At 42.0% G+C, this 72,089-nt stretch overlaps 2 protein-coding genes across 2 annotated transcripts; one reads left to right on the top strand and one right to left on the bottom strand.

Moving 5' to 3' along the window:
- Positions 1-37,057: 37,057 nt before the first annotated feature.
- Positions 37,058-54,811, bottom strand: LOC118372097 (A disintegrin and metalloproteinase with thrombospondin motifs 15-like). The gene is given in 9 exon segments (XM_052519383.1): positions 37,058-39,890; positions 39,893-39,977; positions 40,328-40,404; positions 42,925-43,148; positions 45,241-45,418; positions 45,657-45,940; positions 46,402-46,569; positions 51,768-51,900; positions 53,582-54,811. Coding segments are annotated over 9 exon segments (2,805 nt in total). The 5' UTR covers positions 54,533-54,811; the 3' UTR covers positions 37,058-39,185.
- A 1,402-nt stretch (positions 54,812-56,213) lies between these two features.
- LOC118372096 (A disintegrin and metalloproteinase with thrombospondin motifs 8-like) lies at positions 56,214-66,536 on the top strand. The gene is made up of 9 exons (XM_035757864.2): positions 56,214-57,299; positions 57,906-58,145; positions 58,972-59,104; positions 59,464-59,631; positions 62,402-62,694; positions 63,292-63,475; positions 63,640-63,812; positions 63,945-64,120; positions 64,312-66,536. The coding sequence occupies exons 1-9, from the start codon at positions 56,544-56,546 to the stop codon at positions 65,042-65,044; spliced, it is 2,856 nt and encodes a 951-aa protein (XP_035613757.1). The 5' UTR covers positions 56,214-56,543; the 3' UTR covers positions 65,045-66,536.
- The last annotated feature ends 5,553 nt before the right edge of the window (positions 66,537-72,089 follow it).

Genomic DNA, 72,089 nt, shown 5'->3' with positions numbered 1-72,089 from the left:
GGCAAAGATGAATGGGCAAAGTACAGAGAGATCCTTGATGAAAACCTGCTCCAGAGCACTCAGGACCTCAGACTGGGTCGAAGGTTTACCTTCCAACAGGACAAAGACCCCTAAGCACACAGCCAAGACAACACAGACGTGGCTTCGGGACAAGTATCTGAATGTCCTTGAGTGGCCTAGCCAGAGCCCGGACTTGAACCCGATCGAACATATCTTAAGAGACCTGAAAATAGCTGTGCAGCAACGCTCCCCATCCTACCTGACAGATCTTGAGAGGATGTGCAGAGAAGAATGGGAGGAACTCCCCAAATACAGGTGTGCCAAGCTTGTAGCGTCATACCCAACAGGTATGAGGCTGCAATTTCTGCCGAAGGTGCTTCAACAAAGTACTGAGTGAAGGGTCTGAATACTTATGTAAATGTGATATTTCTAACAACCTGGTTTTGCTTTGTCATAATGGGATATTGTGTGTAGATTGATGAGGGGGGGGGGACCATTTAAATACATTTCAGAATAAGGCTGTAACCTAACAAAATGTGGAAAAAGTCAAGGGGTCTGAATACTTTCTGAAGGCACTGTATATGCTTTGGCCCTTGGGTTTCAAGGTTTGGTTGAGTTCAAGTTAGTCTTTAATACTCACATCTCCATCACAACCAAGAATCTATGTTAAATAATAGGACTAAATTAATTGCATTTAGTGCATTTAAAGTTTGCTTAGATTTAGTCCTAGTCTTTAACTTTGACATTTGGTGTAGCTGGAGACACGTATCCAACATATTAATTTGTAGATTAAATGGATATTGAATTGTGTTTGGTCGTCCACGCAGCCAAGTATCAACATTTGAAGGAGATGTATCTTCTGCTTGGATAGTTCCATCTGTGCCAGTGACTTAATCTGCCTTTAATTCCAGTTTGTCTACAGCTTAATAATTTATATGTTGGTTTCTTGACTCCATCTCAACAGAGTAAAAAAATAGGACTAAATCAAATCAAACTTTAAATGCACTTTAAATAAAGTTTGATTTGATTTAATTATATTCTTGGTTGAGATAGAGACGTAAATCCAACATATCAAGCCAAGTCAACAAACAGGTCACTGACCATCTCGAATCCCACCGTATCTTCTCCGCTGTGCAATCTGATTTCCGAGCCGGTCACGGGTGCACCTCAGCCACGCTCAAGGTACTAAACGATATCATAACCGCCATCGATAAAAGACAGTACTGTGCAGCCGTCTTCATCGACCTTGCCAAGGCTTTCGACTCTGTCAATCACCATATTCTTATCGGCAGACTCAGTAGCCTCGGTTTTTCTGATGACTGCCTTGCCTGGTTCACCAACTACTTTGCAGACAGAGTTCAGTGTGTCAAATCGGAGGGCATGCTGTCCGGTCCTCTGGCAGTCTCTATGGGGGTGCCACAGGGTTCAATTCTCTGGCCGACTCTTTTCTCTGTATATATCAATGATGTTGCTCTTGCTGTAGGCGATTCCCTGATCCACTTCTACGCTTTCTATATACTTCCGGCCCGTCCTTGGACACTGTGCTATCTATCCTCCAAATGAGCTTCAATGCCATACAACACTCCTTCCATGGCCTCCAACTGCTCTTAAACACTAGTAAAACCAAATGCATGCTTTTCAACCGCCTGACTAGCATCACCACCCTGGATGGTTCCGACCTTGAATATGTGGACATCTATAAGTACCTAGGTGTCTGGCTAGACTGTAAACTCTCCTTCCAGACTCATATCAAACATCTCCAATCTAAAATCAAATCAAGAGTCGGCTTTCTATTCCGCAACAAAGCCTCCTTCACTCACGCCGCCAAACTTACCCTAGTAAAACTGACTATCCTACCGATCCTCGACTTCGGCAATGTCATCTACAAAATTGCTTCCAACACTCTACTCAGCAAACTGGATGCAGTTTATCACAGTGCCATCCGTTTTGTCACTAAAGCACCTTATACCACCCACCACTGCGACCTGTATGCTCTAGTCGGCTGGCCCTCGCTACATATTCGTCGCCAGACCCACTGGCTCCAGGTCATCTACAAGTCCATGCTAGGTAAAGCTCTGCCTTATCTCAGTTCACTGGTCACGATGGCAACACCCACCCGTAGCACGCGCTCCAGCAGGTGTATCTCACTGATCATCCCTAAAGCCAACACCTCATTTGGCCGCCTTTCGTTCCAGTTCTCTGCTGCCTGTGACTGGAACGAATTGCAAAAATCGCTGAAGTTGGAGACTTTTATCTCCCTCACCAACTACAAACATCTGCTATCTGAGCAGCTAACCGATCGCTGCAGCTGTACATAGTCTATCGGTAAATAGCCCACCCATTTTTACCTACCTCATCCCCAATACTGTTTTTATTTATTTACTTTTCTGCACTTTTGCACACCAATATCTCTACCTGTACATGACCATCTGATAATTTATCACTCCAGTGTTAATCTGCAAAATTGTAATTATTCGCCTACCTCCTCATGCCTTTTGCACACAATGTATATAGACTCCCTTTTTTTTCTTCTACTGTGTTATTGACTTGTTAATTGCTTACTCCATGTAAACTTGTTCTCAACTAGACTACCTGGTTAAATAAAGGTGAAATAAAAAATAACAAAAAAATATATATTTTTAAAACAAGATTTACGCTACTGCTACTCGCTGTTTGTTATCTATGCATAGTAACTTTACCCCTACCTACATGTACATATTACCTCGACTAACCAGTACCCCCCCCACAGTATCCCCTGTATATAGTATAGCCTCATTATTGTTATTTATTTTTAAATTTTTTTTACTTTATTTTATTTAGTAAATATTTTCAACTCTTATGTTTCTTAAAACGGCATTGTTGGTTAAGAGCTTGTAGGTAAGAACTACTACACCTGTTGTATTCGGAGCATGTGACAAATAACATTTGATTTGTATATTACCTCACACCCTTGTGATTTTCACAGCACATGATCTTGAGTGCCCATTGTAATGACAGCTCTTGACTGTTATTATAGATAACTTAAGTGGTGCTTGCAGGCATGTAAAAAGCTTGTTGGACAACACAAGCACACGTCTGTCAAACTCTTGCATAAACAGCACTTTGTTGGGCAAGATTTGTTTGATTGAACATGTTGATTAAAAGACATTGTGATTGTATGGGTATTTGTATGAGGTAGCCTACGATGAGGCACACTGATGGGTTAGTTGCTTAGTAGAAGACAGAATGCTACCATAATAGAATCCCAGAACTGTATTCACTAATGGCATCTCTACATTCCTACTGAAACAGTGTATTCGGGGTGTGTCCAGAGAGTTTTTCACACTTTGAGTGAAACACAACTGCCGGTGAAGAGTCCTGGGTTCAAACACTACTTGCAATAATTGAGCTTGGTGCAATACAACCCCCCAAAAAAAAAAAAAAAAAAAAAAAAAAAGTTTTTAAAAGATGTAAATAGTATTTGAACCCAGGTCTGCCTGTCTCAGTTTGGACCAGATCTGAAGTATGCAGGTAATCCATCAAGATCTATCCAGACATGGCTACATTTCCACGACTAACATGTTGAGCATGTGGATTCTCAGGATGATGAATGAACCCCATTGGAAACAGTGAGACAGTAGGAGACTCTCCTCCTCTCACGCCCTCTCTCCCCATAATCTCTACTTCTCACAGGATTTTAACTCCCTCTCGTGTCTGGTGTTTGTCTTGTATCTGTGCAGGTTACTGTAAAAGCTGTTGAGAAACTCTTGTGCTTCTGCTTTTGACATGTATTGATTTTCTTGTTTTTAGTATTGATTTATATATTTACAAACGTCAAGCAAATAGGCCTACACAGTATATCAGTTTGCTCATACCGATATTTGACTTGACTATACCCTACAGTACTATTAGGAATGTCTCTAAGTGAACAACAAGGTAACTCCTTATGTCCCATGTAAACAGGGCAGAGGTTGGACATGCTTACAGAACCGAGGACTGAAACACTAAGCATTGCCAACTGTAATGAGGATGTTAATGGCACCACTGGGACCCCTTACAGGACGTGAGTCATTTGCCCTGTCACTCCTCAATTAGGCAGCCTGAGAAATGCCTCCCCTGTGGGTCTAATGGAACTATTTACCCATTTCGACCAAATAACCTAATGTAAAGTTGGACAGAGACTGCCTATCAGGGCAGATTGATATATTATTATCTCACTCTAGTGGGTTGGTGGAGGGGGACAAGTTCTTTACCTCAAATTGAATTGCCTGCCTCGACATCACGTATTTGGAAAAGTTGACTTATTGTTAGGCATGTAAAAGTGGAATGGTATGAATTGTGTTTGGTAATGTGTTTTTGTGGTCTTATGGGCTTGCGAGTATCTGGCATAGTCTTTCTGTTATTTTGCTCTTATGTGACAAAAGTATTGACCGTTTTGTATGATAGAGGATTGCTATCTCACTTGAGAAGGCTTCTCTGTGGGTGTAATAGGTTCTCAGAGCCTTTGTTTTTCTCCTGCGGGCCCGCAGAGAGAAGGAAGTTAGGGTCTCACGGTCTAGAGAGAGAGCTTGTCATAACCGTGAAGCAGCTGAGGGAGTAGGGAGTAATCAGAACCCTTTGCACTTCTGCTGTAGTGACCATCACACCCACATCTCAGGAGACACGGCTGGGAACACAACTGTCCACTGACGCTATTAGCTCTATCTGTGCAGTAGCTCTCACACTGTGGAGTAAAGACCCCACTGAGGCAACGAGAAAGAATGCACGCACGCACACATCAAATCAAATGGTATTTGTCACATGCGCCAAATACAACTTAGTTACTAATAAGCCATTAAGAAAATGACTGTAAAAACTGTTAAATCCTCTTGGATTGATGAGGAATTGAAAAATGTTATGGTTGAAAGGGATGGGGCAAAAGGTATGGCAATTAAGTCTGGCAGCCCAACTGATTGGCAAACGTACTGCAAATTAAGAAATCTGTGACTAAACAAAATAAAAATGAAAATAAACTACACTATGAAACAAACAATATAAATAATGATAGTAAAAAGCTTTGGGGTACCTTAAATGAAATATTAGTGAAAAAAGCCAACTCGACTCCTTCATTCATTGAATCAGATGGCTCATTCATCACAAAGCCCACTGATATTGTAAACTACTTCAAATAACTTTTTCATTGGCAAGATAAGCACATTTAGGGATGAATGCTGACACTACACATCCAAGTATATCGGACCAAATTATGAAAGACAATAATTGTACTTTTGAATTCCTAAAGTAAAGATCTTCAGTTTCTTGGCAATTTCTCGCATGGAATAGTCAAATAAAGAACAGAGTAGCAGCAGCAAATGATGAGTGTAAAAGTGTATGTGTGTGTGTGTGTGTGTGTGTGTGTGTGTGTGTGTGTGTGTGTGTGTGTGTGTGTGTGTGTGTGTGTGTGTGTGTAGGTTTTGTGTGAGTGTCAATCAATCAATCAAATGTATTTATTAAGCCCGACTTACATCAGCTGATGTCACAAAGTGCTGTACAGAATCCCAGCCTAAAACCCCAAACAGCAAGCAATGCAGGTGTCGAAGCACAGTGGCTAGGAAAAACTCCCTGGAAAGGCCAGAACCTAGGAAGAAACCTAGAGAGGAACCAGCCTCTTCTGGCTGTGCCGGGTGGAGAGTATAACAGAACATGGTCAAGATGTTCAAATGTTGATAGATGAAGAGCAGGGTCAAATAATAACAATCACAGTGGTTGTTGAGGGTGCAACAGGTCAGCACCTCAGGAGGAAATGTCAGTTGACTTTCATAGCCGATAATTCAGCGTATCCCTACCGCTCCTGCTGTCTCTAGAGAGTTGAAAACAGCAGGTCTGGGACAAGTATCACATCCGGTGAACAGGTTCGATAGCCGCAGGCAGAACAGTTGAAACTGGAGCAGCAGCACGACCAGGTGGACTGGGGACAGCAAGGAGTCATCAGGCCAGGTAGTCCTGAGGCATGGTCCTAGGGCTCAGGTCCTCAGAGAGAGAGAATGAATGCAAGAAAGAAAGAAAGAGAGAAAAGAAAGAGAGAGAAAAAAAAGAGAGAATTAGAGAGAGCATACATTCACACAGGACACCGGATAAGACAGGGGAAATACTCCAGATATAACAGACTGACCCTATCCTCCGACACATACACTTTTTCAGCATAAATACTGGAGGCTGAGACAGGAGGGGTCGGGAGACACTGTAGCCCTGTCTGACATTAACCCCGGACAGGGCCAAACAGGCAGGATATAACCCCACCCACTTTGCCAAAGCACAGCCCCCACACCACTAGAGGGATATCTTCAACCACCAACTTACCATCCTTTGACAAGGCCGAGTATAGCCCACAAAGATCTCCCCCACGGCACAACCCAAGGGGGGGCGTCAGTGACTCAACCCACTCAAGTGACGCACCCCTCCTAGGGATTGCATGAAAGAGTACCAGTAAGACAGTGACTCAGCCCCTGTAATAGGGTTTGAGGCAGAGAATTCCAGTGGAGTGAGGGGAACCGGCCAGGCAGAGACAGCAATGGCGGTTCGTTGCTCCAGTGCCTTTCCGTTCACCTTCACACTCCTGGGCCAGACTACACTCAATCATAGGACCTATTGAAGAGAAGAGTATTTATTGAAGAGATGAGTATAAAGACTCAAAGGTTGAGACCGAGTCTGCGTCTCTCACATGGATAGGCAGACCATTCAATAAAAATGGCTCTACCTCCAGCCTTTGCTTAGAAATTCTAGGGACAGTAAGGAGGCCTGCGTCTTGTAACCGGAGCATACGTGTAGGTATGTACGGCAGGACCAAATCGGAAAGATAGGTAGGAGCAAGCCCATGTAATGCTTTTGTAGGTTAGCAGTAAAATCTTGAAATCAGCCCTTACCTTAACAGGAAGCAAGTGTAGAGAGGCTAGCACTGGAGTAATATGATAACATTTTTGGGTTGCCGTGTTTAGAACTAACTGAAGTTTATTTAGTGCTTTATCCGGGTAGCCGGAAAGTAGAGCATTGCAGTAGTCTAACCTAGAAGTGACGTCAGCATGGATACATTTTTCTGCATAATTTTTGGAAAGAAGGTTTCTGATTTTTGCAGTGTTACGTAGATGGAAAAAAGCTGTCCTTGAAACAGTCTTGATATGCTCGTCAAAAGAGAGATCAAGGTCCAGAGTAACGCCTAGGTCCTTCACAGTTTTTTTTGAAAAGTCTGTACAACCATCAAGATTAATTGTCAGATTCAACAGAAGATCTCTTTGTTTCTTGGGACCTAGAACTAGCATCTCTGTTTTGTCCGAGTTTAAAAGTAGAACATTTGCCGCCATCCACTTCCTTTTTTCTGAAACACAGGCTTCCAGGGAGGGCAATTTTGGGGCTTCACCTGTTTCATCTAAATGTACAGCTGTGTGTCATCCACATAGCATTGAACGTTAACATTATGTTTCCGAATGACATCACCAATAGGTAAAATATATAGTGAAAACAATAGTGGTCATAAAACGGAGCCTTGAGGAACACTGAAATGTACAGTTGATTTGTCAGAGGACAAACCATCCACAGAGACAAACTGATATCTTTCCGACAGATAAGATCTTAAGATCTAAACCAGGCCAAACCTTTAATGCGATGTGAGTGAGTGTGTGTATATGGTGTGCATACATTGGCTTGCGAAAGTATTCCTACAACCTGGAATTAAAATGTATTTTTGGGGGGTTTGTCATTTGATTTACACAACATGCCTACCACTTTGAAGATGGAAAATATTTTTTTTTTGTGAAACAAACAAGAAATAAGACAAAACAAAACGGAAAATTTGACCGTGCATAACTATTCACCCCCCCAAAGTCAATACTTTGTAGAGCCACCTTTTGCAGCAAATCCAGCTGTAAGTATCTTGGGGTATGTCTCTATAAGCTTGGCACATCTAGCCACTGGGATTTTTGCCCATTCTTCAAGACAAAACTGCTCCAACTCCTTCAAGTTGGATGGGTTCTTGTGTACAGCAATCTTTAAGTCATACCACAGATTCTCAATTGGATTGAGGTCTGGGCTTTGACTAGGCCATTCCAAGACATTTAAATGTTTCCCCTTAAACCACTCGAGTGTTGCTTTAGCAGTATGCTTAGGGTCATTGTCCTGCTGGAAAGTGAACCTCCGTCCCTCAAGAATTTCCCTGTATTTAGCACCATCCATAATTCCTTCAATTCTGACCAGTTCCCCAGTCCCTGCCGATGAAAAACATCCCCACAGCATGATGCTGTCGTCACCATGCTTCACTTTTGCGCCAGACATAGCATTTTTCTTGATGGCCAAAAAGCTCAATTTTAGTCTCATCTGACCATACGTTTGGGGAGTCTCCCACATGCCTTTTGGCAAACACCTAACATGTTTGCTAATTTTTGTTTGGTCACTCTTCTGTAAAGCCCAGCTCTGTGGAGTGTATGGCTTAAAGTGGTCCTATGGACAGATGCTCCGAGCTCAAATCAAATCAAATCAAATCAAATTTTATTTGTCACATACACATGGTTAGCAGATGTTAATGCGAGTGTAGCGAAATGCTTGTGCTTCTAGTTCCGACAATGCAGTGATAACCAACAAGTAATCTAACTAACAATTCCAAAACTACTGTCTTATACACAGTGTAAGGGGATAAAGAATATGTACATAAGGATATATGAATGAGTGATGGTACAGAGCAGCATACAGTAGATGGTATCGAGTACAGTATATACATATGAGATGAGTATGTAGACAAAGTAAACAAAGTGGCATAGTTAAAGTGGCTAGTGATACATGTATTACATAAGGATGCAGTCGATGATGTAGAGTACAGTATATACGTATGCATATGAGATGAATAATGTAGGGTAAGTAACATTATATAAGGTAGCATTGTTTAAAGTGGCTAGTGATATATTTACATCATTTCCCATCAATTCCCATTATTAAAGTGGCTGGAGTTGGGTCAGTGTCAATGACAGTGTGTTGGCAGCAGCCACTCAATGTTAGTGGTGGCTGTTTAACAGTCTGATGGCCTTGAGATAGAAGCTGTTTTTCAGTCTCTCGGTCCCAGCTTTCCACAGTCTCCGCTGTGGAACTTTGCAGCTCCTTCAGGATTATCTTTGGTATCTTTGTTGCCTATCTGACTAATGCCATCCTTGCCTGGTCTGTGAGTTTTGGTGGGCGGTCCTCTCTTAGCAGGTTTGTTGTGGTGCCATATTCTTTCCATTTTTTAATTATGGATTTAATGGTGCTCTGTGGGATGTTCAAAGTTTCAGATATTTTTTTATAACCCAACCCTGATTTGTACTTCTCCACAACTTTGTCCCTGACCTGTTTGGAGAGCTCCTTGGTCTTCATGGTACCACTTGCTTGGTTGTGCCCCTTGCTTAGTGGTGTTGCAGACTCTGGGGCCTTTCAGAACAGGTGTATATATACTGAGATCATGTATCAGATCATGTGATAAATAGATTGCACACAGGTGGACTTTATTTAACTAATTATGTGACTTCTGAAGGTAATTGGTTGCACCAGATCTTATTTAGGGGCTTCATAGCAAAGGGGGTGACTAGATATGCATGCACCACTTTTCAGTTTTTTATTTTTTAGAAGTAATTTGGACTATTTTGTGTATGTCTATTACATGAAATCCAAATAAAATCCATTTAAATTACAGGTTGTAATGCAACAAAGTAGGAAAAATGCCAAGGGGGTGAATATTTTTGCAAGGCACTGCATATAGTCTAGTGAGTGTGTATATATTGTGTATATATATAGTCTACAGAGTGTGTCTATGTGGTTTGTATATATTGTCTAGTGAGTGTGTATATGGTGTGTATATATAGTCTACAGAGTGTGTGTATATGGTGTGTGTATATAGTCTACGGAGTGTGTGTATATAGTGTGTGTATATAGTCTACAGAGTGTGTGTATATGGTGTGTGTGTATATAGTCTACGGAGTGTGTGTATATGGTGTGTGTATATAGTCTACGGAGTGTGTGTATATGGTGTGTGTATATAGTCTACGGAGTGTGTGTATATGGTGTGTGTATATAGTCTACGGAGTGTGTGTATATGGTGTGTGTATATATAGTTTAGTGATTGTGTATATGGTGTGTGTATATAGTCTACAGAGTGTGTGTATATGGTGTGTGTATATATAGTTTAGTGAGTGTGTATATGGTGTGTGTATATAGTCTACAGAGTGTGTGTATAGTTTGGGGACCATAAATGTACTATTTAGCAGTCCGGCTATTTAAACTTATGGCTTGGAGGTAGAAGCTGTTGGTCCGAGAGCCGAAGCTCCGGTGCCGTTTGACGATCGGTAACAAAGTGAACAGTCTATGATTTGGGTGGATTAATTCTTTGGCAATTTTTCAGGTCTTCCTCTGACACTGCCTGATATAGAGGTCCTAGATGGCAGGGAGCTCGGCCCCAGTGATGTACTGGGCTGTCCGCACCACCCTCTGTAGCACTTTGCGGTCAAGGTGGTGCATTTGACATACCAAGCGGTGATGCAGCCAGTCAAGATGCTCTCGATGGTGCAGCTGTAGAACTTTTTGAGGATCCGAGGGTCCCATGCCAAATCTTTTCAGCCTCCTGAGGGGGAAGAGGCGTTGTTTTCCTTTCTTCAAGACCGTGCATGGTGATGTGGATTCCAAGGAACTTGAAGCTCTCGACCTGCTCCACAACAGGCCCACCGTTGTGAATGGGGTGTGCTCTCCTATAGTCCACGATAAACTCATTGGTCTTGCTAAACGTTAAGGGAGAGGTTGTTGTCCTGGCACCACTGTGCTAAGTCTCTGCTAAGTCTCTGACCTGCTCCCTGTAGGCTGACTCATCGCCATCGTCGTGTCATCAGCAAACTTGCTGATGGTGTTGGAGACGTGGGTGAACAGGGAGTACAGAAGGGAACTAAGCCCACACCCATGAGGGTGTTGAGGATCAGCGTGGTGGAGGTGTTGCCTATCCCCACCACCTGGGGCCGGCCCGTTAGGGAGTCTAGGATCCAGTTGCAGAGGGAGGGTTTCAGTCAAAGTTTGGTGATGAGCTTGGAGCGGACTATGGTGTTGAATGCTGAGCTGTAGTCTATGAACAGCATTCTCACATTGTTATTTTCCCTCTTGTCCAGGTGGGAGAGGTCCGTGTGAAGTGCAATTAAGATGGTTTCATCTGTAGATCTATTGGGATGGTATGCGAATTGGAGTGGGACTATGATGATGTCTGGGATGATGGTGTTGATGTGTGTCATGACCAGCCTTTCAAAGCACTTCATAAATACAGATGTGAGTGCAACAACTCAACGGTGGACTTATGTTCAACTTATCACTACTGATTATTTGACTTAGCATGACTTCATTCTTATCAGGCAGATTCCAAGTGAGAATGGGTTGACTTTCTACCCTGTTCACTTCATCCTGAACACTCAAAATCTACTGTCATTGGTCCACCCCTCTGTTTGACAAAACCCATTCTACAACCTCTCAGCGACATCTCTCACATTCCATCTCCACAGGGAGAGAGCTGTCATGGAAGTCTGAGCCTCTCCCTGGTCTATCTGCAGCCCCCTGGCTAGCCCTGAGTGCTAGGGGAAAGTCTGAGCCTCTCCCTGGTCTATCTGCAGCCCCTTAGCTGGCCCTGAGTGCTAGGGGAAGGTCTAAGCCTCTCCCTGGTATAACTGCAGCCCCTTAGCTGGCCCTGAGTGCTAGGGGAAGGTCTGAGCCTCTCCCTGGTCTATCTGCAGCCCCTGGCTGGCCCTGAGTGCTAGGGGAAGGTCTGAGCCTCTCCCTGGTCTATCTGCAGCCCCCTGGCTAGCCCTGAGTGCTAGGGGAAAGTCGGAGCCTCTCCCTGGTCTATCTGCAGCCCCTTAGCTGGCCCTGAGTACTAGGGGAAGGTCTAAGCCTCTCCCTGGTATAACTGCAGCCCCTTAGCTGACCCTGAGTGCTAGGGGAAAGTCTGAGCCTCTCCCTGGTCTAACTGCAGTCCCCTGACTGGCCCTGAGTGCTAGGGGAAGGTCTGAGCCTCTCCCTGGTCTAACTGCAGCCCCCTGGCCAGCCCTGAGTGCTAGGGGAAGGTCTGAGCCTCTTCCTGGTCTAACTGTAGTCCCCTGGCTGGCCCTGAGTCGTAGGATAAGGCCTGAGCCTCTCCCTGGTCTAACTGCAGTCCCCTGGCTGGCCCTGAGTGCTAGGGGAAAGTCTGAGCCTCTCCCTGGTCTATCTGCAGCCCCCTGGCTAGCCCTGAGTGCTAGGGGAAAGTCTGAGCCTCTCCCTGGTCTAACTGCAGTCCCCTGACTGGCCCTGAGTGCTAGGGGAAGGTCTGACCTGTATTCACACACAGAGGAACTATGTAGGTTGTGGGGCTCCTCACTGATAAAGATGGCAGTCTGTCTCTCCATCTACTTTAATCTGCCCACATTCCAGGAAGCATCTGGTCTCATTGAAGCAATTCAAGGTGAAGGACTACAGGCAGAGCTCATTGCCAGGTTTAGGACATTTGGATTGTTTTCAGTCTCAAACTCATTAGATAACGCCATGTAGTTTGATATCATAATCACTCCTGATGATTTAAGAACAGACTCTTATATGCATGATGAGGATGAGACTGAAAATGTGTATTATTATTATGTTGGTGTGTTATCCTATAGGCTTTGTTTGTAGTTTTTAACTGACAAATTTTGATGATGAAAAAATGATGATGATGATGATGATGAAGTTGACTGTGTAGAGAAGAATGGATAAGGTGAGCCACACGTATTTTCAGACTAACCCCTGCTGTCATGCTTGGTTTTCAGACATGTTCTGTACGGTGTAGTGTGGAAAATCTGTAGGTCTGCCATAGCATGTTATGTACTACGAATGTGTCTACATTCATGTTGTAATATTCCCAAAATAATATCATATGTCAGAGGTTAACAGTTTGCAGCAGTTCTTGTTTTTTTGTTTTTTAAAGCTGATTGAATAGATGGGCCTCAAGGTCAAGTCTATGAAATCACTGTGGTCAAATTGCAACATATGAGCAAACAGAATCAGTTGAATGTTTTTTTAGATTGTTTATTGATTTAACTTTTCCCAATGTGAAGAACAAAATGTCTTTTTAAACATCTATTTGTTAGTTCTTTTCCAAACCTCTTCATTATTTGTCCTTACTAACTCTACTATATGAGGGTTTTATTTGGAAGGGATTCTCTGGATGACATTTGTCTGTCATCATCGGAATGGAATAATGGCACCAAACAGCTGAAATGTGTTTGGAATGAGGTGTTGCTTTCCTGGAGTCACTTTCCAGCGTCCAAATGAGAGACTGTCAGATTCTTCCAGGCAGTGAAAATAATAGAAAACAGGGATCCATCATGTTTAGCATTTAGAAGTCTAAAAGAGGAATAAAAAAAAAACTGACTTTAGATGGTATTGCTGACAACAAGCTAAGGCAACTGAATCCTAACCAGCACAATGTATGTCCTCCATGTGTACAAGCTCATAGCGGCCGTGAAAAGGAACTGACTGCCAGACCTGAGTTCAAATAGTATTTCAAATCATAGAAATATGTTTGCTGTGCCTGATTGAGCTTGTTTGGCACAATGGAACCAATTGCACTCCAGGCAGGCTCAAGCAAAATACTAATTGTATGTAGTGGTTTGTCTCTGATTTAAATACATTTGATGAAAGGCTGGATTAAATTGACAGTGATATATTACAGAATCCATTTGGAATGATGAGGGAGCTGGCAATCTGAGCCACCGCCATTACACCACATACACATCTAATTCAAACTGTCTGCCTCCATGTTTATATGGTGTGTGAGCCTCTCTGCTGTTTTAATACATCAAGGATTGAATAATCTAGAATTTACCGTCCTCACCGTGCCCACTGTGGCCCAGGCCGCCACATAAACGCTTGTAGTGCACTTTGACAACCATGTCAGTCGCAGCATTATGTTAGCACCAAGCTAAAGAAGCTTGAGCTCATTTACTATTGGCCAACTGATGAGGAGTTCTGTACACCTGAGAGGGGACAGTATATCTTCTGGAGAGGAACTTGACACCGTTTGTGGTATTTTGCATTAAGTACCTGTTGAAAGACAGGGATATACTGTACTGGACACGAGTCACTCCAAAATATCTATCCACAGGCCATAGTTTTAGCTAATCTATCACTTGCTTTCTCTACCTTCTAATAATACTGGTAACATGAAACTTTCATTTCACATTATTTGTCCAAAACACTAAATGTAAAACATGGAATGTTAGTATTTCAAGTCAAAAAGTCAATAAGTCAAATAAAACTGGGAAGGACCTCGGCGTTACTCTGGACCCTGATCTCTCTTTTGAAGAACATTTCAAGACCATTTCAAGGACAGCTTCTTTCCATCTACATAACATTGCAAAAATCAGAAACTTTCTGTCCAAAAATGATGCAGAAAAATTCATCCATGCTTTTGTCACTTCCTTTTTTTTTTAAACTCTGTTTATTAAGTTTTACACACACACACACACACACACACACACACACACACACACACACACACACACACACACACACACACACACACACACACACACACACACACACACACAGACAACACAAAGCAATATAAATAATATACTCAACTAGAAAAAAAATACAAATAAAAATACAAATAAAAAAATAGCTTTAAAGATACCAGACAAGTTAAACATACCAGGCAAGAAGGCTACAGAGGTTAAAGGGCAATCTATAGTACAGGGACAGAGCAAACACCTCACCATTGTTCCTGTAAACAGTCAAGGGATAAGGGTGGAGAAATGCAACCACTCACAGAGTCATGGCCACAGACAGACCATCCACTGGACAGTTTTTTTTTTTACAATGCTTTAAAATAAAAAAATAAAATGATTATTCATGTAGGCGTGAACAAAGTGTAAAAATAACTGGGAAAAACAAGCTCACACTTCAGTCTCTGCCCGAGCAAGATGAACAAGGCATCTGCGGATCACAATCAATAAGCACATGGACCTTAATGCCCCCCCCCAGCAAAAACACAGAGAGAGGCTCCTCCAACCCTTAAGTCACAGACTTATTTTAGTATGAATTGGAATGCCATCAGAGGATGGACTGTTTAAAGTAAGACCGGAATGGAGCCCAAGCCTCATTAAATAGTTTGGGGTTCCCACGTGAATTCAATTGCATTTTTTCTAGTTTCAGAGAGCACAACACATCCCTCACCCAATATTTATAAGATGGGGGAGCTGCCATCTTCCAGTTCTGTAGTATTAGCCGTCTAGCTAAAAGAGTTGTATAAGCAACAGTGTCCGACTGGATTCTTGATAGGGGGGTACCCATGGGCAGTACTCCAAAAAGGCCTGCAAGGGGAGACGGATCTATAACAGTGTCATATATATCAGAGAAACATTTAAATATTAATTCCCAGAAACCTGACAGTTTATGACAGCCCCAAAACATATGCAACAGTGTGGCTGGTTCCATTTTACATCTGACACAGGTAGGATCAAAATCAGAGAATATTCTTCCAAGTTTGGCCCCCGACCAGTGGATACGGTGAACCACCTTGAATTGAATGAGGCTGTGTCTAGTGCTAAAAGAGGACGAGTGCACCCTGTGCAGCACAGATTCCCAGGCGTCTTCCCCAAGTTCCTCCCCCAAATCCTTTTCCCATCAAGTTTTTAAAGGCACCAAAGAAGGGTTCTGTAAGTCGTGAATGATTGCATATACATCTGAAATTGCGCCCCTAGGAAGCTTGTTCAGCTCCAAGATGCTCTCTATAGCTGTATTCGCAGGCCTATTGGGAAATCCAGGTGTGTTAGCCCTGACAAAGTTTCTAGTCTGGAGATAGCGAAAAAAGTGTGATTGGGGGAGATTGAACTTTTCCTGCAGCTGAGAAAAAGAGGCAAATGTATCATCAAAGAATAATTGGGCTAGCGAGGAGAGGCCTAGTGAGTGCCAAATGCCAAAAGCCCCATCATTCAAATATGGAGGAAATAAAATGTTGATTGGGCCTGATAGAGAAAAGCCTCGGAGGTTAAAGGCTAAACGGAACTGATTCCAAATTTTAAGAGACTGCTTTACAATTGGGTTGACACACCTTTTGCCTAGGGACACTGGGAGAGACGAGCACAGCACAGAGGAAAGTGCTGCAGGTTTACACGATTCAGACTCCATCTGGACCCAGAGTGGTCTAGGGCCAGTAGGATCAGTCTGCAGCCAGTACAGAACGGCTCTGAAATTTGCAGCCCAGTAGTATGTCTGAAAATTTGGTAGAGCTAAACCCCCCAAATGACCTAGGCTTCTGTAAAAGTTTTCTACCAATCCGTGGTACCTTGCCATCACAAATAAAATGCATGAATGTTTGATCCAGTGAAATAAAAAAAGATTTTGGAATAAAAATGGGTAAACATTGAAATAAATATAAAAATTTGGGCAACACATTCATTTTAATGACATTAATCCTTCCGATAAGAGAAAGGGGTAGCGAATTCCAAAAAGTAAAAGATTGTTTCAATCTGTCTGCTAGAGCAACAAAGTTTTCCTGAAACAAATTTGATTATTTCCTTGTCACTTTTACTCCCAAGTAAGTGAATTGATCCCGGACTATCCTAAACTGAGAACTTGTAAAAGAGCACTTTAAAGCAGCCTTGTTTACCGGAAAAAGCTCACTCTTGCCTAGATTCAGCTTGTACCCTGAGATTGATCCAAACTTTTTAAGAACAGATAGGGCACGTGGCAATGAGGTATCGGGGTTGGAGATAAACAAAAGGAGGTCGTCAGCATATAGCGAGACTTTCTGCTCCCAGCCCGCCCTGATTATGCCTTGAATGGCATCATTAGAGCGTAGTGCAATGGCGAGAGGCTCGATTGCCAAAGCAAACAACAAGGGGGAGAGTGGGCAACCCTGTCTGGATCCGCGGTGCAAGGGAAAATAGTCAGAGGACAAGTTATTAGTCCTTACCGAAGCCATGGGGTAAAAATAAAGAATCTTTATCCACGCAATGAATTTGGGGCCAAAGCCAAATCTATTAGGTAATCCCACTCAACGCGGTCAAACGCTTTTTCGGCATCAAATGAGACCACCACCTCTGGGTCCTCCGACGCTGGGGAGTACAGTATATTCATAAGGCGCCTAATATTGAAAAATAAATGCCTATTTCTCACAAAGCCAGTCTGGTCAGAGTGTATTACTTGGTGCAGCAAGCCTTCCATACGGATGGCTAAAAGCTTAGCTAGGATTTTGTAATCACAGTTTAAAAGCGAGATTGGGCGATAGGATCCACATTCCAGGGGGTCTTTGTTTTTCTTTAGTAGTAATGAAATTGAAACCTGATAAAGACTAGGCGGTAGCTTTGAAGTATTGAGGCACTCTGCAAGTAGTCGAGACAAGAATGGGCAAAGCAGACCAGAAAACATCCTGTAAAATTCGGTTGGAAAACCGTCCGGACCCGGTGATTTACCACCTTTCATTGTGGACACTGCTGTTGCAATCTCCTCAAGCATAAATTCTTCTTCTAAAATTGTTTAAATTGATCATTCATCTCCTTATGTTTAACTGTGGTGGCACCAGACGGGGTCCTTATTTGTGGGATTAAACGTGAGGCCTCAGATTTACGGATCTGATGCGCAAGGAGTTTACTGGCCTTGTCGCCTTGTTCATAGACTTTGTATCGAGCTCGCAAGAGTAAATATTCAGCTTGCCTGGTAGAAAGCTCATCAAATTCAGATTGGAGTAGTTGACGCTCTTTATGCAGATCAGAGGAAGGATCCGTAGCATACTTCTCATCCAGTGTGGCTATGGACTCGCTCAGGTCCCGAAGTCGCTGGGAGCGAACTCTGTTTTGGTTGGCTGTATAAGAAATAATTTTGCCACGTAGGTATGCTTTGAGAGACTCCCATATGGTAGAGCAGGACATACAGTACCTGGTGTTGAATTCGTTTCTAGGAATAAGGTGATTTCAGAAGAGATGAAATTGACAAACTCCTTATCTGAGAGTAAAATGGGGTTGAGACGCCATTGATAACACATAGGAGGTCGCTGGGGAAACTCTAGTTCAAGCACTAATGGTGAATGGTCAGAGATAACAATACTCTCGTAAGTACACTGCCGAAGGTTAGGCAGAAGTTTTTTGTCCAAAAAGAAGTAATCAATCCGGGAGTATGTTTGATGAACATGAGAATAAAAGGAATATTGTCTATCTGTACGATGTAGGAAACGCCAGGCCTCAAACATAGCATATTTCTGAAGAAAGGATTGAATAAGTAGGGCACATTTAGATGGGCCTGTATTTGTTTGTGAGGACTTGTCAAGAACTGGGGACATTTTACAGTTAAAATCCCCCCCTAAAATCAACAAATGAGAATCTAAATTGGGAATAGTAGACAGAAAGGAAGAAATTAAACTTGTGTCATCCCAATTGGGAGCATAAACACTAGCCGAAACAAGAGGGGTAGAAAACAGTTCACCGGTTACTATGACGTATCGTCCCTTAGGATCAGCAATAACCTCAGAAGCTACAAGGGGAGTAGCTTTATCAACCAGAATAGTAGCACCTCTTGATTTACTATGAAAGTTCGAGTGGAACACTTGACCAACCCAGTCCTTACGCATCCTAAAATGCTCACCAGTCCTCAAGTGAGTCTCTTGTAGAAATACAATATTTGCATTCAAACCCTTTAAGTGTGTCAACACCCTCTTACACTTCACCGGGTTGTTAACCCCTTTGGTATTCCAAGAAATGTACTTGATCGTATTATTTTGGCCCCTCTGGGCATTCCCGTTATTCAACCCTGTCATTAGAGCATAGAATGGAAAAGCAATGAGCGCCCAAAACAACTTGTCTCAGAGTAATAATGTACGGTGGTAAATGTTTGGAAAAAGTACAGAAAAAAACAGATAAAAAAACTAAAAAGACAGAATGACAACATTAGAACTGAACAATTCAACCTGCCCCCCCACCCCAGACAATACCTCCCCAAACGAGGTACAAGCCTAAATAGAACATGTTCTCTTCGCACAGTATGTCTGTGAGAGTGCGGTCTTACACCTAAACCCACAGTCCTGCTCTTTAAAGTCGCGTTTTGTTAGTGGATCAAGCAGCAAAAAGAAAGATTTGTATGTATTTTTTCAAATAAAAAAAGGCGAATCCCTTGTGCAAACGGAATGACAAAAGCACCACTTGTAGATGTATATAATTGTATTCCCAGTCTTATAACAGGCACTGAGAGGGAAAATAAATAAAATGTATAAAGGCTCTCAGCCAAAAATCTAATTTGAAGTAAGGAAATCGTAGTATGACAATCAAAAATAATAGTAATTATAATAGTAGTCTAGTTGAAGCTGAGACAGCTTACAACCAATACCAAAAAACTAAGTGTGCGCAACGTTGTACGTTTGCTGGGCATAAATGACGTTCAAAACTTTTCAAATTAAAGTGAGGCCCCAAAAACCGTGTAGCCTCGGGAGACATTTACTGTTAACTGGGTCAATGCAAACGGATGCAGTAAACAAATAACCAAAAATATTTTGAGTCACCGAGACAATGTGTAAACAAACTAAATAGGTGATCGAGATAAGGCACGCACACTAGACGATCAAAACATTAGATCACCTCAAATAAGCCTGAATAGTTTCACCAACTATACAAGACTAGCCTGTTATGTCTAAGCATAATTGTACCACAAGTGGGTTACTTACTATCCACAGTAAGCAAGCAACAGTTGCTGAACTGTGAGCATATTCAAGACTTCTTGATGTGACGTTGAATATTCAAATGTGTAGTCTTTACCCTCGGTGAGATATCCATAAACGGGCCGGGAATCACAGTCCATACTTCACACTTGGATGGTCCCGAAGTACTCGTTTGGCCCGTCCGAAAGCTGCGCGCTGCCTGGAAACAGTGGGGGAGTAGTCCTGGTAGATGGAAAAGCTCTGTCCTTGAAAGCTCAGAGTGGTATTGCGGGCTCGTCGGAGGATCTCCATCTTCTCATGAAAAAAGTGCACTCGAAGAATTATGTCACGGGGCCTCTCCCCATCCAGGGGCTTTGGGCGCAGCGACCGGTGGGCTCGATCAATCAGGGGCTTTTCATCTAAGGCAAGAACATCCTTCAGCAGCCCCGAAACGAAATCTGTGGCGTGATGCATTTCGGCGGACTCTGGGACCGATACAAATCTCAGATTATTGCTGCGAGAGAATCCCTCTAAACTCACAGCTCTCCTTCACCTTTTTCAAATCCGCAGCTCAGCGTTTAACTTCAGCCTCCAGGGATGTAGTTAAACCGGAGACATTAGTAGCGGAGGCCTCCAGTGCGCAATCATTGTAGTGTGTGACGCAGTTGTTGTTTTGAGTATTGTGATTGCTGGCACAGTCTCGTTCCGCAGGATGGTTAAATCTGCTTTTAAAGTATCAGAAACCTCCTGTATTTTGGCCTCAATCGTAGCAACCACCTGTGTTTTCATTTCAACTATCTCAGAGCGTAGTAGTTTGATGGCCTCGAGAATGTTCATTTCAGCGCCGCCAAGGCCAAGCCGCTCCCCTGGTTAAAGTGTGCGTCCCCGGGCCCTCAGACTCAGGAGAGGGCGGTGATGAGAGCGGGTCTTTGTAGGCCGGGTTTTCTCAAAGTCATGCTTTTGGCCTTATGCTTGGTCGACATGCTGACCCACGGAAGCAAAGTAGTCTTGTTTTTTACGGAAAGGGATCACCAAATTAATATTTGAAAATAAATATGGTTCTGCTGCAGAATTCACATAAACTTTAAGAATACCACGGGAGCAAACGGAAAACACGCCAGTCGCACATGGCGTCCCCTACCACCCCCCCCCCCGCTTTTGTCACTTCTAGGTTACACTACTGCAATGCTCTACTTTCCGGCTACCCGGATAAAGCACTAAATAAACTTCAGTTAGTGCTAAATACGGCTGCTAGAATCTTGACTAGAACCAAAAAATGTGATCATATTACCCCAGCACTAGCCTCCCTACACTGTCTTCCTGTCAAGGCAAGGGCTGATTTCAAGGTTTTACTGCTAACCTACAAAGCATTACATGGGCTTGCTCCAACCTATCTCTCTGATTTGGTCCTGCCGTACATACCTACATGTATGCTACGGTCACAAGACGCAGGCCTCCTAATTGTCCCTAGAATTTCTAAGCAAACAGCTGGAGGCAGGGCTTTCTCCTATAGAGCTCCATTTTTATGGAATGGTCTGCCTACCCATGTAAGAGACACAAACTCGGTCTCAACCTTTAAGTCTTTACTGAAGACTCATCTCTTCAGTGGGTCATATGTGTAGGCTGGCCCAGGAGTAGGAAGGTGAACGGAAAGACTGGAGCAACGAACCGCCCTTGCTGTCTCTGCTGGCCGGCTCCCCTCTTTCCACTGGGATTCTCTGCCTCTAACCCTATTACAGGGGCTGAGTCACTGGCTTACCGGGGCTCTTTCATACCGTCCCTAGGAGGGGTGCGTCACTTGAGTGGGTTGAGTCACTGATGTGATCTTCCTGTCTGGGTTGGCGCCCCCCCTTGGGTTGTGCCGTGGCAGAGATCTTTGTGGGCTATACTCGGCCTTGTCTCAGGATGGTAAGTTGGTGGTTGAAGATATCCCTCTAGTGGTGTGGGGGCTGTGCTTTGGCAAAGTGGGTGGGGTTATATCCTTCCTGTTTGGCCCTGTCCGGGGGTGTCCTCGGATGGGGCCACAGTGTCTCCTGACCCCTCCTGTCTCAGCCTCCAGTATTTATGCTGCAGTAGTTTATGTGTTGGGGGGCTGGGGTCAGTTTGTTATATCTGGAGTACTTCTCCTGTCCTATTCGGTGTCCTGTGTGAATTTAAGTGTGCTCTCTCTAATTCTCTCTTTCTCTCTTTCTTTCTCTCTCTTGGAGGACCTGAGCCCTCGGACCATGCCTCAGGACTACCTGACATGATGACTCCTTGCTGTCCCCAGTCCACCTGGCCGTGCTGCTGCTCCAGTTTCAACTGTTCTGCCTTATTATTATTGGACCATGCTGGTCATTTATGAACATTTGAACATCTTGGCCATGTTCTGTTATAATCTCCACCCGGCACAGCCAGAAGAGGACTGGCCACCCCACATAGCCTGGTTCCTCTCTAGGTTTCTTCCTAGGTTTTGGCCTTTCTAGGGAGTTTTTCCTAGCCACCGTGCTTCTACACCTGCATTGCTTGCTGTTTGGGGTTTTAGGCTGGGTTTCTGTACAGCACTTTGAGATATCAGCTGATGTACGAAGGGCTATATAAATAAATTTGATTTGATTTGAATATGTGCCAGTGAACAGTATGCAACGTCAGCAATATTGTGATTTGAAAGCTACAACCAATTCGTGACAAATTGAGATCAAAAGGACGAGGTGTGTCATTGAACAGCATACACATAATTGACCCCTATCCATCCTCAAAACCTATATATGACATGGAAAATAATAGATAGCTAATTAATGCATGAATTGAAATCTATCCGAATAGTCATAATTTTGTTATGATCTTTCTTTGGAGCAGTTCTTTACGAACCCTCAGGGCATAAAAAAATGGTACAGTGTGTGGCATGTGGATACTTTAAAGACTGACAATGATGGATGGGGTGTGTTGGCTGTATTCGAGGTCCACTGTTATATAACATCATCGTTCTCTCATCATGTGAAATCCAATACCTTGTCAAACCTAAGATCAGGTCACCGGTATGGCTGTATAGTGTTTTATATATTTTGAACTCAGTCTTTTATCCAATGTCGTCACTTTGAAAACAAACAGATGAATAGCATGAGAACACCCGTTATATAAAACCGTTTTACTGCCCCTTGGGAATATGATTGACCACATATTTTCTCCAATGAAAACCATTTTTAAATATTTAAGAATACGTTCAATGTGCGGCGCAGTACTATTATGTACATGGTGCATTACCATAACCTTGTACCGTAAAAAAGTATAAAATGTAGTAAAAATCCATGTAATTCCTTAATTAGAAGTTTATATTTTGTTTTTGCATACAGTGATCAAATGCACCACCCACCCTTCACCATTACATCACAGAACTCAGTTTTAAAAGGTATATTCATTCAGACACTTAGTATGTTTTACTGAGCCTACCTGGAGCACCGGGTGGGTGGCGTTTGCACTTTTGGGACCATCGCACCAGACAAGCTGAATCAAGCACAACTAAAGCATATGAAATATTTCAAACACTATTTGGACCCAGGTCTGCAGAACACCATATGTGTCCAGTGTGATTCAGTGGACAGAGAGAACGGGGTGAACCAGTGGGCAGAGACAGTTCACTGCACATCCCTCAGCCTACTTCATTAAGCCCCCACAGGCAGATAGATACATTGTTAAAATCACTCCGAGGGTGAAAACAGCATTGAAGATGTCATTACTTTCATCCTAGCACAACAGAGTAGATGTCCTTCCAAATTGCTTCCATTCTGCCTGGCTGACTGTCGGTAAAACTATCCTCCCCCGAACAGAGCTTCCCTCTGAGTGGCTCAGTGAATGCGGAGGAGGGGAGAGAAATCACTCTACTGTAAACTCGTTAAGCAAACACAGCAAATGAAGATTAAACCCATGCTGTCTCCCTCTGCTGTGATTCACCGATAATAACTGAGCAGATCAACAGGCCTTTATAGGGCTGAAACATCTCTGTCTCTCTCTTGTGTGTACTCATTATTGAAAATTGGATGTGTGTGTCTGTGAGTGGAGCGTATTTTGTTTTTAAACGAGGACATGTGACAGCCAAGCATCACAGAGGGCATTTGAAATTATCAAAGTCCTTTGGCACGGCTGGTGGATTCCTGCCATCCCATTGATTCTATCCCCTTAAGATAACAAAGGCAGGCTTTGTTATGTGAGGGCAAGCAAGCGTTGAAATTGGGCAAAGTCTCGCAGGCAAGTGAGACTCTCATTGTTCACGTCTTCAGCATGGCCACATCAAATGGCAGTACTCAGGTGACTGTGGACACCCGGAACCTTTGAAGCCAACTCCTATAACTGCCAGTTCATTTTATCAGAATACACTAATCTATATCAAGACTATATCAAGACCATCCTCAACATAACTCCAAAATGGCACCCTATTCCCTATCTAGTGCACTACTTTCCCCCCTTCTTTTTTTTTTACCATAGGGCCCTGGTCAAAAGTAGGGCACTTTACTGTATAGGGAACATGGTGCTATTTGGGATGTAACCAATGTCTTTCCACGGTCCATGTATAAATCATGTTTATTTCAGAGCTAAACGAAAGGCATAGGAAGCCTCGGAGATGTGAGACGACACTTATAAGTCACCTTATAATACGTTAATGGTGTGTGTCTTCGTACATGATATTTTCTCTGAACTAAGGAGTGGAAAGGTCCATAGCAGTGGTGACCGGTTCAAACTTGCATAAGAATACGGTAAAGTCTGTTAAAGGAAAATTGGAATTAGCTTTTTTTTTTTTTTCTGTTTGTATAGGCCTATGTGTGCTCAGTGATGTAGTTGTGTACATTGCTGTCTGATCCCTCTTTTATAAAATCGTAATGTTCCGTCTGCTTTAAATCATATCCGTTTCAACAATTTTGTCTTATCAATGTTTTTCTTCTGTTTTGTTGTTTCCTTGATGTGGTAGAATTGAAGGGATAGACACATGTCATGGGAATCATCAGCAAGTACCCCTTCTACTGACAGATTGGCTGGAACAATTAAGGGGAAATATAGCACAACATAACCACAGACACTCACTGGAAACCCAGGTGAAAATATAGACGTCTTGTTTCTTCTTCTCATTCTAGTTGGTTTGGAGGCGGACAGTGGAAACCGGGGAAATAAGTCACTTTCACACACAATGGCTCTGTTACAATTCGTCTTGACTTTATTGTTACCCATTTGGAAAGAATGCCAACCGAAAATCTATTCGTCATGTCACTTGTAGGGTCGTGTGAGTGTAGTATGTGAAAATCCTTGCCCTAAGCACTACCATCAACATATGTTCCTCGGTAGGTATTCAGCCTTCATGCAATCGCAAACATTTATTTTCTAAAAATAGTATGTATATAGGCAAGTTATCGTTACTCATTGTGTATTTATTCCACCTGTTATAATTGTTTTCTCTGCATTGTTTGGAAGGGCCTGTAAGTAAGCATTTCACTGTTAGCCTACAACTGTTGTTTACGAAGCACGTGACAAATAACATTTGATTTGATTTGATTTACTACTCAATGACTATTGTTTTAGACCTCTAAGGTATTATACACATGCTGGTGGACTTTCTGAAAGTAGCTGTCACCTTTCAACCAATCAGAGTAGGAGCATAAGAGACCCTTCAGATAGATAGTCACCGGGCAAAAACATGTTGAACTAACATTTCAACTCCATTAAATATCAACCAAAAATTGACATTGGTTTTACGTTACATAATCTTTTTTTATGTTACCTCAGGGAACAGTCGGATTATTTCAGATGACAAGGTCACCATGGAGATGTGAGAGAGCCAGTGACCTCACCACTTGTAGCCCACTGCCTTTCATTACACCCTGGTGCTGCTTTGCCTTCTAGGGTTCCCAACGCTGCAGTTTAGCCCTTATTTTGATGGGCACCATACATTTTCACCATAGCAACCTAAATCTACTTTAACCTTGGAAAGTCCCTAATGATGTCCTCATTAACAGTTTTTTTTCTCCAGAGGAATAAGAAGGCAATGTGAGACTGTTCCTTCTCCCTAATGCTGAGCTGTAGGTCTCCTCTGTGGTATTGAAACTACTCAAGGGAAACTCACGGTAGTAGAAGAGTATTGTACTTGCGAATGTGCATATCTAAATAGTGGAGTTGAACAGTTGCTTTTTAGAGCGGGGGTGTAAGTGTGTGTGTGGAGGGGGTGAGTGTGTGTGTGGAGGGGGTGAGTGTGAAAGAGCTAGACTGGTTCCTCATTCCTGCGATTGGAAAAACAACAAACCAGCTGCCCCACCACTTGTTTTGGTAAACAGCTGATGATTGGCTATACTGCATATCATTCATTTAATAGTCCAAAAATGGATGTACCAAGCGAACAATGCCGTTTTAAGCAGAAAAGTTGTGGAATTTATTTTAGACAATACATTTTCAGAATAACAGCTAATCTCTAAACTTCAAAGGTCCGGCAGCTTTTCTTTTGGATACATATCCTCCGATGCTGGCTCAACATACAATGCAGAAATGTTCAGCTCGGTTCAACTCAGGACAGGCTTTTCGGTGACGTGGCGTGTATTTAGCCAGAGACAATGGTAAAGGAGGGCTGTCATTTTGACTGTAGTGCCACAATTACTAGAGCAAAGCTGCTTTAGCTGTGCTGCACGATTTTCCTATTTTTTGGGAGAGTCTCGAGATTTCTGAGGACCTAATTTAGCCCAGCTGGGTGTTGCTTACAGACCCTGTCAGGACATTTGATGAACACAGCAATATGCCTGCCAGTTGTGTTTCCTGCTTCTGTCATTGAGCTTTTCAAATCCAATGTCAGGCTTTGGTTTGCATGGGTAGCGTACATTATTAATTGGCATTATGTGCAATTACATTAAAGGAGAAGTTCACTTTATTTGAACCCAATGTCAATTTTTTTTATGTAAGTGGCATAGTATAGAAGTGTTCAGACACTTTTTTTAAAGATCTCACTTGTTTTTGAGAAACTTAGCCAATGATATACTTCCCCGTGCTCTTTTAGCAGTTATAGGGGCAGAGATGAAACATGAACATAAGCTCCAAAAACACAATATGTCCTTTTGGAAACAGCAACCCTCTCAGTATAGTGATGCAGGTCTTTAGATGTTGTACACATGAAATTGTGTCATTCCAAACTTTATTCGCAACACTATATTCCATTTTGTGGGACTCAAGTGATACGTCTCTGTGTAAGCCCAGGATACTTTTCTGTGTGCGTATGAGTGGGCTACACCGAGAAAAAACGTACAAAATGGAATAAGATGTTGCAGGTAATGTTCAGAATGGCAGAATGCAGTTGTTTCTAGTGGTACACCATCTGTTAGTTAATGAACTTCAAAGCAAGATCACTGCCGGGTGAGGCAACACACAGTACTACGCACTCAAGTGTGTCATCCAATTAGTTATTGAATCGCTGAATGTTTTAACCACAAAGTCTTTGATTCAACCAAAGTGGTCCTCCATTTTGGCACAACGTTGACCCAAGTCAAGATGTGGAGCTGATGACACAGGCGCCAGTGAGATGAACTGCAGTTGTTAATGACCTCTTTGAACATGGCACATTCTGTATCTGGCCCAGGGGCTTATGATATTAAAGTAAACAAATAAATAGGTCTCTCTCTCTCTCTCTCTCTCTCTCTCTCTCTCTCTCTCTCTCTCTCTCTCTCTCTCTCTCTCTCTCTCTCTCTCTCTCTCTCTCTCTCTCTCTCTCTCTCTCTCTCTCTCTCTCTCTCTCTCTCTCTCTCTCTCTCTCTCTCTAATTCAATTCAAAGGGCTTTATTGGCATGGGAAACATAATGTTTTCATTGCCAAAGCAAGTGAAATAGTGTAACGCTCGCCCTCTTCTTCTGACGAGGAGTAAGAGAGATCAGACCAATTTGCAGCGTGGTAAGTGTCCATAACGTTACTTTATTTGCAAGAACACTAAACTACAAAATAACAACGTGAAAGAACGAAACAAACAAAACAGTCCCGTGTGGCACAAACACTAACGCGGAAAACACAATCACCAACAACTCAAAAGTGAAACCAGGCTACCTAAGTATGGTTCTCAATCAGGGACAATGATTGACAGCTGCCTCTGATTGAGAACCATACCAGGCCAAACACAGAAATCCCAAATCATAGAAAAAGGAACATAGACAACCCACCCAACTCACGCCCTGACCATACTGAAACAAAGACATAACAAAAGAACTAAGGTCAGAACGTGACAAATAGATAATAAACAAAAGTGAAATAAACAGGAAAAAAAAATAACAGTAAACATTACACTCACAAAAGTAATTTCAAATATCATATTATGTCTATATACAGTGTTGCAACGATGTGCAAATAGTTAAAGTACAAAATGGAAAATAAATAAACATAAATATGGGTTTTATTTAGAATGGTATTTGTTCTTCACTGGTTGCCCTTTTCTTGTGGCAGCAGGTCACAAATCTTGCTGATGTGATGGCACACTGGTATTTCACCAAATAGATATGGGATTTGTTTTCGAATTCTTTGTGGGTCTGTGTAACCTGAGGGAAATATGTGTCTAATATGGTCATACATTTGGCAGGAGGTTAGGAAGTGCAGCTCAGTTTCCACCTCTCTCTCTCTATCTCTCTAATGTTTCTCTCCAATTGAGTCCATGTAGTATTTTATCACGATTGTGGCAAATGGTCCATTCCAACATCCATTTGTCAAGAGTAACAACTTTTCTGGTGCCCCTGACCTTTTCAAAGCTAAAGCCTCCAATAACGGGGGCCGGCAGTATGGGAAACATATCACACTGTTAAGAGGTCATTCTTCAGACCAGAGTTTTTAGTGTTTATTTTAGCCTGGGATTTCAACCGCTGTATTTGTAGCTTATTGCCCTCGCTAGTCTCCTCACCCAAACAGAATGACCAGTTTGAGTCCCACATGTCCGTGATCGAGGCACTACAGACACTTCCAAACAAAGTAGCGCCAACAGAAGATACATGTGTACACAGAATGCACACAGCCGTTTTTCAGACAGACACCCTTTCTATGGGGCTGTTTTTCATGCTCTGCTTTTGAACAGCACAGTGGTCCCTCCCTACAAAACACTTCTGGGTAACAATGAGTCAATTGGTTCCTGGTGGATTGGTGGGCTGGCCTGAAGGCTTAGGTCGTGGCTATAGTATGACTTGATTCAGCCTGCAGAACAGGTTTTCAGTAGTGAGGCCTAATGCAAGGACAAGTTCACCCAATTACTATGCAACTACACATTAATAACTGTAGTAGTGACATAGTAGTTGCATAGGTAACAAGGTTGTAGAGCTATCAGTTAATATGAACCTTTGTCAAATCCATTAAAGGGAAGTCATACTGAGAAATATTATCCTGTCTCCTTATTTCTCCTGGTCAGCCTGATGTCTGCAACGGTTATTACATTGTAACAACATAGTAATTATAAAGGTTATACCCTACTGGGTTTCACTTCACATTAAGTTGCTTTCTCCTGGGTAGGTACATGATAAATACAAGTATATCCTATGCAACTACATTAATATAAATAATAATAATATATGCCTATGCAACAGTCATGTGTGCATTGTCCTTACCCTGGCGTTATGCTCTGCACTTGTCCTTATTGCACTTGATTCGTATAGCATTTGAGCCAGGTCAGAACATAGAAATAAACAAATTGAAAATGACCGGTAGTTAATGACAGAGTGTGCCTTGTTGCAATTGTTCTTATTCTCGCCTACTTATCAAGCCTGGTATTACACCTGGATTCGATGGGAGTGGCACCTTGTGTAACAAGGTCAGATATTGGTTAGCGTTATTAACATGGTAATTCACAGGTGACCTTCAAACATTTAATTACAAAATATTAGTTACATAGTGGAACAAGAACATGTGTAATAACATCAGTAATTACACATGTGGAATAACCGTCAGCAAGTGGATGCGTAATTACACATGTGGAATAACCGTCAGCAAGTGGATGCGTAATTACACATGTGGAATAACCTTCAGCAAGTGGATGCGTAATTACACATGTGGAATAACCTTCAGCATTGGATGTGTAATTACACATGTGGAATAACCTTCAGCATTGGATGTGTAATTACACATGTGGAATAACCTTCAGCATTGGATGTGTAATTACACATGTGGAATAACCTTCAGCATTGGATGTGTAATTACACATTCCTTGTTCCAATTGTGCAACAACTGCAACCTTATTACCATGTAGTTACACAGTAACACCTGTGTAGTTACATAGCAATAGGAGCAACAATGTAAAGTGTTACCTAAAATATATCAAAACCGGTTTTCCTACATCTATGAGCTGAAATGACCTCACTTGAAACTTGATACATTCTTAGATTTGCTAATCTGTCTGTTGTACATGGCCTTCTAAATGCATTTAATTCTGCAACGCTGGTCATATTGAATTTCAAGGTTCCCTAAGTGGCCCAGGCGTTGTAAAGGCCAACTTAGTAAGGGCTCAATGGTTCCAAAGGACCGTAAAATATTAACCCTTTGAGGTTGTTTGCCCCATGAGAAGAGAGTGAAGGAGCACACAGCCATCCACTTAGAGAAAAGGGGGAAATGAGTAGGGGAAGTCTTTTCTGCAACTTGTTGTGTCCATGTGTCATCCATTGCACCGCTATGTCAAGCGCATAACGGGATTTCCGGACAGGAATTATCCTCACACGTTGTGCGGTAGTACTGGGGGTAATACTCTTTCAGCTGAACTCAAAGCCAGAAAATAAATAATAAATCAAAAACTAAACTGGGGGCATGTCTAGATGTCTTTCCTTTGTGCAACAAGCACCAAAAACGCATCCCAATACATCAAACTTACTTCAACAGGTTTCCGTGGATGGATTCTGAGGATGGAAAATGTCATTACTTTGAGATCCACTTGCTTTGTTTTGATTTAAAAGCAAAGAGACAGTTTTAACATAGTTCGGTGACTGTGGGTTGCTACTCACCATGTAATTCTGGGTAGGGGATTTTTTAAAAGTTAACCTTTATTGAAATGGAAACAATTAGCCGACCACCGTGGCTCTACCTTGATATTTAAATACACATGAAGTAGCAAAATGGACAAGAGCCAGGAGACCAGTTTATTTAGTATATGCCGTTATATAGAGTATGTGTATATATATTCTTCTTACAGGCTCAGTTTTAGTATTCCACAAAGTCAAGCATCACAGATCTGGCCAGTTTGGGTGATGGAAACGAGAGGGAAATGCTTAATAGGAATGGAAATACATGCAAACTATACCATATATTTGTGTATTTTTTACATGTACGGAAGAGAAGACCTTTTGCAATTCTACAACCGGCCTTTTTATCAATTTTTCAGAAACAAACTGTGATGTGGTAGTAATAATTAAAGGGATAGTACAGCGATTTTACATATTCCAATATGGATTGCAGTCACTCCTTGTCCATAGACTGCATTCAATGTAAAGAAACAAATGTCTAAATATGTCAAATCGCTTAACTATGACTTTAGAAGTAAGGTAGAGTAAGTATGACATTAAATTTTAACATTTGAATGTCGGAGAAGGAGGTGTGGTGCACTGAAGACGCGCTCCAGGCCTGTTTGTCAGACTCTTTGTTTCTCCCTGGCTGTACCATCACTACCCCCTTCACTCAAGGTACTGTATACTGCCTTTCTAGCCCACTGCCTCAACTCCCTTTCCATCGAACGGAACCAACTACCATCTCCATCAAATACTTTTCTATTGCCATTGTCACACCCTGATCTGTTTCACCTGTCTTTGTGCTTGTCTCCACCCCCTTCCAGGTGTCGCCTGTTGCCAGTTTGTTTTGTTCGTCAAGCCTACCAGCGTTTTCCCCTTGCTCCTGTCTGTTTCTAGTTTCTAGTTTTCCCGGTTTTGACCATTCTGCTTGCCCTGACCCTGAGCCTGCCTGCCGTTCTGTACTTTGTCACACAACACAGGATTATTGACCTCTGCCTGCCCTGACCCTGAGACTGCCTGCCATTCTATACCTTTTGGACTCTGATATGGATTAATGACCTCTGCCTGCCCTTCACCTGTTGTTTTGCCTGCCCCCTGTTCTAGTAATAAACTTTCGTTACTTCGACACTGTCTGCATTTGGGTCTTCCCTCAAACGTGATAGACATTTTTTTTTAAACAATAAATACATCTCTGACTTTCTTGTGACATCTCTGTCACATTTTTAAAATGTATGTACTGTGTGTCGTGTTTAGGGTTTCTGCATTGCCAAGACTCGAGGGAGTTGTAAGGGTTGATATGTTAGCCGGGACCAGAACTATACGTTGTATAATTAAGCAATAAGGCCCGAGGCGGTGTGATATATGGCCTACAGTATATACCATGGCTAAGGGTTGTTCTTACGCATGACACATCACGGAGTGCCTGGATACAGCCCTTGGTATATAGGCCATAAACAACTAACCCCCGAGGTGCCTTATTGCTTTTATAAACCGGTTGCCAACACAGTAAGGCAACGAGCTTCACATCTAAATAGAAAATGTTGCTTTAATAAATAAATTCAGAATAATTACATTCTGACAGAAAAAGTAGTCCGGACAAAAGTCTCATTGCTTGAATGGTTGCTATGCAACAACCACAGGCTATCTAGCAAGCTTACATTTAATGTATGCAAAAACAATACATTAGAGACACTTCTAGTGTGACTAACACATTCAAATGATTTATTCATGTTGATCTGAATGTTGCCATTTATTGTGCACAAATGATTTTTTCTCTCTCCATGTTATCATTTGATGTTGGCTTGCCCAGGCCATGTTGTCTTTTGTTGTCGGCTTGCCCAGGCCATGTTGTCATTTGTTGTTGGCTTGCCCAGGCCATTTTGTCATTTGTTGTTGGCTTGCCCAGGCCATGTTGTCGTTTATTGTTGGCTTGCCCAGGCCATGTTGTCGTTTGTTGTTGGCTTGCCCAGGCCATGTTGTCGTTTGTTGTTGGCTTGCCCAGGCCATTTTGTCATTTGTTGTTGGCTTGCCCAGGCCATGTTGTCGTTTATTGTTGGCTTGCCCAGGCCATGTTGTCGTTTATTGTTGGCTTGCCCAGGCCATGTTGTCGTTTGTTGTTGGCTTGCCCAGGCCATGTTGTCATTTGTTGTTGGCTTGCCCAGGCCATGTTGTCGTTTGTTGTTGGCTTGCCCAGGCCATGTTGTCATTTATTGTTGGCTTGCCCAGGCCATGTTGTCGTTTATTGTTGGCTTGCCCAGGCCATGTTGTCGTTTATTGTTGGCTTGCCCAGGCCATGTTGTCGTTTATTGTTGGCTTGCCCAGGCCATGTTGTCGTTTATTGTTGGCTTGCCCAGGCCATGTTGTCGTTTGTTGTTGGCTTGCCCAGGCCATGTTGTTGTTTGTTGTTGGCTTGCCCATGCCATGTTGTCGTTTGTTGTCGGCTTGCCCAGGCCATGTTGTCGTTTGTTGTTGGCTTGCCCAGGCCATGTTGTTGTTTGTTGTTGGCTTGCCCATGCCATGTTGTCGTTTGTTGTCGGCTTGCCCATGCCATGTTGTTGTTTGTTGTTGGCTTGCCCATGCCATGTTGTCGTTTGTTGTTGGCTTGCCCATGCCATGTTGTTGTTTGTTGTTGGCTTGCCCAGGCCATGTTGTCGTTTGTTGTTGGCTTGCCCAGGCCATGTTGTCGTTTGTTGTTGGCTTGCCCAGGCCATGTTGTTGTTTGTTGTTGGCTTGCCCAGGCCATGTTGTCGTTTGTTGTCGGCTTGCCCAGGCCATGTTGTTGTTTGTTGTTGGCTTGCCCAGGCCATGTTGTTGTTTGTTGTTGGCTTGCCCATGCCATGTTGTCGTTTTGTTGGCTTGCCCATTGTTGGCTTGCCCAGGCCATGTTGTTGTTTGTTGTTGGCTTGCCCATGCCATGTTGTTGTTTGTTGTTGGCTTGCCCATGCCATGTTGTTGTTTGTTGTTGGCTTGCCCAGGCCATGTTGTCGTTTGTTGTTGGCTTGCCCATGCCATGTTGTTGTTTGTTGTTGGCTTGCCCATGCCATGTTGTTGTTTGTTGTTGGCTTGCCCAGGCCATGTTGTCGTTTGTTGTTGGCTTGCCCATGCTTGCCCAGGCCATGTTGTCGTTTGTTGTTGGCTTGCCCATGCCATGTTGTTGTTTGTTGTTGGCTTGCCCATGCCATGTTGTCGTTTGTTGTTGGCTTGCCCAGGCCATGTTGTTGTTTGTTGTTGGCTTGCCCATGCCATGTTGTTGTTTGTTGTTGGCTTGCCCATGCCATGTTGTCGTTTATTGTTGGCTTGCCCATGCCATGTTGTTGTTTATTGTTGGCTTGCCCAGGCCATGTTGTTGTTTGTTGTTGGCTTGCCCATGCCATGTTGTTGTTTATTGTTGGCTTGCCCATGCCATGTTGTTGTTTGTTGCCCAGGCCATGTTGCTTTATTGTTGGCTTGCCCAGGCCATGTTGTTGTTTGTTGTTGGCTTGCCCATGCCATGTTGTCGTTTATTGTTGGCTTGCCCATGCCATGTTGTTGTTTATTGTTGGCTTGCCCATGCCATGTTGTCGTTTGTTGTTGGCCCCAGGCCATGTTGTCGTTTGTTGTTGGCTTGCCCATGCCATGTTGTTGTTTGTTGTTGGGCCATTGCCCCCAGGCCATGTTGTCGGTTGTTGCCCATGGTTGTCGTTTGTTGTTGGCTTGCCCAGGCCATGTTGTCGTTTGTTGTTGGCTTGCCCATGCCATGTTGTCGTTTGTTGGTTCCATGCTGCTGGAAATGCATGCCATTCTTTTAGCTTGGGGAGCTGCTGTGTTGTCAGAGAACAGTGCTCCACCGCTTCCAGATTTGGCCTCCAATAACTTTGAAGAGAGGTTTTGAATCTGTGTCTTGTGACAGACAGCATTTCTCGCCTCTAGTCAAGCATTCAACAGGTTCTGGATCATGGTGGTCCGGAGGCAGTGGATTGTATACATCTGGGACAGGCCAGCTATTTTGCAGGACTTAACCTTGGGCAATATTGTTGCGAGTGTGGTCACTCCCATTGGCTCTTCCGAAACATATAGGAAAAAATAAAGTTAACTAATAGTTTGGCCTACAACACTACTGGTTATGTTGTCAGGGTACATTAGAAAGATTTAACTAGCTAGCTAACAGTTAACGTAAATTCACCCCATTCCGTACAAATGTGCGTAACCGCGACATTCAAAAGAGGCTATAAAGAAAATTAATGGGACTGTAGCGACTGAGTTGACTTCAAAATCGGGGGTGTGAACTAGGTTTCTATTCAAGCCTTGATCGACATGGTAATGGCTCTATAGTATTGGAGAAAAGTTGAAAAAACGGACCCTCCTTTACATCTTGATGTGTCATGTCGTAACGTACAGCATGCATAAAGCAGCTGTTTCCGTCTTACAATCTCTCTCCACCAGGTGTAGCACTTCTATCATCGTTTCAAAATGAGAAATGGATAGTGCCGGGGGTAAGGGGGGATAACTAGTCATTTTTTCGTCATCAATGAATGCGATCATCATTCTCAAAGCCGCTGTTTACTTCTATAATCACTTTAGCACCGCCCTAAAAACTTGATTCAAATTCGACACAAACCTTCAAATAGGTATGTAATGACACATTATATAAACTCTTTATAGCGTTTTATTTACATTTTAGAGGCAACAAGGTGATAAGTTGGACAGATCAAGTGAAAAAAGCCATTTTCCCACACGACATCTGTCTTTCTCACCATCACGCATTAGTTTTGCTTCCCCACCCTCCATTTTTAAAAAGACCCCACGGGGCTCATTGCCTGCTTGAATTATGCAGAAACGGGCAGTGTTTAGGTAATGTAATTGATTTTTGTTGGAAAGGGGAGAAATTGTGCTATACAATGGTGTCAACATTACATTTGATCTGGAAGTATTACGTTTTTGGGGCGCTAAAATAAGGGCAATTGTACGGACCAAGGCGATGTATGAGTTTACGTGAGTTTACGTGACATGCCATATGTAACCTCATCCATTCACTGGTGGGCAGCTTTGTCATGCCCCTCTTTCCTCAACTTTTTAATTAGGCCAACAGACACTTTGTTGCCTGTTGCGAATTCAGTGTCCTTCTGTATACTCCATGTCAGACTGAGAGGGGGGTCGTTGATATGTCTGTTCAAACCGTAGCTGCTAATCCCATATTCTTCGCCATTCATGTTTCTCACTGAACAATAAAAGTCCCGTAGAATGGTGTTCAGCTCCGTTTATGTTGTATTCCCAAACTCACAATGTGTCCCTTTTTCTGCACACCAGTCCGTGAAGCAGGTACGTGCCCACCTTGTTTGTTTCACAATGTTCTTTTCTTTTCGATTTCTCTCAAGTTCATCTAAACGCTTTTTTTCCTACATCGACATGTCAAACTATTGTTGATGTAGCCATTTTATTGAGGTGAAAAGGCGCAGTGATATCAAGGTGAAAAGCCTGAACGCCATAGTCATGGTATACATTCTCACATACACACTGCTAAATTATGTTTTAGCCAATCAGCATCCAGTACCCAAACTACCCGGTTGATAATGACAACCAAATACATATGATAACATTTGTGAAAGTTACTCGGTCAGTGGTTTTGGGTAACGAAGTGTTCTCAAAATACCCAGCTGCCCCGATGCTCAGTGAGACAAAATTAATGTGGGAGACTGCCTAGCTCTCTCCAACAATAGGCGTGGATTACGCGGCATGATGTAGTGGGTCTGTGACTGTTATTTCAGGGAAGCCAGAACACTTGAATCAGCAAATTCCACAGTGACTGAATGAGGTGGATGTGTTGGAGATAGGCTGTGGTCGTGAGCCTCTTTGACTGCATCATCAGTTGGGGATCTAGACTGAAAAGCACAGCAGTTTGCGCCTCATCATGTTTATCTTTGGCATTCTAAACAGTTAAGTTAAAGTGATAGCTCAGGGATTTTACATATTTAGATATGACTGCTTTCAAGGTAGGGAAACAAATATCTAAATGTGTAAAATTACTGACCTATCCCTTTAAGATTACTGAACTATCCCTTTAAGATTAATGAACTATCCCTTTAGGATTACTGAACTATCCCTTTAAGATTACTGAACTATCCCTTTAAGATAGTGGTCACAGTGTTATTACAGTTAAAGAGCCAACAACTTCCACGCATCTGTCAACTTTTTGGCAAATCTAAGAAAGGTTGCAGGCCTACATACAGTAGCTAGCCAGTAAACACATCACTACCACACAACATTGTTCAATGTTGACTCAAAGTTGTGGGCCTCAACATGCCATTGCTACTTTTTAATAACCCTTGGACAACTTTTGTGTTGCGCTGCATGAAAACTGGTCATTGGTTGCTACTGCTCCCTACTGTATGTAATTCCCGGAGAGGGAGAGTGTGAATCATCTGACTACTTGTCTCCACATCCCTGACATTAAACACACGTGATGAGAACACAAAGAACACAATATTCACGTGTTATTTATTTGTGCACAGATGAATGTATACATAGTATACAAATGCAGCGGATGAAAGAGCAAGTCTTTTGCTGTACATAATGCAAAAGAAAATGAAACAATTCCAATTCCAAAGAATACCGGAACCATCTTTTAGATGGGAGATGTGGTTCCTCCGAACCAAGACAAAATAAACAACAGAATGGTATCATGGGAGTGGATTCTGTGCTAGGAAAGTACCTTTTCAATGACAGTGGGTCTAAATGAAATGTAGAGCAAAACAAAAAGCCTTTCTTATGCATTGTAATAAAACAATTATTACATAACAATGTAACACAGGCTTTATTAGAAAAGTCAGTAGAGAGGACAAAGTTTCAGAAATTGCATTGCTGATGATGTGACATGGTCTTGTAAAGTTCCTATGATAATTTACCAGCATTGCATTGAAATAGCTGAACTGAACACACTGTAACTAATAGTATTTACTTGAAACTCAAATTCTCAAATGACCATCATGCAAAAGGGGACCAGGAAGAATATCAGCATCCACTCTACTGCAAGAGGTAAGAAAGCTATGCTATGTCAAGTTCACGTAGTGAATCTGAGATGTGTCTCTTGCAGTACAAAGGCTTTCCTCATATTCAGTATCCTATTTTTCTTTGGCGAAACATGACTAAGCAATTTGAGCGTTGTGAAATTTGCACTGTTCAAGACACAACGTTAAGAGGAAAATGATGCATTGCACAATACAAGTACATTATTACTTGAAACGAATCATTAGTTATATAGTACATACAGTGCGTTTGATTATCTATGTCTATATATACACATATTGTTTCTTTCTCTTAAAATGTTGAATTGTTTGTCCAAATTTGCACTGCTTTATTGCATCACTGGATTGATTCAAATCCGATTCATAATTGCTTTTATAATTGCCATTTGCTGATCATCTTTTCAAGTGTATAGGATATTTCATTAACAATGTTTAATTATCATATGAGAAATATTACTATCAACTGTTTAATCATATATTGTAGGGTTTTAACAAGAGTTTAGCAAATCGTTCAGATTACAATTGTATTTTTTTAATTTTTTTAAAATTATATTTAATTTATGTCAATGTACCTAAATAGATGAACAATTAACAATGTTAATAAAATTCCATTGTAAATACAAAAATATCATTTGAAACTAGTGCATGGACCAAACAGGTCTTATATTTTGCAGATACAGTACTGCATTTCACATTTCAATAAGATTATTACAGGAAAAGATGGGGATGGTGAATCACAGATGAAAGATGTTCTCTGTTTCAGGTGTTTCAGATGTCAATAAATCAAAGATAGCTAACATACTGCTCCATAATCCAGTTGCTGATTTGAAGGTGATTGAGTGTCTGGTGTCAAATACAGCAAGTCTATAGACCTCCTGTATATAGACCGTACCTAGACCAGTGCTGTGTGTGCATTTGTGTTTTACTCTTTGTCTCACTAGAGGTAGAATGGCTGTGGCTATGTCCAACATCGTTCTTGCCTACTAAAATAACTAAAAGAATAAACAATGTATTAACCTTACCACATATGGTTTAGAACACACTGTTTGTTAAAAATATTTGCAGTAACCAACAGATATCAACATACTAGGCTCATCCATACTGAGAGGGTATCATCTAATGAGTAGGCAGGGTTGTTCCCTGCCTTTAGTTCATTTTGGTACAGCCCCTCCCCTTTTCTGTTTATCAGCTGTTGTCAAACTCACGTGGATCTAATAAACACGATCATCTTCCTCAATAGTGTACAGCGAATTCATATTAGATTAAAAGCCAAAAGAAGTCCTGGCATTAAAAACACTCAATATTAGAAATTTCCCATACAATAAAACATTATATTTTTCGCATACTCAAAAACCCTACTACTTAGGACACAAGTACGAGTATTCAGGCACTGCCAGTAACTCCAACTCAACTGAAATGGTCCCACATTTTGTATCTCTACCACTTTCTTTCCCTTCGCTGTTTCAAATACCAACAATGCCATGCACTACGGGGGTTTGTCAGAGCCCAATAGGACAGCGAATGGGTTTTCTTTTCAAGAGCATCACTGGAACAACACAAAGAATCAGCAGACATAGAACTTCTCTAACACAGCTGCGCTGTGCAGAAATCTAGTTCCTGTGGCTTCTTCATGCCAGAGCAGTGCTCTCTGGGTAGGTGCATGCCAGTCTGAGTGGTGCAACGCAGCGGCCGCCGCTTGAAGCCCCTCCCGCATGTCTTGGAACACGACGACCATTGGCCTATGTCCCACATGGGACAGGGGTCCCCACATACCCTGGTGGCAGCCGGCCTCTGTAAGCTGTCACAGTCCGTGGCTGTTTTGCCCTCTGGGTCCGTACACTGAACCAGTCTACTCTGGAGCCCGTTCCCACAGGTCACAGTGCACTCTTCCCATGCCCCCGTCGACCACATGTTCGGGGGCATGGACTTGTGCGACGACTCCTTTAGCTTCACCTTGTTGCGGTCCATCAGGACGCTGTTCTGCGAATGGCTCCTCTCCATTTTCTTCAGGATGTTCTCCTCCTTATGGTGCTCCCGGGCCAGGAAGAATGAATAGCGGACCCGGGGAGGAGTCATCTTCCCCACCGAGAGGACCTCTACGGTCAGTGCTTCCTGGAGAGGCCTGGTGGCCTGGAGGATCTCCACAGCACTAGTGGTGCCGCTGTAGCGCAGCAGGCTGCCCTTCACAATGATGTCCCGCTCCACCGCTGACACCACGTAGTTCCCATTCAGAAGGTATTTGCCGTGTCGGTTCTTCACCGCTAGGTAGTTGTGACATAAAGTATGGTGACGTTAACCAAGCCTCTGTAGCCACGCTGCCGGATGTCAATGTTGGACGCTCCCACAGGCAACATCACCACAAAGTTGTAGCCATGTCTGAAAAAAGTATGGTGACATAAAGTATGGTGACATAAGGTATGATGACATAAAGTATGATGACATAAAGTATGGTACAAAAAAGTAGCAGATTCTTGCATGCACTGGGAACAGCATACTGTGTGACCGTATGATGACACTAAAGTACATAAAGTATGGTTTGGTGAACAATCCGGACACTTTCATAAAGTGCATCTTTGGTGACATAAAGTCCATAAAGTATGGTGACATAAAGTATGGTGACATCCACACACATAAAGTATGGTGACACACTTGTCATACCTCTTATTGGAGCTGAGCTTGCCGTCACACATGCCCGCACTTTCTTGATCTTTGGTTGTCCCCTCCACATTTCCCTCTTATTGGAGCTGAGTTTGCACAGCCCGCCTGCAGAGGTGTCAGGAGAACAGGGTGTTCCATCAACAACCTGTTGGTTTGAATAGGGGAATATATTAGTGAGAGAGATAAAGGAAGCGAGAGAAAGAGTGCTTGTGTGTGTGTGTGTGTGTGTGTGTGTGTGTGTGTGTGTGTGTGTGTGTGTGTGTGTGTGTGTGTGTGTGTGTGTGTGTGTGTGTGTGTGTGTGTGTGTGTGTGTGTGTGTGTGTGTGTGTGTGTGTGTGTGTGTGTGTGAGCTTGACACTAAGGTAGAACAGATTTTTTACTTCCGAAAGCTCAAGTCACTTGGTCTGTAACACAATGCGCCAAAAAGGTAACTGGAAATATGTATGATGCAAGGAACTCCTTTACAAAATTAAATGTATTATTATCATTACTATGACTATTAGCATAAAATGTAGGCTACCCTCTGCCTATTGGTATCTTTGCAGATTCAAGACTGTCTCAAAATACAACATTGCCCCTTTAAAGGCCCAATGCAGCCATTTTATATCAATATCAAATAATTTCTGCGTAACAATTAAGGACCTTACTGTAATAGATTTCCATTAAAATTGGCAAAAGCTGCTTTTTAGCAATAAACAATATTTCAAGCAAGAATTCTGCTAGGACTATTTGGGAGTGCTCTAAATGGGGATGGGAAAACTGAAAACTAGCTGTTATTGGCAGAGAGGTTTGGAACTCTTTTTGTTATTGTTCTATTAACCAATGAATCGCATGGTGATGTCACCATGGAAAGCCAGTACTCCCACCAAAGCAAACCTGCTGATTAGAATGTCCTGTGTTGAGTGTATTTTCAACCAGCAACTATCAGGAAATAATACTGATCAATTTTTTCACACTTTTACAGTGTTAGTTTCATCAGCAGTTGTACAATATGATATAAAGCACAGAAAAAACGGAATTTGGACTGCACTCGGCCTTTACGTCTCTCCTTGAGGATGATTGCAACACTAGGCCTACATTTACAACCAAATACTTTTTATGTCTTTATAAAATAATTTCCTCATTCAATGAATCAGGTGGAAAATGGCTAAATTAGGCTACTTCAAAGCAAGGTAACTAACTGAGACATGTTTATCTATAACCTAAGGAAAAATATTCAGGTTTCAGGGGGCTATCCATTGACTGCATTGGAGATATTTGTTAATTCTAAGAATATATTTTAAAATTGTCAGAATGACATGGCCAGTGTTGAATAGAGGGGAATCCCAGCTTTCCAATGGTGTCAGGTTTTGGGAGAACAGCAATACTTTGCATCCAGAGGACAATTATCCAATTCTGATCCAATTCTGATTGGAGTAATTGCTAGATATTGTTATTGATAGAGAGAGATTCCATTCTAAAAGACCCCAAATGGATCCACACTTTTCTATCCAGCAACTATCTGGATCATCTAAAGACAGAACAGCAAACAAGAAAGTCTAAATATCAGAGTGCTCAAAGGGAAAGAGAGGTCTGGTATGTATTGATATAAAAGCTTGTTTCAGTGCTTGGTTGGTTGGTTGGTTGTCTAAATACTTGCCGAGATACAACAGCTGTAAACAACACAGTCCATGCCTGCTGTCTCTCTCTCTCTCTCAATTCAATTCAGTTAAATTCAAAGGGCTTTATTGGCATGGGAAACATGTTTACATTGTCAAAGCAAGTGAAATAGATAATAAACAAAAGTGAAATAATCTATCAAAAATTAACAGTAAACATTAAGTCACAAGTTTCAAAGGAATAGACACATTTCAAATGTCATATTATGGCCATGTACAGTGTTACAATTATGTGCAAATAGTTCAAGTACAAAAGGGAAAATAAACAAAGATAAATATGGGTTGTATTTACAATGGTGTTTGTCCTTCACTGGTTCACCTTTTCTTGTGGCAGCAGATCACAAATTTTGCTGCTTGATTGCACACTGTGATAAATCTTGATGGCACACCGTGGTATTTCACCCAATTTATATGAGATTTTATCCCAATTTGTTTTGGAATTCTTTGTGGGTCTGTGTAAACTGAGGGAAATATGTGTTTCTAATATGGTCATACTGTATATTTGGCAGGAGGTTAGGGTTGCCTAGTGGTTAGAGCGTTGGACAAGTAACCGGAAGGTTGCAAGTTCAAACCCCTGAGCGGACAAGGTACAAATCTGTCGTTCTGCCCCTGAACAGGCAGTTAACCCACTGTTCCTAGGCTGTCATTGAAAATAAGGATTTCTTAACTGACTTGCCTGGTTAAATAAAGGTAAAATATATACATTTTTTAAATTAGGAAGTGTAACTCAGGTTCCACCTCATTTTGTGGGCAGTGTGCACATAGCCTGTTTTCTTTTGAGAGCCAGGTCTGCCTACGGCGGCCTTTCTCAATAGCAAGGTTATTGTCACGAATATCACCGAAGGTGGCTCCCCTTCCGTCGTCGTCGCCGGTCTACTAGCTACCACCGATCCCTTTTTCCCTTTTTGTTTGGTTTTGTCTAATAGTTTTCACCTGTTCCTTGTTGGGGTTTTTGGGTTGGGGTTATTTAAGTTCGATTAGCCAGCTTGTGTTTGTGCGGTACTCACCTTTGGAGCAAGGACATAGAAGTAGCCTGTTCCATTGGCTCTGCAGATGAGCTTGCACTTGTCCTTGGGTGACACTCCAGAATATTTCGGGACCCACACCACAGACGCTGAGAGCCTGTTGGTGTTGAGGCTGAATCCGTTGAACGCCTCACACTGCTCCTCACGGAAGCTTTTGCCTATGGATTGTATGCTTATTAGTAACGTGGATCCATACGAGTACACATCTGTAAAAAAAACATGTGGGTCATCCTTTAATGAAGCAACTTATAAAGGCTTTAGGACATTCAAAAAGTCTTCATGAGCACTACATTCATGCTTGACAAAAAAAAAATAATAATAATAAATAAAATATGGTTGGATAGGTGCAGTGAAACGTGTTGATTACATCTGGTGCATTGCCAAATGTGACATTACCTTTTACCACTGTTCATATAACATGACGTTTGCTTATGAATGATTTCTGAAGCTTCTGTATAAGCTTTACCATGGACTAATGGCTTTCTTTAACATTTCAAACTGTAATTTTAAAGTGGGACTGTTGTTTCACACGTATTTTTACATACAGTGCCTTGCGAAAGTATTCGGCCCCCTTAAACTTTGCGAACTTTTGCCACATTTCAGGCTTCAAACATAAAGATATAAAACTGTATTTTTTTGTGAATGTGAAGACTCAACAACAAGTGGGACACAATCATGAAGTGGAACGACATTTATTGGATATTTCAAACTTTTTTAACAAATCAAAAACTGAAAAATTGGGCGTGCAAAATTATTCAGCCCCCTTAAGTTAATACTTTGTAGCGCCACCTTTTGCTGCGATTACAGCTGTAAGTCGCTTGGGGTATGTCTCTATCAGTTTTGCACATCGAGAGACTGACATTTTTTCCCATTTCTCCTTGCAAAACAGCGCGAACTCAGTGAGGTTGGATGGAGAGCATTTGTGAACAGCAGTTTTCAGTTCTTTCCACAGATTCTCGATTGGATTCAGGTATGGACTTTGACTTGGCCATTCTAACACCTGGATATGTTTATTTTTGAACCATTCCATTGTAGATTTTGCTTTATGTTTTGGATCATTGTCTTGTTGGAAGACAAATATCCGTCCCAGTCTCAGGTCTTTTGCAGACTCCATCAGGTTTTCTACCAGAATGGTCCTGTATTTGGCTCCATCCATCTTCCCATCAATTTTAACCATCTTCCCTGTCCCTGCTGAAGAAAAGCAGGCCCAAACCATGATGCTGCCACCACCATGTTTGACAGTGGGGATGGTGTGTTCAGGGTGATGAGCTGTGTTGCTTTTACGCCAAACATAACGTTTTGCATTGTTGCCAAAAAGTTCCATTTTGGTTTCATCTGACCAGAGCACCTTCTTCCACATGTTTGGTGTGTCTCCCAGGTGGCTTGTGGCAAACTTTAAATGACACTTTTTATGGATATCTTTAAGAAATGGCTTTCTTCTTGCCACTCTTCCATAAAGGCCAGATTTGTGCAATATACGACTGATTGTTGTCCTATGGACAGAGTGTCCCACCTCAGCTGTAGATCTCTGCAGTTCATCCAGAGTGATCATGGGCCTCTTGGCTGCATCTCTGATCAGTCTTCTCCTTGTATGAGCTGAAAGTTTAGAGGGACGGCCAGGTCTTGGTAGATTTGCAGTGGTCTGATACTCCTTCCATTTCAATATTATCGCTTGCACAGTGCTCCTTGGGATGTTTAAAGCTTGGGAAATCTTTTTGTATCCAAATCCGGCTTTAAACTTCTTCACAACAGTATCTCGGACCTGCCTGGTGTGTTCCTTGTTCTTCATGATGCTCTCTGCGCTTTTAACGGACCTCTGAGACTATCACAGTGCAGGTGCATTTATACGGAGACTTGATTACACACAGGTGGATTGTATTTATCATCATTAGTCATTTAGGTCAACATTGGATCATTCAGAGATCCTCACTGAACTTCTGGAGAGAGTTTGCTGCACTGAAAGCAAAGGGGCTGAATAATTTTGCACGCCCAATTTTTCAGTTTTTGATTTGTTAAAAAAGTTTGAAATATCCAATAAATGTCGTTCCACTTCATGATTGTGTCCCACTTGTTGTTGATTCTTCACAAAAAAATACATTTTTATATATACAGTTTTATATCTTTATGTTTGAAGCCTGAAATGTGGCAAAAGGTCGCAAAGTTCAAGGGGGCCGAATACTTTCGCAAGGCACTGTATTAGCATGTCAGCAAATCTTATTTCTTGTGGTAAGGAAGCAAAATGCATTTTTCGAAAAGAATGTAATTAAGGATTACTTAAAACTTCACAATGAGTTCTACCTGGTTCTGGGCAGGCGTCCAAATTGCAGGAGCGATGCTTCACACGGAGTCCTTGGCAGTATTTCCCCCCATATTCTGGAACAGGGTTGTTACAGTCTCTTTTGGCCAGCTGAACTCCTCCCCCACAGGTTCTGGAACATGACCCATACACACCCCACGTCCCCCATCCACCGTCCACCTGTAGGAGAACTACACACATTTAGAACCTGTACTCTAAATTACACGTAGAACCAATAGTAACATTTTAGTGTACATTCAGAAATATAGTTTACAGTACATATTATTACAAAGATATAGATGTTTCATTATTGTTAGATTGTGAAATCATTGTATTCATTGTGAGATCAGTCTCTATCAACATCTATATCAATAGTAATAACTAAGCAGATCAGAACACTGACAGTGAGTGTGCTCACCTTGGTCTTATTGGTATTGTTCTTGTCGGTGCACACCCCTCGGAAGCAGAGCTTACTGTTGCCACAGCTGGTGCCATCGGCCCAGGGGAAATGACGTGTCTGGCAGACCAGCTGGCCTCTGGCCTTGCCCGTGCACCACAGCTTGGAGCAGTGCTGCATGTAGGGACAGGGCTTGGAGCCCGTACCGAAGGCCAGCTCACACTGGCGGTGGAGGCTGTAGTTGGTGCCTGGGAGGCTCTCAGGCAGAGCCAGCAGTTTTTGGGGCTGATCCAGAAGACAGTCCCCTTTCGAAGAAAAACAACCACAGAGTCAAGATATCAGCTGTGCAAAGCTTTTTGTAAACCATTACATAGTCATATTTTCCAGCCCAAATAAGTGCAAATACCTGTGCAAAAAACCCAAGTATTTTTTAAAACATTAAACAAACGTTGAAGCTCGTTATATGTCACAGTCAGCTAATGCAGATGTTGAACAGGAACAGTATTTGACATGAGGCCCATGAACTCCAATGCTATTGCTTCTAATTGCATTGCCCCATTCAAGAACTCCAATAGTAAGAACTGTTTTGCTGTAAGAGTTGATTTGCTGCAAGAGTGAGAACAAAGTCTGATGTTTTTCAAAGGAGGGGGGGCATATATACATTTGTATGACAGCTATAATTTACACAAGCAGAACTCACATGCACATGCATGCACATTGTATGACAGCTCCAATTTACAGAGAACGAGCTGAGTGGCTGACTGACCGTGGCCTCTGTCCAGGAAGTCTGTAATGATGGCTGCACTGCACACAGACCAGGGGTTGGCACGGTCAATCTGGATCAGCGTGGGGGACATCATGTGGTTGTCCTTGAGCTTCCCAAACACCTCCTTGCAGGCGTTCACATTGTCATGGGGCATGTTGAAGACATGGCCTGAAGGACAGAAGAAATAGCACAGGGAGGAAATATGACCAGAATGACTAGAAAATCTGAAAATACAGAACATTGGTTTGAGAATACCAGGTTATTTCATCTCATCATCGTCATTTTAATCAATGTCAATCATCATCAAAAAATTCCAATAATGTTCTAATTCACGTGTCAAGCTCATTCCATGGAGGGCCGAGTGTCTGCGCCTTTTAGCACCTCCTTTGTATTTAATTGAGAAATTAAGGTCACTAATTGCAAAGGAACTCCCCTCACCTGGTTGTCTAGGTCTTAATTGAAAGGATAAAACAAAAACCTGCAGACACTAGGCCCTCCATGGAATGAGTTTGACACCCATGTACTAATTAGAGGATGATTTAAAAAATCCCATTCTCTGCTCAACAAGCCATTGAGACCTTGCTATTGTCAAGTGGTAGTTTGGTTGCAGATATTTCCCCCTTTTATTAAGTTTGCAATGTCCATTTGTTTTGCTCAGCCTGCAGTAGCTCACGGCGATAGCCTGGCCTGGTACCAGCTGCTTACGTTTGTAGCGAAGACCACTGACAGTGGAACATAATCACATATTCATTGGGACGAGGACAATGAGAGTCAGGGTGATTTACTAGTCTTCTTCAATGCATCTGTTCACGGCAGGACTGAAGTTGGATCGCCATACTTCTCTTCTAAATCATAAAGCATACAATGATACTATATGTTGTAGGGCTAGTATGTATTTTCACAATGCTGTCATATGAAGTTTAATAGTCACAGGCAGTGGAAGGAAAACTGTAAGATGGAACTGAGGACTTTGTTTCCAACAACAAGGCAAGTCATCTCATCCCACACGGAGATGACGACTTCACAAAGGGATGTCAAATATGACAGGGTCCTTTTTGAAGGAAAGTCTATAATTAGTTCATAGAAGTGTGCACCTTAAACCAGTGCATCTCAATGGGGCCTCACATCTGCTAGTACTTCCCCATCTGTTTTCAGGCTTTACTTCCTTCACAGCTCCACATGGATGATTGAAAACACTTGATGCAACTGTCACTTGTTGTCTCATTAATAATACCAGCCTTGACAAAAATGGCTTCAATGGTAATGTACAGAATGACACCCATTTCACTTGATCAAAGGAAGAAGGTGAGAAAAGTTCAAGAGTTTTCAATGGGGCCATGTTTTTTTCCCCCCACCAATGTCTGACAGATTAGAATTGGTAATCAAATTTTGCACGTGCACGTGGGGAGTCAAGGACCCCCTTGGGCAGTTCATACATTGAGGGATTATGTATGCTCTTTGGTCCAATTTACAACATCTCATTTCTATGGAGATTGATGAACTGTGCAGTACATCCGCAACAACAGACTACAATTGAATTAGTTAACACCACATGACATCATCAACACCTATCATCTTTTGTGCAAGACGTGCATAATGCTTACATGTTCACTCTGGCAATAACATAATAACATACAAGTCTACTTGGGCATCGACATATTATTAATTAGCTGTGAACATCGAAGATGACAAGATGCCCAATGAAGAGCTCCGTGGTCTGTTTGTCAGATGTGTCTACCTCCCTGCCTGGCTGTTCCATCCCTCCTTTCAAGATACAACTTTATGAACCTCCTGTCATCTAAAACTGTGGAAGACCATCACCCAAGTACTGCCAGATCCCTACATTTGTTTTGTAAACATTTTTGTTTTTTGTTGTTTTTATTTTTAATAATGACTTTGATTCTACCTGTAATGAAAAGCACAATATAAAATAAATATATTATTATTATTATTTAGTCTTCACATGCTATCTAGAACCTATAAGGGTTCTTCGGCTGTCCCCATAGATCAAATCACCACGATGTCACAATAGCCTGCACATTTTATTCTGGTTTGTAAATGCAGAGTTCTGTGTATGGTTGGTCCTCTGCATGGCTCTGGTCTGTATTTACAAATAACTATCGTATAATGTAGATGACAGTATCGTAGGCGGCCGGCAAAATTGTCGCTATTTTCACAAACGGAACAGGGTCAAATGATCAGATCTTAATACTTTTTGGTATTAAATTGCTTGGACCAATTTATCTATTTGCCTGGACCAATCTATCTATTTGAAAACAGGGGGGCAGGTAGCCTAGCGCTTAGAGTGTTGGGCCGGTTTGCTTGTTTGAATCCCCAAGCCGGCAAGGTGAACAATCTGTAGATCTGCCCTTGAACAAGGCACTTAACCGCCGTCAATAATGGCTGATCCCTGACCATGACCCCGCTCGCTGACAGTGTCTCAGGGGTAGTTGGAATGTACAAGAAACACACTTGTACAAGTTACCCTCTTGTACATGCAGTGAAACAGGACAAATATAAGGACCCCTATTTGAGTATACAGTGGGGTAAAAAAGTATTTAGTCAGCCACCAGTTGTGCAAGTTCTCCCACTTAAAAAGATGAGAGAGGCCTGTAATTTTCATCATAGGTACACTTCAACTATGACAGACAAAATTAGACATTTTTTCCAGAAAATCACATTGTAGGTTCCTCCTTTAAAAGTTGTGTCATACTGAGGCACACCTTGCGTGCAGCTGCAGCATTCTGTGGCATGGCATAATTGTCAGGCATTTTTTCTGTTTAATGCAAACTAATTTGACCTCCAGAGGGCATCTTTGAGAAGCATTCGATTGTCTTCCATATTGGCATTACCAGAGACTGGGAGGGCACGCGGGAGACCGGGGTTCAATTCCCCGACGGGGAGGAAGGAGTAGGCTGTCCTTGTAAATATGTAAAAAAAATAGTAAAAATAAAGAAAAATCCTGGAATGAGTAGGTGTGTCCAAACTTTTGATTGGTACTTGCTTAATTAATTAGATTAATATTATGGTGTTTCTATTCCATGAAAAAATGAAAAACCCTCTGGGTAGGATGAAACAGAAAATATGGCGCTGTACAATGTGACGGTCGGCAGTACAGTACTGGGCTATTTGGCTAAAGAATCCCTGTGTCGTGCGGATGGGACACTGTGGTATGTGTGTACATGTGAGAGAGGGAGAGAAAGAATGCTGTAACATACCTCACTCTCCATTGTCTTACATTGGATTTGCTTATACTGTATAATCTACTCTAGGAATGTGTGTGAGAGTGTGTGGATTTCTTTAGATATTGTTTATATACAGTACCGGTCAAACGTTTGGACACACATACTCATTCAATGGTTTTTCTTTATTTTTAGTAATTTCTACATTGAAGAAAAATAGTGAAGACATCAAAACTATGAAATAACATATATGGAATAATGTAGTAACCAAACAAATGTTAAACAAATCAAAATATATTTTATATTTGAGATTCTTCAAAGTAGCCACCCATTGCCTTGATGACAGCTTTGCATCCTCTCAACCAGCTTCACCTGAAATGCTTTTCCAACAGTGTTGAAGGAGTTCCCACATATGCTGAGCACTTGTTGGCTGCTTTTCCTTCACTCTGCGGTCCAACTCATCCCAAACCATCTCAATTGGGTTGAGGTTGGGTGATTGTGGAGGCCAGGTCTTGTGATGCAGCTCTCCATCATGCTCCTTTTTGGTCAAATAGCCCTTACACAAGCTGTAGGTGTGTTGGGTCATTGTCCTGTTGAAAACAAATGATAGTCCCACTAAACACAAACCAGATGGGATGGCGTATCGCTGCAGAATGCTGTGGTAGCCATGCTGGTTAAGTGTGCCTTGAGTTCTATTTAAATCAGAAACAGTGTCACCAGCATAGCACTCCCACACCATCACACCTCCTCCATGCTTCACGGTGGGAACCAGACATGCAGAGATCATCCATTCACCTACTCTGCATCTCACAAAGACACGGCAAAATTCTCAATTTGGACTCATCAGACCAAAGGACAGATTTCCAACAGTCTAATCTCCATTGCTCGTGTTTCTTGGCCCAAGCAAGTCTCTTCTTATTATTGGTGTCCGTTAGTAATGGTTTCTTTGCAGCAATTCGAACATGAAGACCTGATTCACGCGGTCTCCTCTGAACAGTTGATGTTGAGATGTGTCTGTTACTTGAACTCTGTCAAGCATTTATTTGGGCTGCAATTTCTGAGGCTGGTAACTCTAATGAAATTATCCTCACTCTGGGTCTTCCTTTCCTGTGGAGGTCCTCATGAGAGCCAGTTTCATCATAGCGCTTAATGGTTTTTGCGACTGCACTTGAAGAAACGTTCTAATGTTCTTGAAGTTTTCCACATTGACTGACCTTCATGTCTTAAAGTAATGATGGACTATTGTTTCTCTTTGCTTATTTGAGCTATCTTCTGTATACCACCCCTACCTTGTCACAACACAACTGATTGGCTCAAACGCATTAAGGAAAGAAATTCCACAAATTAACTTTAAACCAGGCATACCTGCTAATTGAAATGCATTCCAGGTGACCATCTCATGAAGCTGGTTGAGAGAATGCCAAGAGTTTGCAACGTTGTCATCAAGGCAAAGGATGGCTACTGAAGAATCTCAAATTCAAAATATATTTAGATTCGTTTTTTCACTTTTTTTGGTTACTACATGATTCCATGTGTGTTATTTAATAGTTTAGATGTGTATACACACCTTCCTAATATTGAGTTGCACCCCCTTTTGCTCTCTGAACAGCCACAATTCATCGAGGCATGGACTTTACAAGGTGTTGAAAACATTCCACAGGGATGCTGGCCCATGTTGACTTCAATACGTCCCACAATTGTGTCAAATTGGCTGGATGTTCTTTGGGTAGTGGACCATTCTTGATACACACGGGAAACTGTTGAGCATGAGAAACTCAGCATCGTTGCAGTTCTTGACTCAAACCGGTGCAACTGGCATATACTACTATACCCCATTCAATGTCACTTAAATTATGTGTCTTGCACATTCACCTTCTGAATGGCACCCATACACAATCCGTGACTCAGTGGTCTCAAGGCATAAAAATCCTTCTGTAACCCTTTTCCTCTACACAGATTTAACTAAAAATGGTTCTTCTAAGGGTTCTCCTATACACCAAATCAGAACGTTGTTTATAAACATCTGATTTGGTGTATAGGAGAACCCTTAGAAGAACCATTTTTTGTTCATGGTAAAAACCCTTTTGGTTCTAGGTAGAACACTTTTGGGATCCATGTAGAACCCTTTCCATAGAGGGTCTTAATGATACCGATAATACACAATAAAGAGTGATCTTCACTCACCCAATTCATGAGCAGTGGTGAAGGCTGAAGGGAGACCGTCATCCTCGATGACAGAGCAGCTTCTCTTGGGATCACACATAGTTCCCACATCTGCCATGCCTAAGGTGTCACAGGTTGTGGCTCCACACAAGTCCTGTTGCAGAAGACAAATGAAATGTGATCATCTGGTGATTGTGATGAGATGGGGAGATGTGTAGGTGTGTAATGTAATTTGTCTTACGCGTATCAGTGTGTTGTTATTTCATTGCATATCCACCATCTTTTGGTAGATATTAAAGCAGAAAACACTTACAATCTGGTCCATTGTTCTGGTTGGGCCCATTTCTTTATCTCTCTCTCTCCCTGTCTCGCTCTCTGATGTGCAAACAATCTGGCCCAGTGAGCTAACCCTTTAATCCGCAAGATGCTTAGGGAATGTTATAGCTGTCAGAGAAGAACAATTCCACTGCCACGTGCCAAGGGGTCTGTCTGACAATGGAACTGATAAAAATGTATTGTACAACACTTTCAAATACAAGTTTATTTGATTTGAGTGTGAGAATTCTTATCCGATACAACTGCATTGTTCATACAAGTACATTAACACCATGCCTCTAGCCTACAATATTCAATTCAATAACCCCTCTCCCCAATAAAGTCAATAAACACTCTTTATCCCCACAGGGTAACTGTATAGGTCAAGGCATCTTCACCATGTAAGTGGGATCATTTTACACCACTTTGATCACAGTTGGACAGAATCAGTCTCAGAATGAAATGTTATGCATTTTGCTATGCACTCAAAGAGAACCAGTGCATCAGAGTGCTTCCAGCCAAGCTAGGCTTAATGGAAAACAGACAGACTGGCTGAGTCCAGGCTGAGAGGCAGGACTAAAGGCTCACAGCTGGAAGTGAGTGGATCATCACAGAGAAATGGATACTTCCCATTCCACCATATGAGTGTGTAAAATCCTAGCTCTGGTCCAGGGCGTTAGTGCTAATACTGAGAATTCTGTTAGCAAGCTGCACTGAAGCCCTGTACCAGAGCTAGTGAAAACCCTGCCTGGCCTGTTCTACCTGTGGCATTTCTCAACTCAGGTTGGGATCATAGAGAATGATAGAGGCCTCTAGTGACCAAAAGGCAGTTTTAGCATGGGCAGTGCCATTGAGTGCTTCTACCATGCTTCCGCCAATTTAAAGTAGTCAAAGTAGTGACTGGGGATTCCTATGCGTTGTAGCCTCAATGGTGCTGCCCATGCTTTCACAGATGCTATAATGGCACAGATATAAAGATGAGTCCTCTATCTATCTCTATGGTCGGGTTGGGAAAATAGGTGACCGGCTATACCCACTTTCCTGAAAGATGTTAAACAATATTTGTTCATACGGTTCAATCTTGTTCCATGAGCATGTTTTTTTGGCTCAGTGATCCTAATAGTGTGGACCGTTATGCTAAATCTTCTGCAACGTGATTCATGATAGGAAAAAGGAGGGGGGCTTTTAAGATGTAAAGACAGATGTGATGCTTGTTAGCTGTGCAATTGCAAGCAATGTTTTCATTTTTTTGCATTGAGTAAAAATTTGAATTTGGAAGTGGAATTTTAGTTGATTTCCTTAATAGAAGGGAAATTGACACCCAAACCCACCTTGTCTCACCATTATCAGGCTGCATGTAAACACACAGGGATGTGTCTATAAAAGAACACTTAGTATTGTATTTGCAGATAATGTATTGGGTTACATAATGAGATAATTATTCCAAATGGAAATAATTGATGATTGCATGGAAGCTAATCTGCAAGCAAACATCAAAAAGAGTTGACACCACTCCTTACCTGTTTGGTGAATAGGATTGCAGTGTCCCAATATTCAGGGTGCTTGTCATTGTATTTGTTTAAATGTTTCTGCCAAGAACAGAAACTGCGTAGAGTGAGGGCAGCATTGGTGGAAACCTTGGGTCCTTTCTCTGCTTCGTTGATCACCATGAAGCCCACTACCACTATGTTTATGTAGTTCATGATGCTGGGGTGCTTGTACAGCTTCGCAGCAACAGACATCAGGGTCAACAGGTAATGTTTCAAGTCATCCCCGTGAAATTTGGCCATAGACTCATCAGCCACGACAAGAACCTCCACAAACCTAGGGATGGAGGCAAATCTTTTTGATCTACCCAAGCTCTTCAATACAGTTTCAGTCAGGCTGTCCATCTCCAGTCCTTTCATGTGTTTATATTTCTCAAAAGACCCTGAAATGCTTTGGGTCAAACCAGGTCCTACTCCACACCTGTTCGTGGTGGAATTGCCGCTGGAGTCCCCGTCGCGTCCCCGGCGGCGTATGACGTGGGTTCTTCTCGCCCTCTCGTTCGAAAGCTGATTGATGAAATATTCCATGCCCTGGTAAGAAAAGGCGCCTTGTAAGCCTTTGCAGAGGCTCAGCGCAGCATACGATAACTGGTCTGCATTGACATCGCCAGAGTAGAAGCAATGGCTCAGGTCTGTGGCTGCAGAGGAATTTGATGCTAAGGAGCCGCTGTGAGGAGGGATGTTGGGCGCAATAAATGTAGAATCCGGTAAAAGGTTGAGATAAAATTCTTGACTGAATGCCGTTATTTTAAAAACAACTAGTTGGTCATTCTTTCTCTCCTCCGTCTGGCGAATAGTATGTCTTTCTAAATGTTTATGGTCTAATCGAACAGGTACGCAAAAATCTATTTCGATGCAATAGTTCAATTTTGCATATAATAGGACATCCATAAAAATAAACAGAGAGCCAATAAACGTAGTCATATTTGCAATGCAAAAACTATTACTTATCGATTAATCCGCCACTGTCCTTGGTGGTACCAAGTCTGCATGTGATCCAGTGCGCTGTGTCACAGAGCCGCAGTTGAGCGTCCTCAAAGGATGAAAGACCAAAAGATGTGATCGATTCCCATCTTGAACCAGACTATTGAGGCCAGTCTGCTCTTTGGACTTGGTGAGTTTGACTCTCAGTCTAGAGTCATGTTTATAAACATCGGGAACTGTCAACGGAAATGTGGGGAGGTCCTTGGAAAAGCTCATTGGACATGGTCTAACCCCTTGGTTTATGCTTTGAACCGCAGCCACTTGTAGCGCTCTAAATATTATTATCACATATTATTATCACATGTGGCACAAGCTGAACTGTCTCCTCCCACTATCGGAACGCAATGGGTTGAACACTCATCGCCAACCACAAAGTAGCCTACTAAAGTAACACTTTTGGTACAGTGCCAATTGCACAGTGTGAGTTATAGATTCAGGTGAAACTAATATGACTTAATCCGGCATAACTAATCGATTGATTAAACTATAATCGTATACAAACTAATTATCGTACAAGGTAACTAGGCTTAATGACCTAACAGTTCAAACTCCATGCGTAATGCAAATACACCCAATAAATATTGAGAAATAGCCTAATAATATTTCCAACAATGTCTAACCTGCTCGAGGCTATAGTTAAAAAAAGAACGACACCTGTTGCGCCTGCAGTAGAGTGCGCATCTCTGGTCATTCCCGCGCGTAAGTGACATCTAATTATTTTGTGGTCCAATACTACCGCCTTGTGGTTGAAATGTTTACTCAGAACCTAACCTTTATATAGCGCTAACATGTGTCCGTTTGCCAATGCCACTTCGAAGCGAATAAGCAGCGTTCATTGGTTACATTATATGACAGTGTTTGCTCTCTTATGATGAAGGGCAAAAGGGACACGTGTTGACGGTTTATAAAAAATAGGTTAGTTTAGGTAAGGGTAGCATAGTGGTTAGAGCGTTGGACTAGTAAAGGAAAAGTTGCAAGATCGGAACCCCGAGCTGACAAGGTAAAAATATGTCGTTCTTCCACTGAACAAGGCAATTACCCCACTGTTCCTTGGCCGTCATTGAAAATGAGAATTTTGACTTGCCTAGTTTAATGAAGGTAAAACAAAAAACGTTTAGATAAGGTTATATGGAAGCTTTTCAACCACAAGGTGGTAGTATTGGATTACAAAATAATGGGATTCCCTTTACGCGCGGGAATGACCAGTGATGCGCAAGATAAGAGTCTTATCTCTTTAACACAATTCTCTCATGTATTCCATGACATCTCTTTATCATTGATTTATTCGACTGACGGGGACCATGGCCGTGGTGGGTATGCTATAGCCTACTTATGGGAGTCGCTTGGGGGCCACTGCACTGGCAGTCACTCAAAGTTTAAAATAACTGACCGAGCCCTTAAATTATAATATGGGTATCCATGTTGCAGCGTCCTGTGCTGTAGGCCTATGCCGAGTTCATGTTCGTTGCAGGGTTGTCAAGCTGCAGCTATTTCAGAAGGGGGGAGTGTCGCTTACTTCCCATTGGATCCGTTTTATCCAAGAGTTTCTCATGAGGTACGAGTGGGAGGAGAATTTGAGGCAACGAGTGGTATACAAGAAAGTATAAATACCTCCGCTACTCCTAGTATTCAGTGGTGCTGCCGAGTGGTAGAACAGTATTTTAACTCCGCTATAATAGCATGAAGATCACACAATTAAACTAAAAATATCACACATTCTCGACACAGACTGACTATACAGCAGTGGGTTTTTGTCACATTATACTGATGAAAAAAATATTTTAGTTGTGAGGTCCCTAAGACTAAAAATAGTTTAGTGACTCGAGATTTTCTACCGACTAGACACTAACTATTGACGAGTACAGCTGCGTATGGGCTTGGTCCGGAATTTTGGTTGAAAAGTTGTTTTTGTTTTATTTTTTATTTTGTTGTGCAATTTCCATTGCAGAATATGTGTTCAAATAGGTGTTTCGTTTTACTAGTCCTGTGCGTCATCGACAAATCACTTTCTAAATTGTTTGATTCCGAGGAAATTGTACCTGTCAGGTTAAATGGAAGAAGCAGTGGTCGTTTTTGGAAACGAAGTGAAGAACAGCCGAGATTTAGACTCAGTGCCTTTGGCCGAGATTTCACTTTGAATTTAAGTCCGGATAACAGTTTCTTATCTACTACACTGACAATTCAACGCATCAAAGCAAACGATCTCCACACTTTACGCAGCGCCTCAGGTGCCCATGGCAGACAAACTTCTGAGACTGAAACGGACTTTCACAACTTGATAAACAAGACTGAAGAGATGGAAAGACATTTGAGAAGCTGTTTTTACTCGGGGACTGTGGACTCCAACCAAGATTCTGTTGTTGCGGTCAGTCTCTGTTATGGCATCCTTGGATCGTTTGTTACAGACGGGGATGAGTATTTAATTGAGCCCAAAGTGCTCGGCTCAGGGAGAAGGGAGAGGTCCACTGAACAGTTACATTTTATCAAAAGGACGACACCCACAGAAGCACCACATGACACTCAAACTGTATTTGATCAACTGAGTGAGGAGAGTCGTGTAAAAGCTGACATGGACAGTTTTATTCACGATGAAAAAGATCCTGAGAGACAATTACGAGGGAAACGCTTTGTATCAGCACCACGATTTATTGAGACGCTGGTGGTTGCAGACTCGTCCATGACACATTTCTATGGAGATGAGATACAGGTAGGATATATTCGATTAATATAGCGCTATGTTGACTAATTTATTTTATTGCATTTAATCCAACCCCCAATGCGAAAACACCCACAGCCAAAATGTTTTATGGAAAAACTAGTTTCTGTTTCAATTAAAAATAATTATAGCCTATATTTTGGGTGCAGAAACAATGTTTCTGATCTGCTCTGTCATGCAAGACTAGGCTCTCCACACATTCTGATTAGCTGATATGCATGGCGGTAACTAAGTTGAAGTAATGAGATAATTTTAAAAGGAAGAGTGCGTAGAGAGTAATGATGGGACTGGGAAACCTCTGATAAGGTCAGGCAGGAGAATGATGCTTTGGCAGTAATTTCGTTCCGCATTCATTATGACTTAGCTTCTAAATTATCACCATTAAACAATGTTGGGGTCATGCAAGTGATAAAGAGCATGAGCATTAGACATTTTTAAAGATACTTCCTTTTTTATTTTTTTAAACGGGGGAAAAACATGTGTGTTTACTTCGTTATTTCACTCACTTAGTTTTCCCCCTCCAGTTTTAGCCTAAATCATCACCACCAGTGTTGCCTTGTAAGCCTCCCTAATGCCGGTTGTCCTCCCTTGCTCCAGCACTATATCCTGACCTTGGTCTCAATGGCTGCCCAGCTTTACAAACATCCCAGTATCAAGAACTCTGTCCACATGGTGGTGGTGAAGATGGTGGTCGTGGAAGACGAGGAGGTTGGACCGTCACTCTCCAATAACGGGGGAGTCGCTCTGCGCAATTTCTGTGCCTGGCAACAACAGTTCAACCCGGCCAGCCAGAGGCATCCTGAGCACTACGACACTGCTCTACTTTTCACCCGAGAGGTGAGCACTGCCTGCCCCATATGTATACTGTCACACATTACATCAATGTCACAGGATCTCCCTAACCCCTTATTCCATAATGATGTTACCATATGGTTTGGAGAGTTAATTAAATAATGTAAGCAAACAGTGATATATATTGATGATGTATCCTCTAATTAAATACAATTGGCTGAATCAGATTGGATGAGCTTCAAAACACACAGCATAGGGCTGAATGGTCTCCTATGAGGTATTTTTTTTTAGAATTGCTACAAATCAGCCTTGAGTGATGATGACATCCCTTAAAATGACCAGAGTGTAATGTTGCTGCCCTGAATTTGACCTGCCGAAGAATGTGTGCCACATGCCTCGCCATAAGAGAAACCCCAAAACTTGAGACTTAAATTGGAAGTAGTTTGCACACGCGGTCTCCAGTGAGCTGAGCTTCTGCAAAACAAGGTGTACACGTGCTGAGTTGAATTCAGCATGTCACTCTGAGTCCAGATGTCCTTTGAATCATGTACGGTTATGTCTTGTGGTTTGGGTCATAGGCCCCAGGAAACATTTATCTCAGTCGCAGAGAGTGAGCCTGACATGTGAAGGGAAAATGTTGAGGCATGTCGTTGAAATATATATCTAATACCACACCATTAATTTCCCCACATCATAGATCTGCTTCTGTCTGCCAGGAATATTTATTTGCTTCATTTTATGATGGAAACATTGACAAACACGTTTTTTTTGGCATTAGCTCTCAAGTGAAAAGAGAGAAAAAACAACCAGGGACAAATAGAAATGCTGTCTAAAGATTCACTGTTTGAAACCGCTGCTGTCTGTCTTCCAGGATATTTGTGGACATCAGAGTTGTGACACCCTAGGGGTTGCTGATGTGGGAACTGCGTGCGATCCAAAAAGGAGTTGCTCTGTCATTGAGGACAATGGACTTCAAGCAGCTTTCACTGCTGCCCATGAACTTGGTATGACTTGTGCATTAAACAATTTGAACTTTCTCAAACTTCTATATTGACCATTAATAAAGCTACTATAGGTCTACATACATTTAGCCTCTTGTCGAAAAGGGTCTGCTAAATGTACAGAAATATTGTCCACAAATAACTTCATTTGTACAGAAAGGGGCACACCCTTGAGCCGAAAGCTTATGCAAAAGTGGGTTAGCCTACAACTAATAATTGTGTGGTTTAATGAGATACGAACTTGATATGAACCATACAGTCGACCCCCAAACCTAAAGTAGATGTAAACTATTAGCAACTTTACTTCCATAGCATACCTTAAATAGTATTCATTTAATTTGAATGGTATTGTTCTGCTTTAGGCCACGTGCTGAGTATGCCACACGACGACTCCAAGAATTGCGAGAGGATGTTTGGGAATCTGGGCGGCCATCACATGATGGCCCCTCTGTTCATTCACCTCAACAAAACTTTCCCCTGGTCCCCTTGCAGCGCTCTCTACATCACAGAGTTCTTTGACAACGGACACGGTATGTCATGCTGATAAACAACACTGACAACTCTGATGTAGGCAAAGGAAACATATTTGGTAGCACTTTCTATGAGGAAAGTGTTAAAGCGTTTATTTTTAATAAAAGCTTTTAAATGATTTGATATTACAGTCATTTTTTTTACAACTATTATACATTTTTTTAAATACATTTTTTAAATTCTACTGCATGTATATCACAACATATGAACACTGTGTGTTGAGGTCAGTAGGCTGGACCTGAATGAAATCACATACATTGTTTTAAAACTCAGCAGTTGCTGGTAGATCCATTTTTCCAAAAGCCTTCTAGGTCTGTTTTTACTAGAGCCTTCTAGTTCAAACCACTCTGTAATGAGGGCCCAGTTTTCACTTCTGTATTTTCTTTGATAACATCTACCCGCTTAAAGAAATGATGGCCTCTGACAACGACAATGAATACTTCCAGTAGAAGTTACTTATTGTAAGCCATTCCTAAGGCTCATAATGCTTATAACAAGTTACAAAGCATTATACCTGCAGGCTTCACACGTGTTCACAATGTTAACTCCACCTGTAGTTTCTCACCGCAGGTTTGCTTATATGCAAAAGAGTCACTAAAATATGCACAAATAAATCTCAAAATGGAGATAAATTGGAGACATCCTAAGGAATTTAGAGATTGGCTGACAAATTGTTTGTGGTTACTACTTACAGTGCCTTGCGAAAGTATTCGGCCCCCTTGAACTTTGCGACCTTATGCCACATTTCAGGCTTCAAACATAAAGATAGAAAACTGTATTTTTTTTGTGAAGAATCAACAACAAGTGGGACACAATCATGAAGTGGAACGACATTTATTGGATATTTCAAACTTTTTTAACAAATCAAAAACTGAAAAATTGGGCATGCAAAATTATACAGCCCCTTAAGTTAATACTTTGTAGCGCCACCTTTTGCTGCGATTACAGCTGTAAGTCGCTTGGGGTATGTCTCTATCAGTTTTGCACAATGAGAGACTGACATTTTTTCGCATTCCTCCTTGCAAAACAGCTCGAGCTCATTGAGGTTGGATGGAGAGCATTTGTGAACAGCAGTTTTCAGTTCTTTCCACAGATTCTCAATTGGATTCAGGTCTGGACTTTGACTTGGCCATTCTAACACCTGGATATTTTTATTTTTGAACCATTCCATTGTAGATTTTGCTTTATGTTTTGGATCATTGTCTTGTTGGAAGACAAATCTCCGTCCCAGTCTCAGGTCTTTTGCAGAATCCATCAGGTTTTCTTCCAGAATGGTCCTGTATTTGGCTCCATCCATCTTCCCATCAATTTTAACCATCTTCCCTGTCCCTGCTGAAGAAAAGCAGGCCCAAACCATGATGCTGCCACCACCATGTTTGACAGTGGGGATGGTGTGTTCAGGGTGATGAGCTGTGTTGCTTTTACACCAAACATAACGTTTTGCATTGTTGCCAAAAAGTAAAATTTTGGTTTCATCTGACCAGAGCACCTTCTTCCACATGTTTGGTGTGTCTCACAGGTGGCTTGTGGCAAACTTTAAACGACACTTTTTATGGATATCTTTAAGAAATGGCTTTCTTCTTGCCACTCTTCCATAAAGGCCAGATTTGTGCAATATACGACTGATTGTTGTCCTATGGACAGAGTGTCCCACCTCAGCTGTAGATCTCTGCAGTTCATCCAGAGTGATCATGGGCCTCTTGGCTGCATCTCTGATCAGTCTTCTCCTTGTATGAGCTGAAAGTTTAGAGGGACGGCCAGGTCTTGGTAGATTTGGAGTGGTCTGATACTCCTTCCATTTCAATATTATCGCTTGCACAGTGCTCCTTGGGATGTTTAAAGCTTGGGAAATCTTTTTGTATCCAAATCCGGCTTTAAACTTCTTCACAGCAGTATCTCGGACCTGCCTGGTGTGTTCCTTGTTCTTCATGATGCTCTCTGCGCTTTTAACGGACCTCTGAGACTATCACAATGCAGGTGCATTTATACGGAGACTTGATTACACACAGGTGGATTGTATTTATCATCATTAATCATTTAGGTCAACATTGGATCATTCAGAGATCCTCACTGAACGTCTGGAGAGAGTTTGCTGCACTGAAAGTAAAGCGGCTGAATAATTTTGTGGGCTGAATAATTTTGCACGCCCAGTTTTTCAGTTTTTGATTTGTTAAAAAAGTTTGAAAGATCCAATAAATGTAGTTCCACTTCATGATTGTGTCCCACTTGTTGTTGATTCTTCACAAAAAATACAGTTTCATATCTTTATGTTTGAAGCCTGAAATGTGGCAAAAGGTCGCAAAGTTCAAGGGGGCCGAATACTTTCGCAAGGCACTGTATATCTGAAATTGGGCGTGAATGGCACTGTTTGTTATTTGAAGAGATTCATATTATTTTGTAACATTTAATCAAGACCTTCTGTTCCTCTGAGTCATACATACAGAGAAGGTTTCGGTTCTCACAAGCCAAAAGTAACAGCTGGTGTGAGCAAATAATATGTTCTTTATCAGTTAGTCAGTGATTCCAAAGAGAGTGTATGTGGCTAAGAAAGTGGTCTGATCACCGGGTCAAGAGCAACATCAAACTAAAGCTCATTGAATATCTATCCAAATAAGAGATCGTGGGTCTGAGAAGCTTCACCAACTGTCCAAAATGTGATTGTGTGAGGACTCCAACAAAGTCAGCTTCTGTCACTGTCAAGTCTCCACATTATACAACCTGTTGATTTAAAACATTTAAAAAACAGAACTCTCGTGTGTTCAATCACAGGCGACTGCCTCTTGGATCCACCGGAGAGCATCTTACCGTTACCCAGTGAACTCCCAGGCACCACATACAGCCTCGACCGCCAGTGTCAGCAGATGTTTGGGGAGGAGTTTGTGCACTGCCCCAACACCTCTGACAGTGATGTCTGCAGCCAGCTGTGGTGCAGGGAGGAGGGCAAGCCCCACTGCACCACCAATAATGGCAGCCTTCACTGGGCAGATGGCACCACGTGCGCCACCAACAGGAGCTGTCTGCACGGTGCATGCATGGCAGCCCATGAGGTCATGCAGCCAAAGGTAAGCCCTAGTTTTTCTTAGAAAAGGGGAGAAAAAAATATCTATATTTGGTCTTGTAGTATTGCATTTTGACAAACTCTGTCTCAGAATGCCTTGTTAGTTACTATATGTGGATACATTTCTCTGTGACAGAGTATTTCCTTCCTGCTTTGTAAGGAAGACCGTACTTCTGAGAGTACAAGCTCTGTAGCATGTGTCAATAAACTTGATTTATAAATTGACATGCTGGCAGTTAATATACTTTTTGCTCACCCACTAGTAAAAGCTTGTGAAAACACACACACACACACACACACACACACACACACACACACACACACACACACACACACACACACACACACACACACACACACACACACACACACACACACACACACACACACTTTAGTCTTGCCAAGTGCGCCACGGGTTCTGCAAGTGGTGACACATAGAACAGGAATGTGGGAGACAGCAGAAGCGTGCCACACTGACGGACAGATTTACCCAGGTCATGGCATGCCAAGAGACGCCTCAGCCTAGACTGTGGTTGAGTTGGATGGCTGATGTTATCATGGCACTCAGTACTCACTCTGTTTCGTTTTGGCTTTACCACAGGTGGTTGTGGATGGCGGCTGGGGTGCTTGGGGACCATGGCAACAGTGCTCCAGGACATGTGGAGGGGGTGTGGAGTTCTCCTACAGGGAGTGCACAGATCCCGTGCCCCAGAAGGGCGGCAAGTACTGCGAGGGCCAGAGAGTCCAGTACCAATCCTGCAACCCCCAGACGTGTGAGGAAAATGGTGAGCCATATTTTGTCTAGGCACTTGCACTAAAGAATTTCCTTTCATTTATATAGTGGTGAGCTATAGTGGTGTTTTTAACCTAGATTTTTCAATAAATGTCTCTGCTTTGATATTAGTTTGATGGATAATTTTTTTCCCCTTTGTCATTTCTCCAACCTTAGGGAAGAGTTTTAGAGAGGAGCAGTGTGAGAAGTACAACAGCTTCAACTATCTGGACATTCTTGGGAACATGAAGCAATGGATTCCAAAGTACGCTGGTGTGTCGCCCCGGGACAGGTGTAAACTCTTCTGCCGGGCCAAAGGCAGCAGTGAATTCAAAGTCTTTGAAGCCAAGGTACGTTCACTAAAAATCATCTGTAGAGTGTTGGCCACTGTAAATAAATATTTTACAGCTTGCCTTCACTGTTTGTGGTGAATCACAGTGTTAAGTCAATTGAGACCTTAAGTTTGCATTTGCGGTCCATAGGTTATCGACGGCACGACATGTGGTCCTGACACTACGTCTCTCTGTGTACAAGGCCAATGTGTCAAGGCGGGCTGTGACCAAGAGATCGGCTCAAACAAGAGGCTTGACAAGTGTGGCTTGTGTGGTGGGGATGGCCTCAGTTGCAGGAAGATCACTGGTTCATACAACAAAGCCACGTGAGTACACCTAAATATTCCAATTGCAATTATGGTAACAATCATTTATGACCCTAATGTCTTAGCCATTATCGTCTTACTATGAGCCAGAATAAATAACAGTCATATTTAGAAAGCATTATTGGTTGATTGTCTTTTGTGTTGCTGATGTGATTTCAGCTGTAATGAGACATTTACCTTCTTTCTTTCAGTTACGGATACAGCGACATTGTGACCATTCCTGTCGGGGCTACCAATATTGACATCAAACAGCGTAGCCATAGAAACATCACACACGATGGAAACTACCTGGCGGTCAAGCGAGAGAGCGGTGGCTACATACTGAATGGTAACTTCTCTGTGTCCACGGTGGAGCAGGATATCCCTGTTCTCGGGGCTGTGCTGAAGTACAGTGGCTCGTCCACCACCTTGGAGAGAATCCAGAGCTTCAGACAACTGAGGGAGGCCATCACCATCCAGTTACTGGCCACTGCTGGGGAGGCATCTCCACCCAAGGTCAAATACACATTCTTTATCCCCAAAGATGTGTCTTTCACTAAATCCAAAGAGAAAAAGGCTTCGTTGCATATGATCCAGGCTTTCGGTGTGCCCCAGTGGCATTTGGGCAAATGGTCAGAGTGCTCCAAGAGTTGCAGCTCCGGGTGGTCCCGAAGGAACGTTGAATGCAGAGACAACGCTGGTTTCCATTCCAATACCTGCGATAAGGACCTGAAACCCACAGATATCAGACCCTGTGCTGATCTGCCATGCCCCATCTGGCAAATGGGGCCTTGGTCATCCTGTTCACGAACTTGTGGCCAGGGGGAACGCCGACGCAGTGTTGTCTGTATAGACTACACCGGCAAGACTGTCGAGTCGGAGAAGTGTGACGCTAACAAGCAACCTGCGCCAGTGTCGGGAGAGTGTGTTTACCAAGAGTGCTAGCGAGGAGACATGAAGACAGAGAAAACTTTGGGAGGGGTAGTGTAGTGGATTCTTAACCGACCCGACCGTGCTTTAGAGAAAAGCAGGGAAACCCTAGTTTGGAAATTAAGAGAGCACTAACTAACCCAGACAAGTCATAGGACATAGGACAATAGGACAACCACTAGAGAAGTTTGAACCAATAGAGATCTAGCTACCTCAGGATGTACATGTGTTTTTTTTTAAATAGACAAAGGTACTGTGTGCAAAATATTATTCTCTCCTAAAAGCAATTACTTGGCATAAAACCTACTGACAAACACCATTGCTGTTAAATATACCTCAATTTTCCAGCATATAACCCAGAACTATACAGTCAGAGACTCAGAGCCAATAAATGAACTGGGCTAATAAAGTTAGTCTAAAGGCATACTATTCCTACCATAACATGTGACATTATCATTGCAAGACAATGACTTACAGTGCGTATTATTTTTGAGTAAAAAGGGTTTGTGTAAAACATTTGATTAGGTGGACAAGATGGAAAACTTTGTAAAATACCTTGCTTGTGAATACCTTGCTTGTGGATACCTTGCTTGTGGATACCTTGTTTGTGGTTTGCTCTTTTGTTTAATTTCCTTGGGAAAAATAAGTATTTTTCTAAATGTGAGATTGTGTTAACTGCCTGTAAAAAAATGTGTCAAAGAATTTATCTGCTATCTTATTGTTGATTAATGATTTGTGGAACTGATATGCTTAAAGATGAAAATGTAAGTTCACCCATAATCATTCAAATGGTACAGGTGATTAGGTCTGCCATTGACTAATCTCTGGTGGGCAGACAACGTAACAATCTGATGCAATTAAGCAACATTTTAGTTTTGGGATTTCGAGATTAGACATTGACAGACATTAAATCAAATAATATACTTTGTAACAAAAAAGCAACCAGCATTAATTAGTAGTAAGAATGAAACAGACATTTTAGGGTTCCTAAAATGAGTGTACACACTCTTTGTGTAAAATTTAGTTTAGCAGACCATGGTCAGGAATCTGATCTGAGGCAAATCAGTGTAACGGGGATTTTTCTTCTCTGTTCTGTACTTTTTATGTAGTGTTTTTAAAGGAATTGTAAGTACAACCAAATTCAATATAAACACATGTGTGAAATGGTATATTATGGTGCATCAAAAATCATTTGCATAAAGAACAAGTCCTTTGTTTGTAATAATTTCATAGTTGATTTAAAAATATATATTATTCATAATGGGATGAATGCTCTATTGTTTGTCAGATGTCTGTATATGTTTGATTTCTCATTCCAGTTTGTATGTCATAAAACAAAAAGGCTAAATATGATATACCTTCAGTGAAGGACCATACTATATTATTATTATTGTAGCTTCCTTTTAAAGCTATTTATTTTTAAGTTTTTACCTTGGACCTGAAATTATAACATTTTCAAATGCTGCTGTCTTTGAGATTTATGTCTACAATAAAATGGTCAAATACATCACATTTTACTATATGCAGTAAACATTGAGTTGTCTCTTTTGTTACCCATTTTGGAAAGTTAAAGAACCACTTTAGCTATGTTTGACCTACAACGGGTCTGATTCTCCTTCCACTCCAGTCTTCTGGTTTAAACACAGAGAATAAAAATACAAATATGTGCACACTACACACATTGTTCAATCTTACTATTAGATGGACATACACATCAGACAATGAAAGTGTGTTTTAAATGATCCTCGGTCCGTAATTTGTGTTCTTCTGGCTAGCATTTATGGGCTTATTGTATTACATGCAAATAGTTGATCAGCTAGCTTTCAGAGGTACCGTAGCCTATATGAAAGGAGCTTTTTGACAGCATGATCCTCATCCAAACAAAAAAATTCAGAGGCTATCTCCAGTATCATCTAATAGAATGGTCCAGAACTGTGTGTGCAGACTCTTGACTACAGTATAACAATAAAATATTCAGAGATGAACCTGCAGCTGTGCCTGCAGAAATTATTGCTAATTCATATTTTTTTCCATTGTCATTTCCAAACAAAATATTTTGGGGCACAGCTCAGGGATTCTGCTCATGCATTCTTAGGGCAATTCAACTCGATGCCAGTAGGCTTCCCGCTGGGCACACTGGTTGAATCAATGTTGTTTCCACGTCATTTCAATGAAATTACGTTGAACCAATGTGAAATAGATGTTGAATTGACGTTTGTGCCCAGTGGGTTGGCTACATAACATGATAGGCTAAGAAAACTAGTGTTACTAGTGGCCTAGTAGACTACAAAGCAACCTTGTCAACGGGTTTGGACTTCTTGGTGTTACGGTTAAGGTGTTAGACTGCCATAGATCCGTGTTCAAGTCCCAGTTGGACTATGTGTTAAGGGCCTTGCACGCAGGGAGCTGCAAAACCTGGCGAAGCCCCCTACAGTTTATGAAAAATCTTAAACTCTGGCGGCAACACGGGCGGCGAGCAGCAAGTTAAAATGTGTGTGGCAGAGAAAAACGACCCGAACAAAGAGGTGTATTGGGTTCTCACTCAAAAATATGTGGCATAAAGCTTGTATAATATTCTATTATTTTATTTTTTATTTCCACTTCACCAGGGATTCAGTGTGCAGGTATAATTGTATTTTTATTTAATTTGAAAGTTTTGCAGTTCGTGGATTTCTGTGCTCAAGACCACAGAAGAAGACAAAACCAGAAGTAGTTGATTGTTGTTTCCTTGATAACATTTGACAATCCTGTATGTAATCATCTTCCATCCTTCACCATGCAGTCTTTCATAGGCCTTGTGCTGTATGTTTAACTATCCTTGATGTTTTATGAACACTTTTTATGCTGTTATTTAGCTGTTTATATCACTTTTTTTTTACCTCAAAAAGATTGTTGGCCAAAATGGTCTTAGCCGTTATCCGTTTTAATAGAAATGTAAATGTAAAGTATTAGCCTAGCTGTTTTTTTAGCTCCATTGAAATGTAGCTATGTAGCCTCTGTTTTCGTCATGCTAGCTAATAAGTATGTGCTTGTATACAAATGGGACAATACAAATTGGGGACAAATCATTCGCTAAACCTTAAACCACAACTAAATCTTGTAGTAAATCATGTGGAAATTGAGCAAATTGAGATGGCTAAACTGCTTGGAATTACCCTGGATTGTAAACTGTCATGGTCAAAACATATTGATACAATAGTAGCTATGATGGGGAGAAGTATGTCCATGATAAGGCAATGCTCTATCTTCTTGACAGTGCTGTCAACAATGCAGGTCCTACAAGCCCTAGTTTTCTCGTACCTGGACTACTGTTCAGTCGTGTGGTCAGGTGGCACAAAAAAGGACTTAGGAAAATTGCAATTGGTTCAGAACAGGGCAGCACGGCTGGCCCCTGGATGTACACAGAGAGCTAATATTAATAATATGCATGTCAATCTCTCCTAGCTCAAAGTGGAGGAGAGATTGACTTCATCACTGCTTGTATTCATGAGAGGTGTTGAGACATGTTGAATACCCCGAGCTGTCTGTTTGCACTACTGGCGCACAGCTCGGACACCCATGACTGCCCCACAAGACATGCCACAAGAGGTCTCTTCACAGTCCCCAAGTCCAGAACAGACAATGGAAGGTGCACAGTACTACATAGAGCCATGACTACATGGAACTCTATTCCACATCAAGTAACTCATGCAAGCAGTAAAATTAGATTTTAAAAAACAGATAAAAAAACACCTTATGGAACAGCGGGGACTGTGAAGCAACACAAACATAGGCACAGACACATACATACATACACACACACGATAACATACGCAATATACACACGTATACATGGATTTTGTACTGTAGATATGTGGTGGTGGTGAAGTAGGGGATTGTGAATGTATTGTACAGTGGCTTGTGAAAGTATTCACCCCCATGGCATTTTTCCTATTTTGTTGCCTTACAACTTGGAATTCAAATAGATTTTTGGGGGGTTTGTATCGTTTAATTTACACAACATGCATACCATTTTGAACAATCAAGAAATAAGACAAAAAAAATACTTGAGCATGCCTAACTATTCACCTCCAAAGTCAATACTTTGTAGAGCAACCTTTTGCAGCAATTACAACTGCAAGTCTCTTGGGGTATGTCTCTATAAGCTTGGCACATCTAGCCACTGGGATTTTTGCCCATTCTTCAAGGCAAAACTGCTCCAGCTCCTTCAAGTTGGATGGGTTCTGGTACAGCAATATTTATGTCATACCACATATTTTCAATTGATTGAGGTCTAGGCTTTGACTAGGCCATTCCAAGACATTTAAATGTTTGCCCTTAAATCACTTGAGTGTTGCTTTAGCAGTATGCTTAGGGTCATTGTCCTGCTGGAAGGTGAATCTCCATCCCAGTCTCAAATCTCCTGAAGAGTGAAAACAGGTTCCCCTCAAGAATTTCCCTGTATTGTATTTAGCACCATCCATCATTCCTTCAATTCTGACCAGTTTCCCAGTCCCTGCCGATGAAAAATATACCCACAGCATGATGCTGCCACCACCATGCTTCACTGTGGGGATGAGATTCTGGGATGATGCGAGGTGCTGGGTTTGCGCCAGACATAGCATTTTCCTTGATGGCCAAAAAGCTCAATTTTAGTCTCATCTAACCAGAGAACCTTCTTCCATATGTTTGGGGAGTTTCCCACATGCCTTTTGGCAGACACCATACGTGTTTGCTTATTTTTTTATTTAAGCAATGGCTTTTTTTCTGGACACTCTTCTGTAAAGCCCAGCTCTGTGGAGTGTACGGCTTAAAATTGTCCTATGGACAGATACTCCAATCTCTGCTGTTGTCACGCCCTGACCTTAGAGAGCTTTTTATGTCTCTATTTTGGTTTGGTCAGGGTATGATTTGGGGTGGGCATTCTATGTTATTTTTTCTATGTTTTGTATTTCTTTATTTTGGCCGGGTATGGTTCTCAGTCAGGGACAGCTGACTATCGTTGTCTCTGATTGGGAACCATACTTAGGTAGCTTTTTCCCACCTATGTTTTGTGGGTAGTTGTTTTCTGTTTAGTGTTATGCACCTGACAGGACGGTTTCATTTGTTCACTTTGTTATTTTGTTCTAGTGTTCAGTTTAATGAAATCATGAACACTTACCACTCTGCGCTTTGGTCTGATTCTTCCTCATCAGAAGACGACCGTTACAGCTGTGGAGTTTTACAGCTCCTTCAGGATTATCTTTGGTCTCTTTGTTGCCTCTCTGACTAATACCCTCCTTTCCTGGTCTGTGAGATTTGGTGGGCGGCCCTCTCTTGGCAGGTATGTTGTGGTGCCTGACCTGTTTGGAGAGCTCCTTGGACTTCATGGTGCCACTTGTTTGGTTGTGCCCCTTGCTTAGTGGGGTTGCAAACTTGGGGGCCTTTCAGAACAGGTGTATACAGTGGGGCAAAAAAAGTATTTAGTCAGCCCCCAATTGTGCAAGTTATCCCACTTAAAAAGATGAGAGGCCTGTAATTTTCATCATAGGTACACTTCAACTATGACAGACAAAATGAGAAAAAAAAATCCAGAAAATCACATTGTAGGATTTCTAATGAATTTATTTGCAAATTATGGTGGAAAATAAGTATTTGGTCAATAACAAAAGTTTATCTCAATACCCTTTGTTGGCAATGACAGATGTCAAACGTTTTCTGTAAGTCTTCACAAGGTTTTCACACACTGTTGCTGGTATTTTGGCCCATTCCTCCATGCAGATCTCCTCTAGAGCAGTGATGTTTTGGGGCTGTTGCTGGGCAACACAGACTTTCAACTCCCTCCAAAGATTTTCTATGGGGTTGAGATCTGGAGACTGGCTAGGCCACTCCACAATCCATGGTTACTCCAAGCAGTTTAGTCATCTCAATTTGCTCTATTTAAATTACAGGTTGTAATGCAACAAAGTAGGAAAAATGCCAAGGGGGGGAATACTTTTGCAAGGCACTGTAATATTTTTTGTAATTGTACAAACTGCCTTAGTTTTAATGGATCACAGGAAGAGTAGCTGCTACCTTGGCAGCAGCTAATGGGGATCCATAATGAATACAAATACAAAGGGATTCATAAAAATGTATAAAAATGTAATTCATTTGATAAAATATAAACATTTAAATTAAGTTTATAAGCTTATTATTTATGGTTTAATTATATAACTACAGTTAGAAACTTGAGGAAATAACATGTGCACTAGTCTTATAGTGACGCAAGATGTCAATAGAACATTTTTATTAGGCAAAAAGTAATAAATGTGTAATTTTTCAATATTAATACAAAAGGGTTTACAGCGCATTCGGAAAGTATTCAGATCCCTTAACTTTTTCACATTTTGTTCCTTAACAGCTTTACTCTAAAATTGATAAAATATTTCCCCCCCCCCATCAATCTACACACAATACCCCATAATGACTTAGCAAAAACAGGTTTTTAGAAAATTGAGCAAATGTATAAAGAAAAACAAACTGACATATCACATTTACGTAAGTATTCAGACCCTTCACTCAGTACTTTGTTGAAGCATCTTTGGCAGTGATTACAGCCTCCAGTCTTTTTGGGTATGATGCCACAAGTTTGGCACACCTGTATTTGGGAAGTTTCTCCCATTCTTCTCTGTAGATCCTCTCAAGCTCTGTCACGCTAGATGGGAAGCGTTGCTGGACAGCTATTTCAGGTCTCTCCAGAGATGTTCGATCGATCGGGTTCAAGCCAGTGCTCTGGCTGGGCTACACAAGGACATTCAGAGACTTGTCCTGAAGCCACTATTTTATTGTCTTGGCTGTGTGCTTAAGGTCCTTGTCCTGTTGGAAGGTGAACCTTCACCCCAGTCTGAGGTCCTGAGCGCTCTGGAGCAGGTTTTCATCAAGGATCTCTCTGTATTTTTCTCCGTTCATCTTTGCCTCGATCCTGAGTAGCGTCCGAGTCCCTGCCGCTGAAAAACATTCCCACATCATGATGCTGCCACCACCATGCTTCACCGTAGGGATGGTGCCTGGTTTCCTCCAGATGTGACGCTCGGCATTCAGGCCAAATAGTTTAATCTTG

This window comes from Oncorhynchus keta, chromosome 1 (genome assembly GCF_023373465.1).
Source record: "Oncorhynchus keta strain PuntledgeMale-10-30-2019 chromosome 1, Oket_V2, whole genome shotgun sequence".
Classification (NCBI taxonomy): Eukaryota; Metazoa; Chordata; class Actinopteri; order Salmoniformes; family Salmonidae; genus Oncorhynchus; species Oncorhynchus keta.
The sequence above is the reverse complement of the archived record's forward strand: the minus strand, read 5'-3'. Positions and strand labels throughout refer to the sequence as shown.

What these genes read in the sequence shown, in the direction of transcription:
- LOC118372096 (XM_035757864.2), top strand. Translation starts at nt 56,544, where the DNA reads ATGTGTTCAAATAGGTGTTTCGTTTTACTAGTCCTGTGCGTCATCGAC. An exon ending in CTCTACTTTTCACCCGAGAG is followed by an intron (nt 58,146 to 58,971) that starts GTGAGCACTGCC and finishes TCTGTCTTCCAG; the next exon opens with GATATTTGTGGACATCAGAG. An exon ending in CCAGACGTGTGAGGAAAATG is followed by an intron (nt 63,476 to 63,639) that starts GTGAGCCATATT and finishes CTCCAACCTTAG; the next exon opens with GGAAGAGTTTTAGAGAGGAG.